This window comes from Salvelinus namaycush, chromosome 32, assembly GCF_016432855.1.
Source record: "Salvelinus namaycush isolate Seneca chromosome 32, SaNama_1.0, whole genome shotgun sequence".
Taxonomy (NCBI): domain Eukaryota; kingdom Metazoa; phylum Chordata; class Actinopteri; order Salmoniformes; family Salmonidae; genus Salvelinus; species Salvelinus namaycush.
The window spans coordinates 28,619,558-28,691,646 of NC_052338.1; positions in this window are offsets into that span (position 1 = coordinate 28,619,558).

The following is a 72,089-nucleotide window of genomic DNA, read 5'->3' on the forward strand; positions in this document are numbered from 1 at the left end:
CACACACACACACACACACACACACACACACACACACACACACAAAAGGCAGCAGGGAGAGTGGAAGGGAAGAAGGGAAATGTCTGACATTTCAAGTTCAGCTCCAGCTACAGGGTATGAAATGCCATATTATTCTGTCAGACGAATCTATCAAAGTCACAAGGAGTTTTCCAAAGGTAGACAGAGTTGAGCCATTATCACTGTATTACATGACCTCTCTCTATATCTGTCTGCTGACACAGGCTACACACAGACAGGTATACACACACACACACACACCAGCCTGGTCACCTGTGATACAAGTCAGTATTAGATGTCCATCCATGTCTGAGGATGTTGGGAGATGATGTGGAAACAGGCCACTAGGGGCAACAGTGAGCGTGTTTTAAGCCTATCCCAAACCGTAACCCTTACCCTAACCATTTGGAGTTAATGCCTAAACGTAATCTTAAATTAAACACTTTGAAATTTGACGTTTGAGAAACATGGATGAACGTCTAATTCTGACATGAGACTGTGAGAGCTTGTTGACCCACACACCCCTAACACACCCTACACATACAGGCCAAATAAAACATGTCTCTGGAACATCAGTCCAGCATGTATGGACCTGCCTCTATTATAGGAGAGAAGCCCTGGGGAAATAATTTCTAATGAGATTTACATCTGCAGTTCTTCAGCAAACACTGAAGCCATGCTGAAAGTACTGTAGACAAAATAATGAAAGGTGGTGAGGAGCGGAGGAGAGGGGTGAAGAGAGAGCGATAGACGGACAAGCAGAAGCACACACTAACACCTAAGCAGAGTGGCAGAAACACACACATGCATGCACACTCTGACGGGAGGGAGGGAGGGAGTGAGAGAGAGAGGGGGAAAGAGAGAGCGAGAGAGAGAGAGAGAGAGAGAGATCGAGCGAGCGTGTGAGCGAGAGATAGAGAGGGAGAGAGAAAGAGAGAGAGCGAGACAGACAGAGACAGGGACAGAGACAGAGAGCTGTGTTACTGTTAATTATGACTTCCAGAGCCCTGGGGTGAGTTACATCAAACTCCTATAAGCGTTAGCGGCAGGGGGTAGAGAGAGGCAGAGCGGGAAGAACTGCCTTCAGGGGAGACAGGAGTGAAGCAGTAAGTGGAGGGAAAGAGGGATGGAGAGGGGAAGTGGAGAGGGAGAGAGGAAGTTAGGGAGAGAGGTTGAGGGATAGATATGGGATGGAGAGAGGCAGGTTGAGGAAATTTGGGAGAAAGAACGAGAAAGAGAGAAAGGAGAGAGAGAGAGAGAAAGACACAGATAGAGAAAGATACAGATGGTCAGTCAAGTGTGTGATTCTAATGAAGTATCACAACTCTCTCACCCTCTCTCTTCTCTCCTCTCCCCTTCCCTTCCCTTCCCTTCTCTATCCCCCACCTCACCATCTCTCCTCTCTCCTCTCCCCTTCCCTTCTCCATCCCCCACCTCTCTCTCCCTCTCCTCCCTCTCTCCTCTCCCTTTCCCTTCTCCATAGCCAACCTCTCCCTCTCCTCCCTCTCTCCTCTCCCCTTCCCTTCTCTATCCCCCACCTCCCTCACCCCCTCCTCCCTCTCTCCTCTCACCTTCCCTTCTCTATCCCCAACCTCTCCCTCTCCTCCCTCTCTCCTCTCCCCTTCCCTTCTCTATCCCCCACCTCACCCTCTCCTCCCTCTCTCCTCTCCCCTTCCCTTCTCTATCCCCAACCTCTCCCTCTCCTTCCTCTCTCCTCCCCCCTTCCCTTCTCTATCCCCCACCTCACCCTCTCCTCCCTCTCTCCTCTCCCCTTCCCTTCTCTATCCCCAACCTCTCCCTCTCCTCCCTCTCTCCTCTCCCCTTCCCTTCTCCATCCCCCACCTCTCCTCCCTCTCTCCTCTCCCCTTCCCTTCTCTATCCCCCACCTCACCCTCTCCTCCCTCTCTCCTCTCCCCTTCCCTTCTCCATCCCCCACCTCTCTCTCCCTCTCCTCCCTCTCTCCTCTCCCCTTCCCTTCTCTATCCCCCACCTCACCCTCTCCTCCCTCTCTCCTCTCCCCTTCCCTTCTCTATCCCCAACCTCTCCCTCTCCTCCCTCTCTCCTCCCCCTTCCCTTCTCTATCCCCCACCTCACCCTCTCCTCCCTCTCTCCTCTCCCCTTCCCTTCTCTATCCCCAACCTCTCCCTCTCCTCCCTCTCTCCTCTTCCCTTCCCTTCTCCATCCCCCACCTCTCTCTCCCTCTCCTCCCTCTCTCCTCTCCCCTTCCCTTCTCTATCCCCCACCTCACCCTCTCCTCCCTCTCTCCTCTCCCCTTCCCTTCTCCATCCCCCACCTCTCTCTCCCTCTCCTCCCTCTCTCCTCTCCCCTTCCCTTCTCTATCCCCCACCTCACCCTCTCCTCCCTCTCTCCTCTCCCCTTCCCTTCTCTATCCCCAACCTCTCCCTCTCCTCCCTCTCTCCTCTCCCCTTCCCTTCTCCATCCCCCACCTCTCTCTCCCTCTCCTCCCTCTCTCCTCTCCCTTTCCCTTCTCTATCCCCAACCTCTCCCTCTCCTCCCTCTCTCCTCTCCTCTTCCCTTCTCTATCCCCCACCTCTCTCTCCCTCTCCTCCCTCTCTCCTCTCCCCTTCCATTCTCTATCCCCAACCTCTCCCTCTCCTCCCTCTCTCCTCTCCCCTTCCCTTCTCCATCCCCCACCTCTCTCTCCCTCTCCTCCCTCTCTCCTCTCCCTTTCCCTTCTCTATCCCCAACCTCTCCCTCACCTCCCTCTCTCCTCTCCCCTTCCCTTCTCCATCACCCACCTCCCTCACCCTCTCCTCCCTCTCTCCTCTCCCCTTCCCTTCTCTATCCCCCACCTCACCCTCTCCTCCCTCTCTCCTCTCCCCTTCCCTTCTCTATCCCCAACCTCTCTCTCTCCTCTCTCCTCTCCCCTTCCCTTCTCTATCCCCCACCTCACCCTCTCCTCCCTCTCTCCTCTCCCCTTCCCTTCTCTATCCCCAACCTCTCTCTCCTCCCTCTCTCCTCTCCCCTTCCCTTCTCTATCCCCCACCTCACCCTCTCCTCCCTCTCTCCTCTCCCCTTCCCTTCTCTATCCCCAACCTCTCCCTCTCCTCCCTCTCTCCTCTCCCCTTCCCTTCTCCATCCCCCACCTCTCTCTCCCTCTCCTCCCTCTCTCCTCTCCCTTTCCCTTCTCTATCCCCAACCTCTCCCTCTCCTCCCTCTCTCCTCTCCCCTTCCCTTCTCTATCCCCCACCTCTCTCTCCCTCTCCTCCCTCTCTCCTCTCCCCTTCCATTCTCTATCCCCAACCTCTCCCTCTCCTCCCTCTCTCCTCTCCCCTTCCCTTCTCCATCCCCCACCTCTCTCTCCCTCTCCTCCCTCTCTCCTCTCCCTTTCCCTTCTCTATCCCCAACCTCTCCCTCACCTCCCTCTCTCCTCTCCCCTTCCCTTCTCCATCACCCACCTCCCTCACCCTCTCCTCCCTCTCTCCTCTCCCCTTCCCTTCTCTATCCCCAACCTCTCTCTCTCTCCTCTCTCCTCTCCCCTTTCCTTCTCTATCCCCCACCTCACCCTCTCCTCCTTCTCTCCTCTCCCCTTCCCTTCTCTATCCCCAACCTCTCTCTCTCCTCTCCCCTTCCCTTCTCTATCCCCCACCTCACCCTCGCTTCCCTCTCTCCTCTCCCCTTCCCTTCTCTATCCCCCACCTCACCCTCTCCTCCCTCTCTCCTCTCCCCTTCCCTTCTCTATCCCCCACCTCCCTCACCCTCTCCTCCCTCTCTCCTCTCCCCTTCCCTTCTCTATCCCCCACCTCTCTCTCTCCTCTCCCCTTCCCTTCTCTATCCCCAACCTCACCCTCTCCCCCCTCTCTCCTCTCTCCTCTCTCCTCCCCCTTCCCTTCTCTATCCCCCACCTCTCTCACCCTCTCCTCCCTCTCCCCTCTCCCCTTCCCTTCTCCATCCCCCACCTCTCTCTCCCTCTCCTCCCTCTCCCCTCTCCATTTACCCCGTCTCCCCCGTCTCCCCTCTCCCCCTTCTCCATCACCACCGTGACATCTCGCCACAGCAGGTGTTGCAGTGACTATCGCCCTCATGCCACCGCAGATGAAATCCTAACTAATGTCAACAGGACCCGGGTGTGCAGACCCTGAAATGGATTACACTGCGCGGCTAATGCGATTCTCAAGCGTTTCCCTCTGAAATTAAAGAGTGCATTGGTGTTATTAATACACATGAGAGGAATCAATATTCTCCCTCCGTGTCTCTCACTGCTCTCTGTCTGTCTATATCTCTCCATACATCCTGATCCTCTGCTCTCTGTCTCTCTCCCTCCCAATTCAATTCAATTTAAGGGGCTTTAATGTCTCTCCCCCTCTCTCTCTCTCTATCTCTCCCTCTCTCTCTCCTCTAGGAGACAGCTGACACAGCAGGCCTAGAATAACAAGATCTCCATAATTGTAGTTGAGCTGGAATACTGTGAAGCAGCACTCAGCTGGCTGTGTGTGTGTGGCTGTGTTTGTGTGTGTGTGAGGCAGCAGCAGCAGTAGTGTGAGGCCATGGTGATTGGGTGCAGTAAAGGAAGCCCTGCGTTTCGAGCAGCAGAGGAGCGATCAGGGAGCCACTTTAAATCAAGCACCTTTTAATCAGAGATCTCACAAAGGAGGACATAAAGATAATGAGTAGCTCTCTGTCAATGTGTCCCAAATGGCACCCTATTCCCTATGTAGTGAACTACTTCTGACCAGAGCCCATAGGGGAGTCATTCCCCATCTCTCTTTACCCCCACTCTCTTTATCCCCCTCTCTCCTTACCCCCTCTCTATATCCCCCTCTCTCTTTACCCCCCCTCTCTATATCACCCTCTCTCTTTACCCCATCTCTCTTTACCCCATCTCTCTTCACCCCCACTCTCTTTTTCCCCCACTCTCTTTATCCCCCACTCTCTTTATCCCCCACTCTCTTTACCCCCCTCTCTCTTTACCCCCTCTCTCTTTATCCCCCACTCTCTTTACCCCCCTCTCTCTTTTCCCCCACTCTCTTTATCCCCTCTCTCTTTTCCCCCCACTCTCTTTATCCCCCTCTCTCTTTAACCCCTCTCTATATCCCCCTCTCTCTTTATCCCCCACTCTCTTTATCCCCCTCTCTCTTTTCCCCCACTCTCTTTATCCCCCTCTCTCTTTTCCCCCTCTCTCTTTATCCCCCTCTCTCTTTATCCCCCTCTCTCTTTAACCCCTCTCTCTTTAACCCCTCTCTATATCCCCTCTCTCTTTATCCCCTCTCTCTTTACCCACTCTCTCTTTATCCCCCTCTCTTTACCCCCTCTCTCTTTATCCCACCCTCTTTCTATCCCCCTCTCTCTTTATCCCCCTCTCTCTTTAACCCCTCTCCCCTTTCCCCCTCTCTCTATATCCCCCTCTCTCTTTATCCCCTCTCTCTTTACCCCCTCTCTCTTTACCCCCCCCTCTCTTTACCCCCTCTCTCTTTGTCCCCCCTCTCTTTATCCCCCTCTATCTTTATCCCCCCCACTTTACCCCCTCTCTCCTTACCACCTCTCTCTATATCCCCCTCTCTCTTTACCCCCTCTCTTTATCTCTCTTTCTCTGTCACACACTACATGAGACATGAGAGAGAGATGGATATGATGACATCCAATATGTTCATCAGTACCTTGAGAAGGCTGATTATAAATCATTCTAATAGTCCATACATCAAAATTCCCATTGAGTTGAAGAACATGACCGATAGCAAAATTAGAGTTTTACAACAAATGATATAGTACAGCACACACGCACGCACGCACGCACACACACTCCCACACACACACACACACACACACACACACACACACACACACACACACACACACACACACACACACACACACACACACACACACACACACACACACACACAGCGGGTGCATCAATGGATCTTCTCCCACAGTAGGAGCTCCAGAGCAGAATTTTACCCAATCACTACAGAGACCACCATAAACAGGACCTTATAGTTTGTGTGTATGTGTGTGTGTGTGAGTGAGTGAGTGAGTGAGTAAAAAATACATTCCTGTATAACATACTCAAATAAGAACTCTTCAATATAAGTACAGTGCCTTTGGAAAGTATTCAGACCCTTTGCCTTTTTCGCAACTTGTTGCATTACAGCTTTATTCCAAAATTGATAAAATAGTTTTTTTCCCTCATCAAAAAATGTACAACTGAAATATCACCTACACAGTTGAAGTGGGAAGTTTACATACACCTTAGCCAAATGCATTTAAACTAAGTTTTTCACAATTTCTGACATTTAATCCAAGTAAAAATTCCCTGTCACCACTTTATTTTAAGAATGTGAAATGTCAGAATTATAGTAGAGAGAGAATGATTTATTTCAACTTTTATTTATTTCATTACATTTCCAGTGGGACAGAAGTTTACATACACTCAATTAGTATTTGGTAGCATTGCCTTTAAATTGTTTAACTTGGGTCAAATGTTTCGGGTAGCCTTCCACAAGCTTCCCACAATAAGTTGGGTGAATTTTGGCCCATTCCTGCTGACAGAGCTGATGTAACTTAGTCAGGTTTGTAGGCCTCCTTGCTCGCACACACTTTTTCAGTTCTGCCCTAAAATGTTCTATAGGATTGAGGTCAGGGCTTTGTGATGGCCACTCCAATACCTTGACTTTGTTGTCCATGAGCCATTTTGCCACAACTTTGGAAGTATGCTACAGTATGCTTGGGTTCATTGTCCATTTGGAAGACTCATTTGTGACCAAGCTTTAACTTCCTAACAGATGTCTTGAGATGTTGCTTCAATATATCCACATCATTTTCCTGCCTCATGATGTCATCTATTTTGTGAAGTGCACCAGTCCTTCCTGCAGCAACGCACCCCCACAACATGATGCTGCTGCCACCCCCGTGCTTCACGGTTGGGATGGTGTTATTCGGCTTGCAAGCCTCCCCCTTTTTCCTCCAAACATAACGATGGTCATTATGGCCAAACAGTTCTATTTTTGTTTCATCAGACCAGAGGACATTTCTCCAAAAAGTACGATCTTTGTCCCCATGTGCAGTTGCGAACCGTAATCTGGCTTTTTTATGGTGGTTTTGGAGCAGTGGCTTCTTCCTTGCTGAGCGGCCTTTCAGGTTATGTCGATATAGGACTTGTTTTACTGTGGATATAGATACTTTTGTACCTGTTTCCTCCAGCATCGTCACAGGGTCCTTTGCTGTTGTTCAGGGATTGATTTGCACGTTTTGCACCAAAGTATGTTCATCTCTAGGAGACAGAACGCGTCTCCTTCCTGAGTGGTGTGATGGCTGTATGGTCCCATGGTGCTTATACTTGCATTCTGTTGTTTGTACAGATAAACGTGGTACCTTCAGGTGTTCGGAATTTGCTCCCAAGGGTGAACCAGACTTGTGGAGGTCTACAATTTTTCTGAGGTCTTGGCTGATTTCTTTTGATTTTCCCATTACATCAAGCAAAGAGGCACTGAGCTTGAAGGTAGGCCTTGAAATAAATCCACAGTTACACCTCCAATTGACTCAAATGATGTCAATTAGCATATCAGAAGCTTCTAAAGCCATTACATTATTTTCTGGAATTTTCCAAGCTGTTTAAAGGCACAGTCAACTTAGTGTATGTAAACTTCTGACCCACTGGAATTGTGATACAGTGAATTATAAATTAAATAATCTGTAGCCAATTGTTGGAAAAACTACTTGTGTTATGCACAAAGTAGATGTCCTCACCGACTTGCCAAAACTATAGTTATTTAACAATACATTTGTGGAGTGGTTGAAAAACGAGTTTTAATGACTCCAACCTAAGTTTATGTAAACTTCTGACTTCAACTGTATATAAGTTTTCAGACCCTTTACTCAGTACTTTGTTGAAGCACCTATGGCAGAAATTACATCCTTGAGTCTTCTTCTGTATGATGCTACAAGCTTGGCACACCTGTATTTGGGAAGTTTCCCCATTCTTCTCTGCAGATCCTCTCAAGCTCTGTCAGGTTGGATGGGGAGAGTTGCTGCAAAGCTATTTTCAGGTCTCTCCAGAGATGTTCGATCGGGTTCAAGTCCGGGATTTGGCTGGGACACTCAAGGACATTCAGAGACTTGTCCAGAAGCCACTCCCGCATTGTCTTGGCTGTGTTCGTTGGGTCGTTGTCCTGTTGGAAGGTGAACCTTCGCCCCAGTCTGAGGTCCTGAGCTCTCTGGAGTGGGTTTTCATCAAGGGTCTCTCTGTACTTTGCTCCATTCATCTTTCCCTAGATCATGAATTGTCTCCCAGTCCCTGCCGCTGAAAAACATCCCCACAGCATGATGCTGCCATCACCGTGCTTCACCGTAGGGATGGTGCCAGGTTTCCTCCAGAAGTGACGCTTGGCATTCAGTGACGCTTGGCATTCAGGCCAAAGAGTTCAATCTTGGTTTTATCAGACCAGAGAACCTTGTTTCTCATGGTCTGAGAGTCTTTAGGTGCCTTTTGGCAAACTCCAAGCATACTGTCATGTGCCTTTTACTGAGGAGTGGCTTCCGTCTGGTCACTCTACCATAAAGGCCTGATTGGTAAAGTGCTGCAGAGATGGTTGTCCTTCTGGAAGGTTCTCCTATCTCCACAGAAGAACTATGGAGTGACCATCGGGTTCTTGGTTACCTCTCTGACCAAGGCCCTTCTCCCCCGATTGCTCGGTTTCGGCCGGGCTGCCAGCTCGTTGAAGACTCTTTGTAGTCCCAAACTTCTTACATTTAAGAATGATGGAGGCCACTGTGTTCTTGGGGCTTTCAATACTGCAGAAAAGTTTAAGTACCCTTCCCAGATCTGTGGCTCAACACATTCCTGTCTCGGAGCTCTACGGACAATTCCTTCGAACCTCATGGCTTTGTTTTTGCTCTGACATGCACTGTCAACTGTGGGACGTTATATAGATAGGCGTGTGTCTTTCCAAATCATATTCCATTGAATATACCACAGGTTGACTCCAATCAAGTTGTACAAACATCTCAAGGATCATCAATGGAAAGGTGATGCACCTGAGCTCAATTTCGAATCTCATAGCAAAAGGTCTGAATACTTATGTAAACAAATTTCTGTTTTTTATTATAAATGTGCTTACATTTCTGAACATTTCGCTTTGTCTTTATGGGGTATTGTGTGTAGATCGCGGAGGATTTAAAAAAATGTAATCAATTTTATATTAAGGCTGTAACAGAAAGTGAAAGAAGCCAAGAGTTCTGAATACTTCCCGAAAGCACTGTAAAGGGTTACTTCAAAGTGAGTAAGTTATTGAGCGCCAGAGTGTGTATGATATTGCCACCAGTAGGCCCAGCCCGTCCTGTCTGGTTGGTCCAACGATAGCTCAACTCTGCCCTGGCCGCCTGGCTGGTCAGTGCTGGGCCATAGGGCCTTCTCCTCATGCCTGCCTGGAAGTCACTCTGCATCCCAGAGCTACATGCCCTTCCTCTGGCTCACTGACACAACAGCCCCCAAAACCTCATAGCACAGCCAGAGAGAAGAGAGATGGAAGGGGATGAGGGAGGGAGAGAAGGGACATAAAGGACCAAGAAAGAGGACAGGGGATGGATGACGGCAGAGAGGGGGCATAGAGAGGAGGGATAGAGAGAGATTAGAGATGGGGGAACACAGCAAGGGAGGGAGGGAGGGAGGGAGGGAGGGAGGGAGGGAGGGAGGGAGGGAGGGAGGGGAGAAAATGCTGCCTCACAGTGAGTGAATGAGAGGGAGAGGAGGGATGGAGAGGAAGGAAGGATGGAGGAGAGAGCCATCTCAGATACTGTAGATACTATAGATACTGTAGATACTGTAGATACTGTAGATACTGTAGATACTATAGATACTATAGATACTATAGATACTATAGATACTATAGATACTGTAGATACTGTAGATACTGTAGATACTATAGATACTATAGATACTGTAGATACTGTAGATACTGTAGATACTATAGATACTATAGATACTGTAGATACTGTAGATACTGTAGATACTATAGATACTATAGATACTATAGATACTATAGATACTATAGATACTGTAGATACTGTAGATACTGTAGATACTATAGATACTATAGATACTATAGATACTGTAGATACTGTAGATACTGTAGATACTATAGATACTATAGATACTGTAGATACTGTAGATACTGTAGATACTATAGATACTATAGATACTATAGATACTATAGATTCTATAGATACTGTAGATACTGTAGATACTGTAGATACTATAGATACTATAGATACTATAGATACTATAGATACTGTAGATACTGTAGATACTGTAGATACTATAGATTCTATAGATACTGTAGATACTGTAGATACTGTAGATACTGTAGATACTGTAGATACTATAGATACTGTAGGTACTGTAGATACTGTATATACTGTAGATTCTATATATACTGTAGATTCTATAGATACTGTATATACTGTATATACTGTAGATACTGTATATACTGTAGATACTGTATATACTGTAGATTCTATATATACTGTAGATTCTATAGATACTGTAGATACTGTATATACTGTAGATACTGTATATACTGTAGATACTGTAGATTCTATAGATACTGTAGATACTATAGATACTGTATATACTGTATATACTGTAGATACTGTATATACTGTAGATACTGTATATACTGTAGATTCTATATATACTGTAGATTCTATAGATACTGTAGATACTGTATATACTGTAGATACTGTATATACTGTAGATACTGTATATACTGTAGATACTGTAGATTCTATAGATACTGTAGATACTGTAGATACTATAGATACTGTAGATACTGTAGATACTATAGATACTGTATATACTGTAGGTACTGTAGATACTGTAGATACTGTAGATACTGTAGATACTGTAGATACTGTAGGTACTGTAGATACTGTAGATACTGTAGATACTATAGATACTGTATATACTGTAGGTACTGTAGATACTGTAGATACTGTAGATACTGTAGGTACTGTAGATACTGTAGATATTGTACTGTAGATACTGTAGATACTGTAGATACTGTAGATACTGTAGATACTGTAGGTACTGTAGATACTGTAGATACTGTAGATACTGTAGATACTATAGATACTGTATATACTGTAGGTACTGTAGATACTGTAGATACTGTAGATACTGTAGACACTGTAGACACTGTAGATACTGTACTGTAGATACTGTAGATACTGTAGGTACTGTAGATACTGTAGATACTGTAGATACTGTAGATACTATAGATACTATATATACTGTAGGTACTGTAGATACTGTAGATACTGTAGATACTGTAGATACTATATATACTGTAGATACTGTAGATACTGTAGATACTGTAGATTCTATAGATACTGTATATACTGTAGATACTGTATATACTGTAGATTCTATATATACTGTAGATTCTATAGATACTGTATATACTGTAGATACTGTAGATACTGTAGATACTATAGATACTATAGATACTGTAGATACTGTAGATACTGTAGATACTGTAGATACTGTATATACTGTAGATACTGTAGATTCTATATATACTGTAGATTCTATATATACTGTAGATTCTATAGATACTGTAGATACTGTATATACTGTAGATACTGTAGATACTGTAGATTCTATAGATACTGTAGATACTGTAGATACTATAGATTCTATAGATACTGTATATACTGTAGATACTGTAGATACTGTAGATACTGTAGATACTGTAGATACTATAGATACTGTAGATACTGTAGATACTGTAGATACTATAGATACTGTAGATACTGTAGATACTGTAGATACTGTAGATACTATAGATACTATAGATACTGTAGATACTGTAGATACTATAGATACTGTAGATACTGTAGATACTGTAGATACTGTAGATACTGTAGATACTGTAGATACTGTAGATACTGTAGATACTATAGATACTGTAGATACTGTAGATACTATAGATACTGTAGATACTGTAGATACTGTAGATACTGTAGATACTATAGATACTGTAGATACTGTAGATACTGTAGATACTGTAGATACTGTAGATACTATAGATACTGTAGATACTGTAGATACTGTAGATACTATAGATACTATAGATACTATAGATACTATAGATACTGTAGATACTGTAGATACTGTAGATACTATAGATACTATAGATACTATAGATACTATAGATACTATAGATACTATAGATACTGTAGATACTATAGATACTGTAGATACTGTAGATACTGTAGATACTGTAGATACTATAGATACTATAGATTCTATAGATACTATAGATTCTATAGATACTGTAGATACTGTAGATACTGTAGATACTGTAGATACTGTAGATATTGTAGATTGATATATTGATAGACAGAAAGGCAAGAAGGTAGACAGACACGCAGACAGAGAGGAACGCTGAGTGTTTTGGACAGAGCTCCATACATGCCTAATCCTAACCTTGTCCAGTGTTTCTGCTCCTTAGCCCAGAGGTAACAAATCACCTGGTCACATGTCAGCAGATTGTCATAACACAGACCGTTAACATCAACATTTTAACAGCACCACCTAAAACATACAACTTATTCTTATGAGTCACCAGGCACCAGACAGAGCCATATATCATAGCAAGCAGTTCAAGGAGATCTGGAGGATGACTGTGTGTGTGTGAGTGAGTGAGTGAGAGAGAGAAAGAGAGAGAGACAGAGAGACAGAGAGACAGAGAGAGACAGAGAGAGACAGAGAGAGACAGAGAGAGACAGAGAGACAGAGAGACAGAGACAGAGAGAGACAGAGAGACAGAGAGAGACAGAGAGAGACAGAGAGACAGAGAGACAGAGAGAGAGATAGGGGGGTGAAGAGATAAACTGGAGAGGGGTACAGACAGATGATATAGAAGAGAGAGAAACAGATGGAGACAAAATGCGAGAGTGTGTGTGTGGGTGCGTGTGTGCGTGTGTGTCTACTACCAGGATCATATCTGATGTTCCATCCCATGAGTCATTACCAATAGCAGCGTCAATACTATGACCCTGTATATAATATGCTTACTTACTTTATCGTGGTCTTCTGATTTATTTATTTGATATCTCGGGTTTTCGTTTCTACCTTGATATTTTTAATATTACATTGTTATTAATTACTGCATTGTTGGGGTTAGAGCTTGCAAGAAAAGGCATTTCACTGTACTTGTGCATGACATTAAAACTTGAAACTTTAATCAATATCTTTTAAATTCTAAACTAGGAAGCCATTCCATTAGCCTCTGCTCTGTGTATCGGTTTCTTTTGAAAGACTGGAGAATGGGACAACACGGAACACATTAGCACACCATCGGTTTGGTTACAGGTGCAAACACACTTCAAAGAGTTCTGCTGATCTTACTTGTGAAACATTGATGAGGGAGTAAAATATAAACCTTCCGGCAGCTTCAAGTGACTCTAATAAGCCTGGACGTAAGATGTCTGCATGGTCAATGTTGTGTGGGTATGTGTTTGTCATGTCCTCTATTTAGTCCTTATATGTTCAAAGTATGACTCATGTCCATTTTAGCTGCTGTTTTCCAGTTGTCCTGTTTAGCAATTTTGAGTTTGAGAAGGAAAAAGTGTGTGAAAATAAAATTATATAATCATTATTATTCAGCAAGCGACGACCATGACATATTGAAAGAGACAGCGACAGTGTGAGTCTCTGGATCTTCCGATACTATGTTTGGGTCACTTCATCAGTCCAGAATGAAGGAAGCTCTGTCTAATCTAGACAGCGTAATGTTTGGGTTACTTCATCAGGCAGAAAGGAAGCTCGGTCTAGTCTAGACAGCGTAATATGCGTCTAGCTGTTGTGACAGAATGAACTAATTAATCTGTTACACAACCGATGGAGAGGGATGAGGGATGACGTGTTAGAAACATTGGCGGCATCGGGTCAACTTAACTTTGACGGACGAGTCACAGTTTGCCTCAAGAAATTCCCTTCAGCATGAATATCTGTAAACCGGTAGGTTGAGAATCATCAACATTTCCAACGAGACGTTACCGGAGTACCTTACAGAGAGAAACACATGAGATGTCCCTTTCATGGTAAGTCTATGTTACATACTCACGTATGATAACGATTCACACACCAAGCGCAAAGCCCCACGAAGGTGCCTTGATGTGCTGCTCGTGTACCTGCAATTCCTTACGCATTTCCCCAGTTAGTTGCGATCTTTCCGATGAAGCAGAGGATGGGAAAGTATCCATTCCCCTGAAAGGACGGATGAAAGCAGGGAGAGATAAGTGAGGGGAAGAAAAGGTGAAACGTACACTACCGTTCAAAACTTTGGGGTCACTTAGAAATGTCCTTGTTTTTGAAAGAAAAGCATTTTTTTTTGTCCATTAAAATAACATCTAAATGATCAGAAATACAGTGTAGACATTGTTAATATGGGAAATGACTATTGTAGCTGGAAAAGGCAGATTTTTTTATGGAATATATGCATAGGCGTACAGAGGCCCATTATCAGCAACCATCACTCCTGTGTTCCGATGGCATGTTGTGTTAGCTAATCCAAGTCTATCATTTAAAAGGATAATTAATCATTAGAAAACTCTTTTCAATCAATCAATCAAGTTTATTTTATATAGCCCTTCGTACATCAGCTAATATCTCGAAGTGCTGTACAGAAACCCAGCCTAAAACCCCAAACAGCAAGCAATGCAGGTGTAGAAGCACGGTGGCTAGGAAAAACTCCCTAGAAAGGCCAAAACCTAGGAAGAAACCTAGAGAGGAACCAGGCTATGAGGGGTGGCCAGTCCTCTTCTGGCTGTGCCGGGTGGAGATTATAACAGAACTATGCCAAGATGTTCAAAATGGTCATAAGTGACAAGCATGGTCAAATAATAATCATGAATAATTTTCAGTTGGCTTTTCATAGCCGATCATTAAGAGTTGAAAACAGCAGGTCTGGGACAGGTGGCGGTTCCATAACCGCAGGCAGAACAGTTGAAACTGGAATAGCAGCAAGGCCAGGTGGACTGGGGACAGCAAGGAGTCATCATGCCCGGTAGTCCTGACGTATGGTCCTAGGGCTCAGGTCCTCCGAGAGAGAGAAAGAAAGAGAGAAGGAGAAAATTAGAGAGAGCCAAGATTTTCAAAATGTTCATGAATGACAAGCATGGTCAAATAATAGAGAGAACGAGAGAATTAGAGAGAGCATACTTAAATTCACACAGGACACTGGATAAGACAGGAGAAGTACTCCAGGTATAACCAACTGACCCTAGCCCCCCGACACATAAACTACTGCAGCATAAATACTGGAGGCTGAGACAGGAGCGGTCAGGAGACACTGTGGCCCCATCCGAAAGATACCCCCGGACAGGGCCAAACAGGAAGGATATAACCCCACCCACTTTGCCAAAGCACAGCCCCCGCACCACTAGAGGGATATCTTCAACCACCAACTTACAATCCTGAGACAAGGCCGAGTATAGCCCACAAAGATCTCCACCACAGCACAAACCAAGGGGGGGCGCCAACCCAGACAGGAAGATCACGTCAGTAACTCAACCCACTCAAGTGACGCACCCCTCCTAGGGACGGCATGAAAGAGCACCAGTAAGCCAGTGACTCAGCCCCTGTAATAGGGTTAGAGGCAGAGAATCCCAGTGGAGAGAGGGGAACCGGCCAGGCAGAGACAGCAAGGGCGGTTCGTTGTGTCGTGGAAAATCATCTCAGAAATATAACGCTTTATCAGAACTTGTGAAATCAAAACATGCTTTTATTTACAATAGTATAACCATCTCGAATGTCCCACTGAACACACACTTTCTCAGAACTCCAGCTACTCTATTTATACACACATAGTATTGTCCGTCCCCTATGAAGTCATTCACCACCATCTGCTTTCCATTTGTTTATAATAGTGGCCGGACCCTCTATCCCAGTGTGTCCAATTGCCTTTAGGCGCCACTCTGTCTGACATGTATGTTTGAATGGAATGGTCAGACCATATGTCTAGTGTCCAATTGCCTTTAGGCGCCACTCTGTCTGGTCAGTCTGTCAGCACAATGGAGAATATACAAGGGTCAGAACGTCCCTTAGTAGATTTCCATTACCACGGTCTCATGATCTATGTTAACATGTGGTTCGTTACTACTACATTACTACACCATCTGCTAATCTTTGGTTTCCTGTATTTACCAGAATGGCAAATGCACTCACATCTGCCTTCTTATACTATTTTCTAGTATACTCCTGTCTATTGTTTAATAGTGTGATATCTACTTACATATGTCAATTACTCCTACATAATCCCTCCTCTTGAGGGTAATTAACCTCAAAAACTATACTAAAATGACATATAGAGAGTAGATATCAATACCAACAATTGACTAAAACATTATCAAAATAAAGCTTACAAATCACTTGTACCAAACATCTCCAATGTGAAATAGGAGTAAAAGATCCAATCAGAAACAGTATAAAAAATAAAAATAATACAATGAATATAATAAGAAATTGAATATGAGAAAATCAAAGACCTACATGCAGTTACAAAAGAAAATTGACACAACATCATTCTAAATTTAAGCATTTCAACATGATCCTCCTTGCAGACATGAATTTGGGAATACAGCATATACAGGTAGACCATCCTTACAAAAATCATGGCAAGCATAACCACCTCCAGGAACTACTCTATATAGACAGTTTGGATTCCCAAAGGGGCAGTCCAAAGGTCCACCGACCGCATTACAAGGCTTTCCATACTTATTAGTATACTTGCCTGGGCTACTCGGTACAGGATCAATCACCACAGGAGGGTCATCTCTCCTTACAGACATCTATTTAACTGTTGTCTGAACCACAATTGACTTTACCAGGGGTATAACACAACAAAATGCAATACCCAAAGCCAACAACCCTCCTCCCAACATGATGGTCATCCTAGCAAACATGACACAAACTCCACCCTTCTCCACTAAGAGCCAATTAAGTATAGTTAATGAATCCCTGTTGATTATATCATATATAATTAATCCATTCTAAGTTCATATTTGGTGTTATCCACAGAAATATAGATTCAAATCCTGATTTAACCTCCTCTCTGGCCTTGAAATCCCTAAGTAGACCTCTAAGCAGTCCAATTGCATTAAGGTATACCTCAGGATCCTTATCATAAACCCTTTTAACTCTAGGTTTTAACATAGTCATCATGGAGTGATTCAATAATAGTAACCTATTTAATTGCTCTAACTAAGGCACAAAGACCAATCCATCCATCAGGCAATACATTCAACAGTTTGTTTTTTCCACACATCCATAAACTATCAGCAATACCTCTGTCTTGAATTTTCAACATAGTAAGAGATGGCGCAACCTGAGTTATGTGACTACACAACCCTTTTCTATTCATAATCAACCCTTTATCATTATTTTTACGAACTCCCACATTCTCTTAACACCCCAATAGTATCACATTCTACAGTGGTGTTTCCTACATCAATTCCTTCGGTGTCATGGCTGTAAAAACATTCATATTTTCCTTTAACCACGGTACCTCTGTCTAATTGAGGTACATTTAATTCAGTTCTAATATTATAGGCAACACAATCATTGTCTCCCAGCATGGTCTCATTCAACATAGTTTTACCCCTAGTACTTACCCAGAACAATCCTACATTTTATGTCACACAAGGGAATAGAATACTTTCTATTGGTACAATAGTCATTTTTACAACTTACAGTTTTTACATGATGCTGGTTCAGAGACTATTAAAAGATCAGACAAAGGTGATTTTCGTCACAAAATACAATTGTCCATTCTGTGTCTGTTTGCCATATACTTAGCCCATTCGTATCACTCCTTCTTCACTACTTCTTCTCATGTAGTGTCCTTGAGTGGTTCTGATTCTGATATATCTAATTCTGTTGCTTTTTCAATGTTCTTATCTTGAGGTAGATCATTAGAGTTTATCAGAAAGTTTCAAATATCAGTAAAAACTCTCCTGACTGATGTCTCAGGTTGCTTTGTTGGCACGGTGGTCTGCTTGGTAAGGGCAGTCGATGTCATCTAGTGGTAGCTACTGTGGTCGTCACAGCAGCCGCCACCCTTGTTGTTGTCACAGGTTCTTCCTGTTCAGGTGCAGGGGTAGGTCTTCACCTTCCACTGGTTCAATCTGATTCATGATGAGCACCCTACTCGTCTTTTTCTTTGATTAATGTCAGATCACATCCTTTCGGATCCCAAACGACTTGTCCCTTTGTTTGGTGATATGTCCATCCACAGAGTGCCATCTCCGATAAGGGTTTGATCCTTATGATTGAGATAGACTTCAGTTCTCCTGCTTCTGTTATAAATTGAGGTGGAACATAGATTCTAACCTTGTCAGTCTTTTTGGATTGTTCGGCTGATTTCATTCTTCTCTTCCTGCTCCCACCATACATCTTGATTGTGCATTAGTCTGTTGTTTCTATACTAGCATTCACTGTTACTTCTGTTATGTCAATGTCATTATTCTTTTGTTGTTCTAACATCAATTGTCTGTAAAGAAGACCATTCAAGAGTTTAAAAGTCAATTGTGGGGTAATCCCCATTTTCTTCAGCTTGCGGGACTTTTCCTCCTCTTTCTTCACCTGAGGCTCCCTCCTCAGGCAGGACTTAGCTTCCATCTGGAAGGGTTTCAATTTTAGGAAGAGATGTTCTCATTCTGTTCCTTGTGAGGCCTCTCCTCCTCTTCTGGGTGCATTATTCGGTGCACCTGTCACATTTTGGCTTTCACTTGATTTGCTGTTTTCTTGGCTCCTCCCTGGTGTCTCAATCGTTTCCACTGCTCCTGCTCCCTCCAGGCTCCCTCCTGGTGAATCAGCATCCTCTGTGTCCTCATCTCTATGTGGTTGTATCCTTCTCTCTGTTGGGACTCAGCTGCAGTGGTTCAGATGGTACCACGTCTGGCTTCTTTTCACTTGGACGGCCGTTCTTGTTGCTTTGGCCACCTCATAGGGTCCATCTCTCCTCGGTTGATCCCACTTCCTCCGGATCCCTCCAACGTGGACTAGATCTCCTGGTATCACTGGGAGAGGTCCTTCTGGTCCCCTTGGATCATCAGACGCAGAACCTCTCATCCTGGTTCAGATTTCTGCCTACTTTCTGTGAAGCATTCATACTTAGAGACTTATGGCCTCTGTTCTATGATTGCACCATACATCCTCTTACTTCCATCACTCATCACACAACAAACAGACATTCCAGCTGAAGCTGGCGAACCCCTCTCCTTCTGGTTTCCTAAACATAAGACTTGGAAAACAACAGACAAAACATAACAGCATTGACAATGTTATGTGTTATGCATAAATATATTCATGCAAACTGAAATCTGAGACCATGACAATTCCCACTCTCTCTTTACCTGACTCTATGCCTCCAGGATACTTTTCTGCTGGACTCCACAAAAATAAAAGCCCTAAAAAGCTTCCTCATGCTTCCACCCAGTCTTCCCCTTTCGGCCACAGGTTCTGAGAGGTGTTCCCAAATCATGTCATTTTTACTTAGTTTCCCATCTACTCCATTTCAACTGATAATCATGTGCATAACCTACAATTAACATTCTCTCTTCTTGAATTAATTCAACACTCTATATGCTTTCATATCAATCCCTTTAACATGTTTGTTTAGAGTATAATATCCTATCATCCATTCTCTTTCACATGATGTATTAAAAATAAAACAAGTAGCCTCCAAACTCAACCCAGTATGTCTATAGTGGAATCTAGTCTCTCTCTCTTTCTCTCTCTGATTCCACATCCTCTGTCATGGTGTTTTCAAGCTCACCCATTATTCAGCTGGACCTTACTTCTCGTGAGACTTATGCACCCACCAAAGAGAGACATGAAGAACTTTACCACTGCAGTGTTGTAAGAAGTATACCACCAGCCTGGTGTATCTTGATGTACACTCAGTCTCCAGAATGCAGCCCAAACCCTTCCATTTCTGGCTGTTTTTTCCTGAGGACATACACACTAACACATGGGTTATTTCCTGACAACAGACTTTTCTTGTTATAGCAATATCACTAAATCTTAATTCTTAATAACAGCCCTATGTAACCATTCTGCCTCAATTACCTGGCCTCCTGCCACAGAAATATTCATAATAGTCAAATGATGTTCCCTACATCAACTGCTGTACAATAACATGTAATCAGTCAAATGTCTTCCAGTTGGATTAATATCCAATCCTATCAAAACTAAGTAATAAGTTTCTTAAACTTTTGCTCTAGTGTTCAAAATGCCACCACTTATTCTTTTTACCATATCTTTAGATATGTGAATTGTTCTATTTACTTTAGAATTGTCCCTATATTTTACACAGCCAGCTGTCTTTCCTTTTCTGTGAATTATCTCTATTATTATACATAGTTTCTAGAAATAACACCCCTTCACTATCATTACCTTCATTTATGAGTCCCCTAACCCATAACAGCCATTGTTTGATACATACTTAAAACATCCTTAAGTCAATTTATATATCATTTATATCAGTATCAGTCCCTCCTCAGGAACATATACACAACCTTATGTTCCTCAAAACAAAAATAAATTGACCAAACGAGAAAAAGAGAAAAAAATTATAATAATTACACATTTGCAATAAATTTCCACTATTCGTAATGTAATTAAACCTGGAGAAAACGTCCATCTGTTTCATTCTATGCCCATGTTATTATTGGTCTCTTTCTTCTTCATTCTTGGGTATCATCGCACAACAGACTATCTTTTTATTCAATTAAACATTAGATTTTATCATTCCAATTCCAATGACATTATAAAACAAAAAAATAAAAAAATAAAAAACCTTTAATCTAATATTCTGTAAGTTTTGTCAACCACCTTGTCTCAGGATTAGTTTCCAGAGCTTCCCTAGGCCTATTAAATTTAAACAGTTCTATATCTAAATAACTAAACAGTTATTTCTTAAATACATTTTCCAACCCAATATTCAGGATAACAGTCCTTAGTGTTTACTTTAACTCAAATTTGACCTTATCTATTCAATACACAACATCCCTTTAATAATTAACATTTATACTAAACACTTTAAATACCAGTATTATCTATTTTCCAATAGCCCCGTTGTCTCAGTTTTTCTCTCATTTGTGGCCTGATAATAAAAAGATCAGTACCCCAATCCTTTAAGTCATTACTCTCCCTGGCCCATATCATTTCAGCATGTCTTTTTTTAGATACAGTTCACAGGTCATCAGACACAGTTGTCCCTCACTGTTCAGTCGGTTAGGGTGGGTTTGATCTCCACACCCACTTGTGGTGATATTCTCTCCCATGCCTTAAAGCATTCTGACGTCACCTTCTTATGATAACTCCCTTATTCCACCAGTGTTCTCTCAGATGAATTACAGATGATGTATTTATCAACAAAACCCTCACAAAGCCACACTCCAATAAACCCTTTGGAATAACTTTCAACACTTTTTATATGCATAATGAACAAAACACATTTGTGTATTTACCCAAAGACCATAACCCCAAGGAACTGATAGTTTTACCTATGAACCCATGTTATATCAAAAATAAAAATTAAAATAAACCTATTCGAATAACTTATTCAATTTAAGGGTACAACTCTTCATAATTTTCCCAGGGACATAATAGATTTTCAAAGTAATTATACAGTTTGAATAGAGTCTGGTGTCTTAAACATTTTATAAGTATATCCCACCTGTTCCAACAATTTCTAGTAAAAGGTGATCAGTCTTTCACAAGAAATTCCTAGGATTCAGGGCATTTTGACACCATTAATATGTTTCCACTCCCCCTTTCTTTAGGAGCAACTTAAATACATTTTTCAAAAACATGTTCATCCTTTTGCATACCCAATTTGAAACTGAATTGGAAAAAACCCTTCCAATATATCTACTAATGCATATTCATTCCCAGTACATGGTGTACTCACTAGTGAATCATAAGCCAATAATCGCAAAGGGACTGGACTCACTCATCCAGAACTCCATGTTTTAGCCTTATCCAGATATTTTTATTTTTAAAGCAGCTGACTTTAATTAACTGCTTTCCACAGTAATGCAGTCTCCAATGACATTGTTGACCAGAGAAGATTAAAAAACCCTTTTTTTCCCTTATTCTTTCTGGAAAAGAAAGTGTACATATTGTTAATATTCACAACGTTACCTTTTAGTCAGCAAACCAATAATTTTACTTATCCATAGATTTTATTCTAAAGCGTCTTTAACAGTTCCAGAGAATTGTGGTATAGAATGTCTAACAATTAAAATTCCATCGTTATTTTACTAGATGTCAAACGTGATCTAATACTTCTTCTTGACCACATATAAACTGTAATCTCTATGAAACACTCATTGTTCGCTCAGAGACTATACACCGACAAGTAAAAAATTCCATTCTCACTAACCTCAAACCAATTAGTTGTTTGTTATTTTGACAAGGATATAAACTCTTGTATAGCGGCATTTCCTACTACCGCACTAAGTTCTAATGTCACATTACACTAATTTTCCCATACCCGATATACCTATATCCAGAACAGAGAGCTATTTTCTTATTGGTTCTTAGATCTTGTCAATAGTTCTGCCAATCACCCGCACGTCTGCAAGGACTAGAGGAACCACACACACAACCCCATCGCAATGTATTTTCTGATGATAGAAAGTTGACATCAGAACGCCTGCAAATCGAGCTTCACATTTTGGTCCCATGTGACTGTTTAATTCCCTTGTCCTATTTATCCTGTTTATCAGGTAATAGTGTCCTTCTCTCCCTATTCTATGGAAACAGTCATTTTGTTGTCATGCCACTAATTATTTATTTATTTTTCCTAAATACTCCCATGTATTATACACCTTTTATTTACTATTTTTCCAAGGTAGAGCGAATCCCCTTTCCAATTAAAAATTCATTTGTCCCATCACTTAATTTCTCTTATCAAAGCATGCTCTATATAGTACAGACATTATTTCTGAATACTACAGATGACTTAATGTCTTATTCTAGTACAATACTTCAAATATCACTGTGTTTTTCCCTTTACAGATATCATTATTTATTCATTTTATAGTTCTAATCAATTTTATGATTACATTTACATTACATTTAAGTCATTTAGCAAATGCTCTTATCCAGAGCGACTTACAAATTGGAAAGTTCATACATATTCATCCTGGTCCCCCGTGGGAATTTAACCCTCAACCCTGGCGTTGCAAGCACCATGCTCTACCAACTGAGTCACACCAGTCCACTGCCCGCTCCGTTAAGATCTCTATCTAACGTCTTACTTTTACCTTTATTAATTTATTTTGTCTATACTTTCTTACCTATTCTCTATATTCTTATTATTTCATTGTCTTTTATCCCATTTTACTGTTTAATTCCCGATTCACGGTTTTAGTGAAACAAACCTCTCATATTCTGGTCTCTGTCCTTCAGGCTATTTTTAGACCGCAGTCTCTGTGGGTACAGAGTGATCGACGGCCTGTTTTTTCCTCTTCCTTTGTTACACCGTTCGTGAATCCTTAATCTGTCCTGAATTTCACTATTTATCACTATTTATCTTAACTAACCTAGATTCGTTTTTAACTTTATAGTACAATTTCAATTTATCGACGATTCTACTTTCTGTTTTGTTACACACTATTTGGTTTAAACCTCTTTTATTATCTTTATGGTTATTTATTTTAACTCCTTTTTTAGTATTCTACTATGGTCGCTTATTACTTTATCACATCAGTGTTTTTATCCTTGATTATAACTTATTTTACTTCGATGTTCCTTAATTTCATTTCATCTGCCTAATAGCAGTTAACTGCACTCTCCTTCTCAAATTACCCTCAGTTAACTGTCAGAGAGGCTTGCGCATGCCTCTTCCTACCAGCAGTTGGTCACAGACACACACACACACAACCCATCCTTCCTTTCTTCCTAATGTTCTATCTCTACACAGATCTACTCATTTCTTACAACATTATCATTCATCCTTTTATGTTTCATCTGTTCATTCAATCCCTTTGTTTTTACCTCAAAACAACTTAGTCTTTCTTTATTGACTTAATTCACTTCCTCCTACATAAGCCTAGACTTCTAGGATTTCTACAATATGACGAGACTACTGTCTAATCGGATCAGCTTGTCTTCATATTCTATTCACCCCCCCAATACTGATCTTTACTTCTATTATTAGAGTAGTATTGTGGCGTGACCTACTGAATTACAAAACCCTGTTAGCTAGACAGAGCGGTTTTTTATTCGCAGGATTTCTTTTGCATTTGAACGCCGCACAATCGGGCAAACGTCCTAAATATTCATCCGTACAGTCCCCCTTTCGGGGCGGTAACCATGAATATTTATTTAACTACTGATTTATGTTTTGACCGTATAAACTAATTTTGCAGTTGAACGCCGCACAATCGGGCCAACGTTTTCCTGCAACCTAATATTTCACCCGTACAGTCCTCCTTTCAGAGCGTTAACCATGAAATATTTATTTAACTACTGATTTATGTTTTGACCTATTAACTACTTTTGCAGTTGAACGCCGCACAATCGGGCAAACGTTTTTCCTACAACCTAATATTTATAAGCTACTTTTGCAGTTGAACGCCGCACAATCGGGCAAACGTTTTTCCTGCCTTCTAAATATTCATCCGTTCAGTCCCCCGTTCTGGGGCGGTAGCCATGAAGTATTTATTTACTAAATATCCACCCAATCAGACCTCTTTAAAAATGTTCCTTTTTTAAAGAGCGGTGGTTTTCTAACTACTTATTTATGCAGTTCTCTGTTATCTTTAGAGCCATTATTCATAAGTAACCTGTCCAAGCATTCCTTCTACTAATTTTATTGAAGAGGTATCACAGGATTTTCTACCTACATTATCTGTTTTTACCGTATGAGCTGTCCCACATTATAGCCAGCCATCTCAGCCAGATGGCGCAAACAAGCACATCATTTAAGCTACACATTCGAACGGTCTAATCAGAACGAGCGCATGCTCCACTAAACACCTAACACAAGCAAAGTTCACATCGCCTATTCACTCATTCTCTATACATGCGCATGCATTTATATTTAATACAATTCCCCAAATTACACATACATGCAAATTTATTTGAATTCAAAAGTTCTTTCGTTTTTACTGGTTTCTTTTTAGGAAATTTGAAAGAGAGACTTACATGGCGCCCCTCTCGCTGAGACAGGATCTCTGAAGCAATCCATACAAACATTTCAACTATGTAAGAACAAGCTTACCTTTTTATAGTTGTGGCCATAGTGTTTGCAAGATTGTCCAAAGAAACTATCTCCAGCCCTGGACGCCATTCCTCAGTCCCTGTCCCTCCTGGCTCAGCTCGCCAAATATGTCGTGGAAAATCATCTCAGAAATATAACGCTTTATCAGAACTTGTGAAATCAAAACATGCTTTTATTTACAATAGTATAACCATCTCGAATGTCCCACTGAACACACACTTTCTCAGAACTCCAGCTACTCTATTTATACACACATAGTATTGTCCGTCCCCTATGAAGTCATTCACCACCATCTGCTTTCCATTTGTTTATAATAGTGGCCGGACCCTCTATCCCAGTGTGTCCAATTGCCTTTAGGCGCCACTCTGTCTGACATGTATGTTTGAATGGAATGGTCAGACCATATGTCTAGTGTCCAATTGCCTTTAGGCGCCACTCTGTCTGGTCAGTCTGTCAGCACAATGGAGAATATACAAGGGTCAGAACGTCCCTTAGTAGATTTCCATTACCACGGTCTCATGATCTATGTTAACATGTGGTTCGTTACTACTACATTACTACACCATCTGCTAATCTTTGGTTTCCTGTATTTACCAGAATGGCAAATGCACTCACATCTGCCTTCTTATACTATTTTCTAGTATACTCCTGTCTATTGTTTAATAGTGTGATATCTACCTACATATGTCACTTACTCCTACAGTTGCTCCAGAGCCTTTCCGTTCACCTTCACACTCCTGGGCCAGACTACACTCAATCATATGACCTACTGAAGAGATAAGTCTTCAGTAAAGACTTAAAGGTTGAGACCGAGTCTGCGTCTCTCACATGGGTAGGCAGACCGTTCCATAAAAATGGAGATCTATAGGAGAAAGCCCTGCCTCCCGCTGTTTGCTTAGAAATTCTAGGGACAATTAGGAGGCCTGCGTCTTGTGACCGCAGCGTACGTATAGGTATGTACGGCAGGACCAACTCGGAAAGATAGGTAGGAGCAAGCCCATGTAACGCTTTATAGGTTAACAGTAAAACCTTGAAATCAGCCCTTGCCTTAACAGGAAGCCAGTGTAGGGAAGCTAGCACTGGAGTAATATGATCAAATTTCTTGTTTCTAGTCAGGATTCTAGCAGCCGTATTTAGCACTAACTGAAGTTTATTTAGTGCTTTATCCGGGTAGCCGGAAAGTAGAGCATTGCAGTAGTCTAACCTAGAAGTAACAAATGCATGGATTAATTTTTCTGCATCATTTTTGGACAGAACATTTCTGATTTTTGCAATGTTACGTAGATGGAAAAAAGCTGTCCTTGAAACAGTCTTGATATGTTCGTCAAAAGAGAGATCAGGGTCAAGAGTAACGCCGAGGTCCTTCACAGTTTTATTTGAGACGACTTTACAACCATCAAGATTAATTGTCAGATTTAACAGAAGATCTCTTTGTTTCTTGGGACCTAGAACAAGCATCTCTGTTTTGTCCGAGTTTAAAAGTAGAAAGTTTTCAGCCATCCACTTCCTTATGTCTGAAACACAGGCTTCTAGCGAGGGCAATTTTGGGGCTTCACCATGTTTCATTGAAATGTACAGCTGTGTGTCATCCGCATAGCAGTGAAAGTTAACATTATGTTTTCGAATAACATCCCCAAGAGGTAAAATATATAGTGAAAACAATAGTGGTCCTAAAACGGAACCTTGAGGAACACCGAAATGTACAGTTGATTTGTCAGAGGACAAACCATTCACAGAGACAAACTGATATCTTTCCGACAGGTAAGATCTAAACCAGGCCAGAACTTGTCCGTGTAGACCAATTTGGGTTTCCAGTCTCTCCAAAAGAATGTGGTGATCGATGGTGTCGAAGGCAGCACTAAGGTCTAGTAGCACGAGGACAGATGCAGAGCCTCGGTCTGACGCCATTAAAAGGTCATTTACCACCTTCACAAGTGCAGTCTCAGTGCTATGATGGGGTCTAAAACCAGACTGAAGCATTTCGTATACATTGTTTGTCTTCAGGAAGGCAGTGAGTTGCTGCGCAACAGCTTTTTCTAAAATTTTTGAGAGGAATGGAAGATTCGATATAGGCCGATAGTTTTTTATATTTTCCGGGTCAAGGTTTGGCTTTTTCAAGAGAGGCTTTATTACTGCCACTTTTAGTGAGTTTGGTACACATCCGGTGGATAGAGAGCTGTTTATTATGTTCAACATAGGAGGGCCAAGCACAGGAAGCAGCTCTTTCAGTAGTTTAGTAGGAATAGGATCCAGTATGCAGCTTGAAGGTTTAGAGGCCATGATTATTTTCATCATTGTGTCAAGAGATATAGTACTAAAACACTTAAGTGTCTCTCCCGATCCCAGGCCCTGGCAGAGCTGTGCAGATCCAGGACAGCTAAGCCCTGGAGGAATACGCAGATTCAAAGAGGAGTCCGTAATTTGCTTTCTAATGGTCATGATCTTTTCCTCAAAGAAGTTCATGAATTTATTACTGCTGAAGTGAAAGCCATCCTCTCTTCGGGAATGCTGCTTTTTAGTTAGCTTTGCAACAGTATCAAAAAGAAATTTTGGATTGTTCTTATTTTCCTCGATTAAGTTGGAAAAGTAGGATGATCGAGCAGCAGTGAGGGCTCTTCGGTACTGCACGGTACTGTCTTTCCAAGCTAGTCGGAAGACTTCCAGTTTGGTGTGGCGCCATTTCCGTTCCAATTTTCTGGAAGCTTGCTTCAAAGCTCGGGTATTTTCTGTATACCAGGGAGCTAGTTTCTTATGACAAATGTTTTTTGTTTTTAGGGGTGCAACTGCATCTAGGGTATTGCGCAAGGTTAAATTGAGTTCCTCAGTTAGGTGGTTAACTGATTTTTGTCCTCTGACGTCCTTGGGTAGGCAGAAGGAGTCTGGAAGGGCATCAAGGAATTTTTGTGTTGTCTGAGAATTTATAGCACGACTTTTGATGCTCCTTGGTTGGGGTCTGAGCAGATTATTTGTTGCGATTTCAAACGTAATAAAATGGTGGTCCGATAGTCCAGGATTATGTGGAAAAACATTAAGATCTACAACATTTATTCCATGGGACAAAACTAGGTCCAGAGTATGACTGTGGCAGTGAGTAGGTCCAGAGACATGTTGGACAAAACCCACTGAGTCGATGATGGCTCCGAAAGACTTTTGGAGTGGGTCTGTGGACTTCTCCATATGAATATTAAAATCACCAAAAATTAGAATATGATCTGCTATGACTACAAGGTCTGATAGGAATTCAGGGAACTCAGAGAGGAACGCTGTATATGGCCCAGGAGGCCTGTAAACAGTAGCTATAAAAAGTGATTGAGTAGGCTGCATAGATTTCATGACTAGAAGCTCAAAAGACGAAAACGTCATTTTTTTTTTTTGTAAATTGAAATTTGCTATCGTAAATATTAGCAACACCTCCGCCTTTGCGGGATGCACGGGGGATATGGTCACTAGTGTAACCAGGAGGTGAGGCCTCATTTAACACAGTAAATTCATCAGGCTTAAGCCATGTTTCAGTCAGGCCAATCACATCAAGATTATGATCAGTGATTAGTTCATTGACTATGACTGCCTTTGAAGTGAGGGATCTAACATTAAGTAACCCTATTTTGAGATGTGAGGTATCACGATCTCTTTCAATAATGCCAGGAATGGAGGAGGTCTTTATCCTAATGAGATTGCTAAGGCGAACACCGCCATGTTTAGTTTTGCCCAACCTAGGTCGAGGCACAGACACAGTCTCAATGGGGATGGCTGAGCTGACTACACTGACTGTGCTATTGGCAGACTTTTCAATTATGTTAGCACAGCTGAAAACTGTTGCTCTGATTAAAGAAGCAATACAACTGGCCTTCAACAGACTAGTTGAGTATCTGGAGCATCAGCATTTGTGGGTTCGATTACAGGCTCAAAATGGCCAGAAACAAATAACTGTCATCTGAAACTCATCAGTCTATTCTTGTTCTAAGAAATTAAGGCTATTCCATGCGAGAAATTGCCAAGAAACTGAAGATCTCATACAACGCTGTGTACTTCTCCCTTCACAGAACAGCACAAACTGGCACTAACCAGAAAATAAAGACGAGTGGGAGGCCCCAGTGCATAACTGAGCAAGATGACAAGTGCATTAGAGTGTCTAGTTTGAGAAACAGACACCTCACAAATCCTCAACTGGCAGCTTCATTAACTTCTTTGGGAAAGGGGGGCAGTATTGAGTAGCTTGGATGAATAAGGTGCCCAGAGTAAACTGCTTGTTACCCAAGCTCAGAAGCTATGATAGGCATATAAGTAGTGGATTTGGATAGAAAAGACTCTAAAGTTTCCAAAACTGTTAAAATAATGTCTGTGAGTATAACAGAACTCATATGGCAGGCGAAAACCTGAGACAAATCCAACCAGGAAGTGGGAAATCTGAGGTTTGTAGTTTCATTTAAGTGATTGCCTATCCAATATGCTGTGTCTATGGGGCCAGATTGCACTTCCCAAGGCTTCCAGCAGATGTCAACAGTCTTTAGAAAGTTGTTTGAGGTTTCTATTGTGGAAGGGGGTCGGATAAGAGCTGTTTCAACAAGTGGACTAGGCTGAGGCCAATGAGTTGTTTACTGCGTGGTCACGCGGGCGCGCCGTTCCTTCTTTTTCCTCTGTAATGAATACGCTATTGTCCAGTTGGAATATTATTGAAGATTTATTATAAAAAGACCCTAAGAATTGATTGTAAACATCGTTTGACATGTTTCTACAAACTGTAATGGAACTCTTTTGACTTTTTGTCTGGATTTTGCGCTCGCGCATTGTGCCTTTGGAATAGTGAACTAAATGCGCAGACAAAACGGAGGTATTTGGACATAAATATGGACGTAATCGAACAAAACAAACATTTCCTGTGGAAGTGGGAGTCCTGGGAGTGCATTCCGACGAAGATCAGCAAAGGTAAGTGAAGATTTATAATGCTATTTCTGACTTTTGTTGACTCCACAATTTGGCGGGTAACTGTATGGCTTGCTTTTGTGGCTGAACGCTGTTCTCAGATTATTGAATATTGTGCTTTTGCCGTAAAGCTTTTTTGAAATCTGACACAGCGGTTGCATTAAGAACAAGTTTAACTTTAATTCTATGTAAAACATGTATCTTTCATCAAAGTTTATGATGACTGTTTCTGTAATTTGATGTGGCTCTCTGCAATTTCTCCGGATGTTTTGGAGGCATTTCTGAACATGGCGCCAATGTAAACTGAGGTTTTTGGATATAAATATGAACTTGATCGAACAAAACATACATGTATTGTGTAACATTGAGTCCTGGGAGTGTCATCTGATGAAGATCGTCAAAGGTTAGTGATTAATTTGATCTATATTTCTGCTTTTTGTGACACCTCTTTTTGGTTGGAAAATGGCTGAATGCTTTCTGTGACTAGTTGCTGACCTAACATAATGACATGTTCTGCTTTCGCCGAACAGCCTTTTTCACTGGCTGTTGGCGAGGTGGGACCCTAGCGTCCCGAACGATCCCAGAGAGTTTAATGAAGCTGTCAGTTGAGGACCTCCAAACGGTAGTGTATGTTCTCTGTATATTATAGTGTGTAGCAAGCATGTGCTGTGTTTGTCTCACAAAACGTCATAGACTGGGGGTGTAAGGGGAAGGAAGGAGCTGCAGTGAAGATGAGAGAAAGGGAGAGATGGAGAGAAATGGACAGAAACAGACATAGAGAAATAGCGAAATAGACAGAAACAGAGATTGAGAAATAGGGAAATGGACAGGAACAGAGAGTGATAGAGATATAGAGAAATGGACAGAAACAGAAAGAGATAGAGATATAGAGAAATGGACAGAAACAGAGAAATATTGAAAGGAATGGACAGAAACCGAGAAATATAGAGATATAGAGAAATGGACAGAAACAGAAACAGAGATAGGGAAATGGACAGAAACAGAGATAGGGAAATGGACAGAAACAGAGATAGAGATATAGAGAAAGGGACAGAAACAGAGAGAGATAGAGAAAGCTAACTAAAAAGCAGCATTCCCCAAAAGAGGATGGCTTTCACTTCAGCAGTGATAAATTCATGAACTTCTTTGATGAAAAGATCATGATCATTAGAAAGCTAATTACAGACTCCTCTTTAAATCTGCGTATTTCTCCAAAGCTCAGTTGTCCTGAGTCTACACAACATTACCAGGACCTAGGATCAAGTGAGACACTCACGGTTTTTAATCCTATATGTCTTGACATATTGATGAAAATAATCTTGGCCTCTAAATCTTCAAGCTGCTTCCTGTGCTTGGCCCTCCTATGTTGAATATAATAAACGGCTACCTATCCAACAGATGTGTACCAAACTCACTAAGTGGCAGTAATAAAGCCTCTCTTGAAAAAGCCAAACCTTGACCCATAAAATATAAAAAACTCTCGGCCTATATCGAATCTCCCATTACTCTCAAAAATATTAGAAAAAGCTGTTGCACAGCAACTCACTGCCTTCCTGAAGACAAACAATGTATACGAAACGCTTCAGTCTGGTTTTAGACCTCATCATAGTACTGAGACTGTACTCGTGAAGGTAGTAAATTACCTTTTAAATTTTTAAGGCTAGGGGGCAGTATTCGGAAGTTTGGATGACTGAGGTGCCCAAAGTAAACTGCCTGTTACTCAGGCCCAGAAGCTAGGATATGCATATGCATGGCAGTATTGGATAGAAAACACTCTAACGTTTCTAAAACTGTTAAAATAATGTCTGTGAGTAAAACAGAACTGATTTGGCAGGCGAAACCCCGAGGACAATCCATCCAGGAAAAACATTTTTTGAGGTCATTGGACTTTTCAATGCTTTTCTATGGGAAAGTCTAATAATTAGGACCCAGATTGCAGTTCCTATGGCTTCCACTAGATGTAAACAGTCTTTAGAAATTGTTTCTTGCTTGTTTTTTGAAAAATTAAGAAGTATTCGTATTTTTTAAGAATTCTTTGAGTATCCCTCAGAGGGACTCTAGTCCTTTGGCACATGTGAATGAGCGCGCACTCCTCATTCTTTTTCTCCGGTATTGAACACAGTTTATTCCGTCTTAAATTTTATCGATTATTTACATATTAGGGTACTTGAGGTTGGATTAGAAACGTTGTTTGAATAGTTTTGACGAAGTTTACAGGTAACTTTTTAGAATCCTTTGTAGGCATGTTGGGCGAGTTGGAACAGGTGGATTTCTGAATCAAACGCGCCAAATAAACAGACATTTTTGGGATATAGAGAAGGACTTTATCGAACAAAACGACCATTCATTTTGTAACTGGGACCCTCTGGACTGCAAAAAGATGAAGATCTTCAAAGGTAAGTGATTTATTTGATTGCTATTTCTGACTTTCGTTATGCCTCTGCTTGGTTGGAAAATGTTTGTGGCGCGCTCTGGTGAGGGAACGCACTTTATTATTTATCTCCGGGAATGAACATTTTCCGTCTTAAATTTGATCGTTTATTTACATATTAGGGTACCTGAGGATTGATTAGGAACGTTATTTGACTTGTTTGGACGAAGTATATTGGTAACGTTTGGGATTCATTTTGTATGCATTTTGAGCGCGCCAACTAAACTGACTTTTTGGGGATATAAAGAAGGACTTCATTGAAGAAAATGACCATTCAGTGTCTAACTGGGACCCTTTGGATTGCAAAAAGATGAAGATCTTCAAAGGTAAGTGATTTATTTTATTGAAATTTTTGAGTTTTGTGACACCTGTGCAGGTTATGAATTCATGTTAATGCAGGAAGTGGGTGAGGCGCTGTCCTCAGACGATCAAATGCTATGCTTTCGCCGTAAAGCCTACTGTAAATCGGACAAAGCTGTTCAATCACCAAGATTCTAAGCTAAAGAATGGTGTATAACACTTGTATTTCATGAATGTCTAATATTACTACTTTTGTTTTTTGAATTTCGCACTCTGCAATTTCACCGGATGTTGTCCAATGATCCGAAAGAAGTTAATGGAGTCAGACCAAGGCTCTGCATCTGTCCTAGTCCTCCTAGACCTTAGTGCTGCTTTTGATACCATTGATCACCACATTCTTTAGGAGAGATTGGAAACCCAAATTCTGTCTTGATCTAGACCAAGTTCTGGCTTGGTCTAGATCGTACCTGTCGGAAAGATATCAGTTTGTCTCTGTGGATGGTTTGTCTTCTTACAAATCAACTGTAAATTTTGGTGTTCCTCAAGGTTCCGTTTTAGGTCCTCTATTGTTTTCACCACATTGTCTCCCGACCGCTCCTGTCTCAGCCTCTAGTATTTATGCTGCAATAGTTTATGTGTTGGGGGGCTAGGGTCAGTCTGTTATAGGACCTGAGCCCTAGGACTATGCCTCAGGACTACCTGGCCTGATGACTCCTTGCTGTCCTCAGTCCACCTGGTCATGCTGCTGCTCCAGTTTGAACTGTTCTGCCTGCTGCTAGGGAACCCAGACCTGTTCACTGGATGTGCTACCTTGTCCCGGACCTGCTGCTTTGGACTCTCTCTCTACCGCTCCTGCTGTCTCTAACTGAATGATCGGCTATGAAAAGCCAACTGACATTTACTCTTGAGGTGCTGTCCTGTTGCACCCACTACAACCACTGTGATTATTATTATTTGACCCTGCTGGTCACCCCTCAAAGCCTGGGTCCTCTCTTGGTTTCTTCCTAGGTTCTGGCCTTTCTAGGGAGTTTTTCCTAGCCACCGTGCATCTACATCTGCATTGCTTGCTGTTTGGGGCTTTAGGTTAGGTTTCTGTACAGCACTTTGTGACACCGGCTGATGTAAAGAAGTCTTTATAAATACATTTGATTGATTGATTGATATAGAGTAATGGACAGAAACAGAGAGAGATATTTTATTATCATATAATTCCATATTCCTCTGTTCTCAATAAACAACGAAAAATTAAACAGCTGATCGACACAATTCTGGAATGAGTCCAAAAAAACTCAGCCTCTCCATCACCAGAACTTTACAAAGAAAGGCTGAGTCTTCAAACTCAGTACAGTTTACTATCCACAGATAAGGCTGAGTCTTCAAACTCAGTTTACTATCCACAGATAAGGCTGAGTCTTCAAACTCAGTACAGTTTACTATCCACAGATAAGGCTGAGTCTTCAAACTCAGTACAGTTTACTATCCACAGATAAGGCTGAGTCTTCAAACTCAGTTTACTATCCACAGGTAAGGCTGAGCAGCAGCTACTCCGCGCACACGGTTTTGTTTACGAACATGGAGAAAAGGCTGGTCGACTTCTAGCTCATCAACTCAAGTGCAAATCTGCCTCACAGCTGATCCCTCAAATTCACAACACCTCGGGTGTTTTAACAGTTAATCTACTGAAATAAATAATACCTTAAAAAAATGTATCCAGATCTTTGCATGTCAGAATCACCTGAATATAATTCAATTCTGAATGGTTTTCTTGACAATGCGGAAACTCCTACCATTAGTACAGAGAAGAGAGGGGAAACTGACCAACCTTGGCAGTTAGAGATTATTAATTCAATTACAGCAATGCAAAGTGGGAAATTCCCTGCCCCAGATGGCTACCCAATCGAATTCTACAATATGTTTTCTGCCAAACTGGTCCCCCTCCTACTTGAAATGTTTGAAAACGCCCTGGACCAGGATGTTTTACTCCAATCCCTGGCACAGGTGTCGATCACACTTTTGTTAATTAACCTGTCTAGCCCCGGGGTTCCGCTAGCGGAACGTTTCACAAAAAAAAAAATATATAAATATTTAGCTTCAATTAAATCAGAAGTGTTATACACCATATCAAAGCTATACCTCTTGTTAATCTAGCCAATATGTCCGATTTCGAAAAGCTTCATTGCAAAAGCGATTATCGATCAGTAAACAACAGTAAACAACACATTAGGTGCAGTTACAGCAAAGTACATTAGCCACGAAAGTCAGAAATAGCAATAAAATTCATCAATTACCTGAGGTAATTTTCATCTTTTGGCAATCCTAAAGGTCACGACGAAACAATGAAGTGGCGTTTTGTTCGATATAATCCATTTTTAGAGCCTAACACGAAACATTTTGTAAACGGCTTGTGTGGAAAATTCAGCGTCCTTCAACTTTGGACGTAACATTCATTGTAATTACTCACTCTAAACGGACGTTTATCCAGTCAAGTTCGGTTTCGTTACAATCCTCTGTTTGTTAGTAAAACAACCAAACTTCATGGTTCTTTTCCCGGGACATATTGACCGAAAGGAACTGATTTGAACACACCAAACAACGACCTCATTACGCGCAAATCAGGTGGCCTGTCCTTCGTTGATTGACTGTATTTCGGACCAATGACCACTGATCTTCTTGAAATCTAGCTGGATAGATAGCCAATGAACTGAGGTAAATGGGAACATGTCATGGTTCGACCTGGGAAGAATATCCTTTGCCCTAAACTCGTGCGTACACACAGCCATTCGCCATTGAAAATTCTACAAGAAACAGACACGCCGTTTACGCACCGCAACAGTTTATATTAGAGCATTTTCAAGACATAATAATGGCAAATAAATCAGTCAAAGCAAAGACGAAGACAAAGTACACGGACTTAAACGATATAATTGAGGAACTTGATAGAGATAGTGGAAGTGAACACCATAATGAATCTAGTGAGTCTAATCAATCTTTTGATTCTGAATTTGAGGAGATGTTCCTCTACGGGGAAGACGCAGTTTTGGATCGGTAAGTAACGTTGTTTGAAATTAATAATATCAAATATTATTCATTTGAGTTGTTTGAGATATTTGTATTTTATTTGCCTTATATAAAAATATGACTAGGACATGAAATATAAAGTACACAAGTATATTGAAATGTAGAAAGTACATATTGCTCTACATTGTGGGTGTATGTCTGTGTCTGTGTGTCTGTATAATTATTACCTAATTGTTTACATGTATTTTATATCTAAAATGGAATGGACAACCTCACCATAGGCACTATTTGTGTATATAATATGTGTGTCTGTGTCTGTATAATTATTACCTAATTGTTTACATGTATTTTATATCTAAAATGGAATGGACAACCTCACCATAGGCACTATTTGTGTATATAATATGTGTGTCTGTATAATTATTACCTAATTGTTTACATGTATTTTCTATCTAAAATGGAATGGACAACCTCACCATAGGCACTATTTGTATATATAATATGTGTCTGTGTCTTTATTTCACAGTCCCAGCGATTCTGATTGGGAGCCAAGGTGCAAATCCCCCACTGAAGCTGGTCCATCCAGCTGGACCCCTGCTGTTTCCAGCTGGACCCCCGCCCGGCCATCAAGGGGTGGTAAGGCAGCGGCAAAGAAGCGGAGGAAGGGCAGCGTGGAACCTGCCAGAGCGGAGGAGGACCGTTGGCACTCTGTTCTTGAGGAGGATGTGGCCCCACCATCTCCACTTTTCCGACCAAAACGCCCAGTCGGCCCTCAATTGGACCTAACTTCAAAATACAGCCCCATGCAACTTTTCCAGTTGTTCTTCACCTCGGCAGTTGTTGATACCCTGGTGATGAACACAAATAAGTATGGCGCTAAGAAGCAGGAAGGCAAGACAGAGGCATGGAAGGACATTTCCATTTCAGATCTGTTTTGCTACCTGTCTATGGTCATCTACATGGGGGTGGTGAAGTTGAAAACCCTGAAAGACTACTGGAAAACTTCACCCCTCTATCAACTGCCTTTCCCCTCAACGGTCATGTCTTGCAAGAGGTTTCTGAAAATTTCATGGGCGCTTCACATTAGTGACCCAGAAGTTGATAAGGACAACGAGACGAAACGAGGCACGGCAGGGTTTGATAAACTCTGCAAGATTAAACCTCTCTACCACGATATCATTGAGGCATGCAAGACATATTTTCAGCCCGCCCAGAACCTTTCCATAGATGAGAGAATGGTAGCCTCAAAGGCCAGAATTGGCCTAAAACAGTACATGCGCAACAAACCGACAAAATGGGGTTACAAGCTGTTTGTTTTGGCCGATTCTGCGTGTGCATACACGTGCAATTTTTTTGTCTATGAGGGGAAGAACACTTGTGCGAGCGGTAAGGGACTCAGTTATGACTCTGTGATGCAGTTATTAGATTTCCAGCTGCTGGGGAAGGGCTACAAACTATTTGTAGACAACTTCTACACAAGCCCTACCCTGTTCACAGAACTGAGGAAGCTGGAGATGTGGGCCTGTGGCACCATTCGGACCAACAGAGTGGGCTTTCCAAAAACCAGGGTGAACGACATGCCTAAGCGGGCTGAGCGGGGTACCATGAGATGGATCCGTGAAGATGGTTTGCTCTTTGTGAAGTGGATGGACACTCGAGAGTTAGTCATGTGCTCCACTATTCACAAGTCCTTCGGTGGGGATCACGTTGTTCGACGTTTGAAAGGTCCTACAGGCGCTTGGACCGCCAGAAATGTCCCCATTCCGGCTGCTGTGAAGGACTACAATAAGAGCATGGGAGGTGTAGACCTATCGGATGCGCTGATAGGCTATTATAATGTTCTTCATAAAACCATGAAATGGTACAAAACTTTGTTTTATCATTTTATTGACATTGCTGTGGTGAATTCCTTCATCCTCCAGAAGGAAATGGCCAAGAACTGTGGACAGCCCCCCATCTCACAGCTAGCCTTTAGGGAGCAGCTCATCCAGGAGCTTGCTAACTACAGCAAGAACACTGTAGCACCTTCTGTCCCCTCTACCTCTGTCCCTTCTGCTCCAACCAGCGGTACGCACATGCTGAAGTTCATCATTGCAGGCAGGGATGTGCCTCAGGGAAAAAGGGGCTCAGTAGGGCGGCTTCGTTGTGCCCTGTGCCATAAGAAGTCCCCTGTCACCTGCACCACCTGTGCTGTGACCCTCTGTTTCACACCAGAGAGAGACTGCTATGGGATATGGCATCAGGAGCGCAACATTGTGTAGAGGACTGAGAGTCTTCACATGATTGAACATTGAAGTGTAAATAGTTACCCTTGTTATTTTTTTTATTTTTTTAATATTCATTTTTTTTTCTTGAATTTTTCAAATATATATTTTTGGGGGTATGTTAGAATAATTGTTTTGTATTTTGTATATAGTTATTTGTATCATTGTATCATTGTACCAATTCGGCCACTTGGGTACATTTGGGAAACTTGTGAGGGACACCTGGTTGACTTCATGCTCAATGGCATGTACCTCACTCATTCCTGAATGTATCCATCTGAAACTTTGGTAAAATACTGTTGCCTACTTATGTTCTGATTTGAAATGATCCCCAGTAGCATAACTGAATGTTTGGCCTTTCTTGTTGATTTTTAAAGATGCAACAACAGTAAAAGAACAAAAAACGTCTGTTGATTTCCTTGTATTTTCTTCTACCAGATCTATTGTGTTATATTCTCCTACATTCAATTCACATTTCCACAAACTTCAGAATGTTTCCTTTCAAATGATACCAAGAATATGCATATCCTTCCTTCTAGGCCTGAGCTACAAGCAGTTAGATTAGGGTATGTTTTCAGGCGGAAATTGAGAAAAGGGGGGGGTATCACAAACAGGTTAAAACCCGGCATAGATGCGTCTGAGTGTGGCTCATAGACACTGATCTCACTATTAAATGCAGATGTCAAAATATTAGCGAAATCGCTTGCATATCGAATATAATCCAATATGACATACATCATATCAACGGATCAGACAGGGTTTATTAACGGTCGCCATTCCTTTTCTAACATTCAACATCTGCTTAATATCATACACTCTCCTGCGCCTTCGGATGTTCCTGAAGTGGTTATCTCTTTAGATGCGGAGAAGGCATTCGACAGGGTAGAATGGGAATATATATTCTCTGTACTGGGAAAATGTGGCTTTGGTGCTTAATTTCCTGGGTCCAACTGTTGTACTCATAACCCAAGGCATCAGTACTCACAAACAAACAAACTTTGTTCACAGTATTTCCCATTATCAAGGGCCACATGCCAGGGAGGTCCATTGTCCCCTCTGTTATTTTCCATGGCGATAGAAAACCTTGCTATTATGCTAAAGGCCACACCCTCAATACATGGCATCTACAGATGGAGACTGGAACACAAAGTTTCCTTGTATGCAGATGACTTTATTTTGTATATCTCAGACCCTGAAGCGTGTGTCCCTGAGGTAGTGGACCTACTGCGTAGGCTTGGTATGTTTTCGGGTTATAAATTGAATTTCTCAAAAAGTGAATATTTTCCTATTAATGAATAGGCACTATAAATCCCATGGGATACTATTCCATTTCGTATGTTCAAGTCTGGCTTTAAATATTTAGGGATCAATATCACCCGTACCTTGTCTTCCCTCCACAATGAGAACTTTACTCCCTTGATTAACAAACTTAAACTGGACTTTCAGAGATGGAGTGTTCTCCATTTTACTTTGGCTGGTGAAGTGAATTGTATCAAGATTAATGTATTGATCAGATTTCTGTACTTGTTTCAATGTCTCCCTCGTTTTTTACCGAAGTTTTTTTTCACTTTAGTGGATAAGCTTATCATTTTTTTCCTATGGGGCGGTGGGAATCCAAGCATATGTAAAGCATTCCTCCTGAGAGATAAAACCTACCGAGGACTAGCCTTTCCTAACTATATCTATCTCTGTTTCTGTCCATTTCTCTATTTCTCTATCTCTGTTTCTGTCTATATCTCTATCTATCTCGGTTTCTCTCCATTTCTCTATATCTCTAGTTCTGTTTCTGTCCTTTCCTTTCTATCTATCTCTGTTTCTGTCTATTTCTCTATATCTCTATCTCTGTTTCTGTCCATTTCTCTAAGTATATCTATCTCCGTTTCTGTCCATTTCTCTATATCTCTATCTCTGTTTCTGTCCATTTCTCTATATATCTATCTCTGTTTCTGTCCATTTCCCTATATCTCTATCTCTGGTTTTTATGAAATATTTTATTAACAATGAATGAAAGATAAAATGTTTCGACCTCCCCCAGAATGCCTTCAAACACATTTACAAAGAAAGGCAAGGTCATTGAGTTACATATCAGAAAACAAACAAAAGTTTACAACAATGTTACTTCAATACAAGCAAAAATGTAATAGCCTAACAATATCAGGTGTTTAGGTGATCATATAGGCCTATAGCAGTAATCTCAAGGGGTGGGGTTGGGGGTGGGGCCAAGAGTACTAATCTGCAGGAAGTGTTTGCAGCTGTTCAAAATGTCATACCATCGGGTACCAGGTGGAATAAAATGAGTTGTTTGACCCTCAAATGGGATACTTAATTTTTCAAATTTTAGGAACATTATCATATTTTTGAGCCAAAGAAAGGCTAAGGGAGGATTGATCGATTTCAAATCCAATAAAATCCTTCTGCGGGAAAACAGGGAGGCAAAGGCAATGTGTAGCGCGAAGCTGAAACAGGAGTTGGCTTCTGTTTGAAACCATTCAGTTTCTGGGGTGCAAACCCAGTAAATAATCTTTTGTAAATTTGCCTCCCAGTAATAATACATAGACATATAGAGAAATGGACAGAAACAGAGAAAGATAGAGAAACGGACAGAAGCAGACATGGATAGAGATATAGGGAAATGGACAGAAACAGAGAGATAAATATATAGAAATGGACAGAAACAGAGATAGAGATATAGAGAAATGGACAGAAACAGAGATAGAGATATAGAGAAATGAACAGAAACAGCGATAGGTAGAGATATAGCGAAATGTACAGAAACAGAGAGAGATAGAAAGGAATGGACAGAAACAGAACTAGAGATATAGATAAATGGACAGAGATAGAGAAATAGGGAAATGGACAGAAACAGAGATAGAGATATTGTCACGGCCTGGCCATAGAGAGGCTTTTATTCTCTATTTTGGTTAGGCCAGGGTGTGACTAGGGTGGGCATTCTAGTTTCTTTATTTCTATGTTTTATGTTTCTATGTTTTGGCCGTGTATGGTTCTCAATCAGGGACAGCTGTCTATTGTTGTCTCTGATTGGGAATCATACTTAGGCAGCCTGTTTTTCCACCTTAGTTGTGGGTAGTTGTCTGTGTTAGTGGCCTGTATAGCCCTAGTCAGCTTCATGTTTGTTTTTGTTGTTTCTTGTTTTTGCTGGCGACATTTACAAATAAATAGAAATGTACGCTTACCACACTGCACCTTGGTCCGGTCATTTCCACCCTGACGACGATCGTGGCAGATATAGAGAAATGAACAGAAACAGAGAGAGAGCGATATAGAGAAATGGTCAGAAACAGAGATAGATAGAGATATAGGGAAATGGAAACAGAGAGTGATATCCCTATCTACAACATTTTCAGACAAGATAGAACGACCAAAGGGTCGGTGTTGCAATCTACTGCAGAGATAGCCTGCAGAGTTCTGTCCTACTATCCAGGTCTGTACCCAAACAATTTGAACTTCTACTTTTAATTATCCACCTCTCTAAAAACAAGTCTCTCACCGTTGCCGCCTGCTATAGACCACCCTCTGCCCCCAGCTGTGCTCTGGACACCATATGTGAACTGATTGCCCCCCATCTATCTTCAGAGCTCGTGCTGCTATGTGACCTAAACTGGGACATGCTTAACTTCTTTCAGCTAGGGGGCAGAATTTTTATGTTTGGAAAAATAACGTTCCTAAGGTAAACAGACTATTTCTCAGGCTCAGATATTAGAATATGCATATAATTGACAGATTAGGATAGAAAACACTCTAAAGTTTCCAAAACTGTCAAAAATATTGTCTGTGAGTATAACAGAACTGATTTTGCACGCGAAAACCTGAGGAACTCCAACCCGGAAGTGCATTTTTTAAAATCCCTGTTCCATTGCTTGCCCCTCCTCCATTTAAAGGGGTATCAACCAGATTCCTTTTCCAATGGCTTCCTCAGGCTGTGACCAGGCTTTAGACATAGTTTCAAGCTTTTATTTTGAAAATTGAGCGAGATTTATCAAAACGCGTCAGGTGTCCTTTGATTAGTTCCTGCGCAGGAGAGATGTGGCTCGACATTTTCTTTCTCTGTAGTATTGAACAGTTTACCGTCCGGTTGAAATATGATCGATTATGTATGTTAAAAACAACCTGAGGATTGATTATAAAAAACCTTTGACATGTTTCTACGAACATTACGGATACTTTTTGGAATTTTCGTCTGCCCTTCAGTACCGGAACGACCTTGTGGTTTTCTGAACATAACGCGCAAACCAAATGGCAGTTTTTGGTTATAAAACTAATCTTTATCGAACAAAAAGGACATTTATTGTGTAACTGGGAGTTTCGTGAGTGCAAACATCCAAAGATTATCAAAGGTAAGCGATTAATTTTTATTGCTTTTCTGACTTTCGTGACCAAGCTAATTTAAGGCTAGCTGTTCTAGCAGTAATTGATACACCCACAAACGCTTGGATTGCTTTCGCTGTAAAGCATATTTTCAAAATCTGACATGATAGGTGGATTAACAATAAGCTAAACTGTGTTTTGGTATATTTCACTTGTGATTCCATGATTATAAATATTTTTTGTATTATTTTTGAATTTGGCACTCTGTAATTCAGCGGTTGTTTACGAAAATGATCCTGTAAAAAGGATCCATGCGGCAAGAAGTTAACACCCCAGCCTTCCTACAATCTCAGTTTGATGCCCTCAATCTCACACAAATTATCAATGAACGTACCAGGTACCACCCCAAAGCCGTAAACACGGGCACCCTCATAGATATCATCCTAACCAACTTGCCCTCTAAATACACCTCTGCTGTTTTCAACCAAGATCTCAGCGATCACTGCCTCATTGCCTGCATCCGTAATGGGTCAGCGGTCAAACGACCTCCACTTATCACTGTCAAACGCTCCCTGAAACACTTCAGCGAGCAGGCCTTTCTAGTCAACCTGGCCCGGGTATCCTGGAAGGATATTGGCCTCATCCCGTCAGTAGAGGATGCCTGGTTATTTTTTTTAAATGTCTTCCTCACCATCTTAAATAAGCATGCCCCATTCAAGAAATTTAGAACCAGGAACAGATATAGCCCTTGGTTCTCTCCAGACCTGACTGCTCTTAACTTCTCTAGGGTAGGGGGCAGCATTCGGAATTTTGGATGAAAAGCATGCCCAAATTAAACTGCCAGCTACTCATCCCCAGAAGATAAGATATGCATATTATTAGTAGATTTGGATAGAAAACACTCTGAAGTTTCTAAAACTGTTTGAATCATGTCTGTGAGTATAACAGAACTTATGTAGCAGGTGAAACCCCGAGGACAAACCATTCAGATAAAAAAAAATTGAGGTCACCCTGTTTTCAATGAGTTTCATTGGGAATCCAGATTTCTAAGGGACTTGCTTGCAGTTCCTACCGCTTCCACTGGATGTCACCAGTCTTTAGAAATTGGTTGAGGTTATTCCTTTGTGTAATGAAGAAGTACGGCCATCTTGAAAAAGTGTCACTTCATGTGTACTGTTTGATAGAGGCGCAAGACCAGAAAGCATGCAGATCATCCCGTCTTCAATTTTATCGATTATTTACTTAAAAAAATACCTAAAGTTGTATTACAAAAGTAGTTTGAAATGTTTTTGCAAAGTTTACAGGTAACTTTTGAGATATTTTGTCGTCACGTTGCGCAAGTTGGAACCGGTGTTTTTCTGGATCAAACGCGCCAAATAACTGGACATTTTGGATATCGACGGAATTAATCGAGCAAAAGGACCATTTGTGATGTTTATGAGACATATTGGAGTGCTAACAACAGAAGTTCGTCAAAGGTAAGGCATGAATTATATTTTTATTTCTGCGTTTTGTGTCGCGCCTGCAGGGTTGAAATGTTTTCTCTCTTTTGTTTACTATGGTGCTATGCTCAGATAATAGCATCGTATGCTTTCGCCGAAAAGCCTATTTGAATTCTGACATGTTGGCTGGATTCACAACTCGTGTAGCTTTAATTTGGTATCTTTCATGTTATGATTTAATGAAAGTTTGATTTTTATAGTACTTCATTTGAATTTGGCGCTCTGCATTTTCTCTGGCTTTTGGCCAAGTGAGACAGTAGCGTCCCGCCTAAACTCCGATTTTTGGATATAAATATGAACTTTACCGAACAAAACATACATGTATTGTCTAACATGAAGTCCTATGAGTGTCATCTGATGAAGATCATCAAAGGTTAGTGATTAATTTTAACTCTATTTCTGCTTTTTGTTACTTCTCTCTTTGGCTGGAAAAATGGCTGTGCATTTCTGTGGCTATGTACTGACCTAACATAATCGCAAGGTGTGCTTTCGCCGTAAATCCGTTTTGAAATCAGACACTTTGGTTGGATTAACGAGAGGTTTATCTTTAAAATGGTGTATAATGCTTGTATGTTTGAGGAATTTTAATTATGAGATTTCTGTTGTTTTGAATATGGCGCCCTGCAATTTCACTGGCTGTTGGTTAGGTGGGACGCTACCGTCCCACATACCCTAGAGAAGTTTTAACCAACACAAAAACATCCTATGGCGTTCTGCATTAGCATCGAACAGCCCCCGTGATATGCAACTTTTCAGGGAAGTTAGAAACCAATATACACAGGCAGTTAGAAAAGCCAAGGCTAGCTTTTTCAAGCAGAAATTTGCTTCCTGCAACACAAACTCAAAAATAGTTCTGGGACACTGTAAAGTCCATGGAGAATAAGAACACCTCCTCCCAGCTGCCCACTGCACTGAGGATAGGAAACTCTGACACCACCGATAAATCCACTATAATTGAGAATTTCAATAAGCATTTTTTTACGGCTTTCCACCTGGCTACCCCTACCCCGGTCAACAGAACTGCACACCCCACAGCAACTCGCCCAAGCCTTCCCCATTTCTCCTTCTCCCAAATCCAGTCAGCTGATGTTCTGAAAGAGCTGCAAAAACAATCTGGACCCTTTCTTTCTAAAACTATCTGCCGAAATTGTTGCCACCCCTATTACTAGCCTGTTCAACCTCTCTTTCGTGTCGTCTGAGATTCCCAAAGATTGGAAAGCAGCTGCGGTCATCCCCCTCTTCAAAGGGGGAGACACTCTTGACCCAAACTGCTACAGACCTATATCTATCCTACCCTGCCTTTCTAAGGTCTTCGAAAGCCAAGTCAACAAACAGATTACCGACCATTTCGAATCCCACCGCACCTTCTCCGCTATGCAATCTGGTTTCAGAGCTGGTCATGGGTGCACCTCAGCCACGCTCAAGGTCCTAAACAATATCATAACCGCTATCGATAAGAGACATTACTGTGCAGCCGTATTCATCGACCTGGCCAAGGCTTTCAATTCTGTCAATCACCACATTCTTATCACTAGACTCAACAGCCTTGGTTTCTCAAATGATTGCCTCGCATGGTTCACCAACTACTTCTCTGATAGAGTTCAGTGTGTCAAATCGGAGGGCCTGTTGTCCGGACCTCTGACAGTCTCTATGGGGGTGCCACAGGGTTCAATTCTTGGTCTGACTCTCTTCTCTGTATACATCAATGATGTCGCTCTTGCTGCTGGTGAGTCTCTGATCCACCTCTACGCAGACGACACCATTCTGGCCCTTCTTTGGACACTGTGTTAACCTCTCTTGGGCACGTGAGACGGTAGTGTCCCACCTCTTCAACAGCCAGTGAAACTGCTGGGCGCCAAATTCAAATACAGAAATACTCATTATAAAAATTCAGAAAACAAAACATATTTTACATAGGTTTAAAGATGAACTTCTTGTGAATCCAACCACGGTGTCAGATTTAAAAAATGCTTTACGGCGAAAGCATACCTTACATTATTTGAGAACATAGCCCATGAGACAAATCATTACAAACAGTAGCCAGCCAGGTAGAACAGTTACACAATTTAGAAATAGAGATAAAATGAATCCCTTACCTTTGATGATCTTCATATGGTTGCACCCAGCAGACATTCATTTACTCAATAAATTTTCGTTTTGTTCGATAATGTCTCTTTATACCCAAAAACCTCAGTTTTGTTTACGCGTTTTCTTCAGTAATCCACAGGCTCACACGCAGTCAAAACAGGAAGACAAAAAAATCTAAATTGTATCCGTAAAGTTCATAGAAACATGTCAAACGATGTTTATATTCAATCCTCAGGTTGTTTTTAGCCTAAATAATCGATAATATTTCAACCGGACAATAACGTCGTCAATTTAAAAGGTAAACAAGAAACGCACTCTCTCGGTCGAGCGCATGAAAAAGCTCTGTGACACGGCAGGGTCCACTCATTCAGACTGCTCTTACTTCTTCATTTTTCAGAATACAAGCCTGAAACAATTTCTGAAGACTGTTGACATCTAGTGGAAGGCATAGAAACTGCAATTTGAGTCCTAAGTCAATGGATACTGTCATGGCATTGAATAGAAAACTACAAAACCCCCCAAAAAACGACTTCCTGAATGGATTTTTCTCAGGTTTTTGCCTGCCAAATCAGTTCTGTTATACTCACAGACACTATTTTAACAGTTTTGGAAACTTTAGAGGGTTTTCTATCCAAATCTACCAGTTATATGCATATCATATCTTCTGGGCCCGAGAAGCAGGAAGTTTAATTTGGGCATGCATTTCATCCAAAATTCCGAATGCTGCCCCCTACCCTAGAGAAGTTAACAACCCTCCAGACGAGCCATACAACTCAATGCCATACAACTGTCCTTCCGTGGCCTCCAACTGCTCTTAAATACAAGTAAAACTAACTGCATGCTATTCAACCGATCGCTGCCTGCACCTGCCCGCCCGTCCAGCATCACTACTCTGGAAGCGTTCTGACTTAGAATATGTGGACAACTACAAATACCTAGATGTCTGGTTAGACTGCAAACTCTCCTTCCAGACTCACATCAAACATCTCCAATCCAAAGTTAAATTTAGAATTGGCTTCCTATTTCGTAACAAAGCATCCTTCACTCATGCTGCCAAATACCCTCGTAAAACTGACCATCCTACCGATCCTTGACTTCGGCGATGTCATTTACAAAATAGCTTCCAATACCCTACTCAATAAATTGGATGCAGTCTATCACAGTGCCATCCCTTTTGTCACCAAAGCTCCATATACTAGCCACCACTGTGACCTGTACGCTCTCGTTGGCTGGCCCTCGTTTCATACTCGTCGCCAAACCCACTGGCTCCAGGTCATCTACAAGACCCTGCTAGGTAAAGTCCCCCCTTATCTCAGCTCGCTGGTCACCATAGCAGCAACCACCTGTAGCACGAGCTCCAGCAAGTATATCTCTCTGGTCACCCCCAAAGCCAATTCCTCCTTTGGCCGCCTCTCCTTCCAGTTCTCTACTGCCAATGACTGGAATGAACTACAAAAATCTCTGAAACTGGAAACACTTATCTCCCTCACTAGCTTTAAGCACCAGCTGTCAGAGCAGCTCACAGATTACTGCACCTGTACATAGCCCATCTATAATTTAGCCCAAACAACTACCTCTTCCCCTACTGTATTTATTTATTTTGTTCCTTTGCACCCCATTATTTCTACTTTGCACATTCTTCCACTGCAAATCTACCATTCCAGTGTTTTACTTGCTATATTGTATTTACCTCGCCACCATGGCCTTTTTTTGCCTTTACCTCCCTTATCTCACCTCATTTGCTCACATTGTATATAGACTTATTTTTCTACTGTATTATTGACTGTATGTTTGTTTTACTCCATGTGTAACTCTGTGTTGTTGTATGTGTAGAACTGCTTTGCTTTTTCTTGGCCAGGTCGCAATTGTAAATGAGAACTTGTTCTCAACTTGCCTACCTGGTTAAATAAAGGTGAAAACAATTATAAAATAGAGATATAGAGAAATGGACAGAAAGAGAGATAGAGATATAGAGAAATGGACAGAAACAGAGATAGAGAAATGGACAGAAACAGAGACAGAGAAATGGACAGAAACAGAGATAGAGATATAGAGAAATGGACAGAAACAGAGATAGAAATATAGAGAAATGGACAGAAACAGAGATAGAGATATAGAGAAATGGACAGAAACAGAGATAGAGATATAGAGAAATGGACAGAAACAGAGATAGAGATGTAGAGAAATGGACAGAAACAGAGATAGAGATATAGAGAAATGGACAGAAACAGAGATAGAGATATAGAGAAATGGACAGAAACAGAGATAGAGAAATAGAGAAATGGACAGAAACAGAGATAGATAAATGGACAGAAACAGAGATAGAGAAATAGAGAAATGGACAGAAACAGAAAAGATAGAGATTTAGAGAAATTAACAGAAACATAGATATAAATATATAGAAATGGATAGAAACAGAGAGATACATATAGAAATGGACAGAAACAGAAACAGAGAGAGATAGAAAGGAAAGGACAGAAACAGAGAGAGATAGAGATATCGACGAATGGACAGAAACAGATAGAGATATAGAGGAATGGACAGAAACAGAGATAGAAATAGGGAAATGTACAGAAACAGAGATAGGAATAGGGAAAAGGACAGAAACAGAGAGAGAGATATAGGGAAATGGACAGAAACAGAGATAGATAGAAAAATAGACAGAAACAGTCATAGGTAGAGATATAGGGAAATGGACAGAAACAGAGAGTATAACATATAGAAATGGACAGAAACAGAGAGGTAACATATAGAAATGGACAGAAACAGAGAGTATAACATATAGAAATGGACAGAAACAGAGAGTATAACATATAGAAATGGACAGAAACAGAGAGTATAACATATAGAAATGGACAGAAACAGAGAGGTAACATATAGAAATGGACAGAAACAGAGAGTATAACATATAGAAATGGACAGAAACAGAGAGGTAACATATAGAAATGGACAGAAACAGAGAGTATACCATATAGAAATGGACAGAAACAGAGAGGTAACATACAGAAATGGACAGAAACAGAAACAGAGATTGAGATATAGAGAAATGGACAGAAACAGAGAGAGATAGAGATATAGAGAAATGGACAGAAAGAGAGAGAGAGATATAGAGGAATGGACAGAAACAGAGAGAGATAGAGAGATAGAGAAATGGACAGAAAGAGAGAGAGAGATATAGAGGAATGGACAGAAACAGAGAGAGATAGAGATATAGAGAAATGGACAGAAAGAGAGAGAGAGATATAGAGGAATGGACAGAAACAGAGAGAGATAGAGATATAGAGAAATGGACAGAAACAATGAGTTAGAGGGAAAGGATGCCCAGTTAACTTCTTCTGGCTGCAAGCCCGAGGCCGGCCACAATATGACAACAGCCACTTCAAGTGCAGGGCGCGAAATTCAAAATATATTTTTTAGAAATATTTAACTTTCACACATTAACAAGTCCAATACAGCAAATGAAAGGTACACATCTTGTGAATCCAGCCAACATGTCCGATTTTTTAAATGTTTTACAGCGAAAACAGCACGTATATTTATGTTAGCTCACCACCAAATACAAAAAAGGACAGACATTTTTCACAGCACAGGTAGCATGCACAAAGCCAACCTAACTAACCAAGAACCAACCAAACTAACCAAGAAACAACTTCATCAGATGACAGTCTTATAACATGTTATTCAATAAATCTATGTTTTGTTCGAAAAATGTGCATATTTCAGGTATAAATCATAGTTTACATTACAGCTACAATCAGAAATTGCACCGAAAGCATACAGAATAATTACAGACACCAACGTCAAATACCTAAATACTCATCATAAAACATTTCTGAAAAATACATAGTGTACAGCAAATGAAAGACAGGCATCTTGTGATTCCAGCCAATATTTCCGATTTCTTAAGTGTTTTACAGCAAAAACACAATATAGCGTTATATTAGCTTACCACAATAGCCAGAAACACAAGCCATTTACCAGCATTAAAAGTTAGCCATCGTAACAAACCAGCAAAAGATATATAATTTTTGACTAACCTTGATAAGCTTCATCAGATGACAGTCCTATAACATCAGGTTATGCATACACTTATGTTTTGTTCGAAAATGTGCATATTTAGAGCTGAAATCAGTGGTTATACATTGTGCTAACGTAGCATCTTTTTCCCACAACGTCCGGATATTTTTCTGACACTTTTTCTGACACACATATTCTGACCAAATAGCTATTCATAAACATAACTAAAAAATACATGTTGTATAGGAAATGATAGATCCACTAGTTCTTAATGCAATCGCCGTGTTAGAATTCTAAAAATAACTTCATTACGACATCCAGCTTAGGTATAGCGAGAGAGTACCCAAAAGCTGGGCGCAAACGACTAGCACAACATGTTCGACAGATATATGAAATAGCATCATAAAATGGGTCCTACTTTTGCTGATCTTCCATCAGAATGTTGTACAAGGGGTCCTTTGTCGGGAACAATCGTTGTTTGGATTTAGAACGGCCTTTTTCCCTCTCGATTTAGCAAGCACACTTGCCAAGTGGTGCGAATCTCTCCATGTCAACAAACGGAAGAGAACGGAACACGGCAAAACTCCCGAAAAAATTTCAATAATCTGATTAAACTATATTGAAAAAACATACTTTACGATGATATTGTCACATGTATCAAATAAAATCAAAGCCGGAGATATTAGTCGTCCATAACGACAGCTTATCAGAAGGCAAATCCAGGTCCCTCGACGCGCTCTCCAGAAAACAGGAAACTGGTGACACGTCATACAAAGAGCTATTATACGAGTCCAGATCAAGTTACACACTCCATTTCTTCTCTCACTCCTTGTCGACATCTAGTGGAAGACGTATAAAGTGCATCTAAACGAATAAATATCAAGGACTTTAATAGGCAGCCCCTAGAAGAGAGCCTCGATTTCAGATTTTCCACTTCCTGTCAGGAAGTTTGCTGCAAAAGGAGTTCTGTTTTACTCACAGATATAATTCAAACGGTTTTAGAAACTAGAGAGTGTTTTCTATCCAATAGTAATAGTAATATGCATATTGTACGAGCAAGAATTGAGTACGAGGCCGTTTGAAATGGGCACCTTTTATCCGGCTACTCAATACTGCCCCTGCAGCCCAAACAGGTTAAAAAAGAGAGAGGGGTGGGGGGAGATAGGATGGGCAAATGAATGTGACATGAAAATAATTCACTTGTGTGTTTGTTTGAAACATTCTACGTCCTCCCACCATCTGAGTCTTAGCCTCACAGAAACACATGCCAGAAAAACTCTAGTTACTGCACATCACTGGCAAAGATCACAAGATCTTCCCTAGTTAAAAAAGGTGTGAGACAAAAAAGGGGTTTGACAGGGCTGTCCATGTTACCACCCAGCATCACAGTGTCAAATGTTCATATCTTCCACTCCTTCCATTGGACAAAGGTCACATCCATGTAAGCACCTACTGGGAATAACATCACACCCAGGGTCTCATTTCTAGTTCATTTGGATGTGAAAAATCGTAAGCCAGCAGAAAGCCACCTGTGTGTTTGTGTGAGAAACAGCAAAACGATGTAACTTTAACATGCGCCGAGAGACAGCGTTTGAAGTGGCTCATCTGGAGCTCTCACGCCTGGTCAGCTCTCACTAGGAAGCTGGTGCTGAAGAGAAAGGCTGCGTGTGCTGTCTCATTACCTCAGCTACGAGGCACCTCCGCTGAGGAACATTGCACCTCCTTACCCCGTCCTTCTCAGACATCCATGAAAGGTGGGAAACACTTGACACTGTAGTGAAAAAGTCTGAGCAGGGCCAGAAGCAGTCATGTTGACTCTCCCATTACAGCCCTATAAAGCAGTCACGCCAGTGATAGGGATACAAAATAATTGTCTTAATGGACACTTTGTGGTTTCATCAATGCTTGGGTGATGCTTGATGTTAGCCACGACAATAGGATAATAATGTGCATATGGTCATGTGTGTGTTTGGAGGCAGGTGCATGTGTGATAGCTAATAAGTGAGGTTCATCCCAGCTACTTTGAGTCCTTGAATCTCCCCCACGACACTCCTGCATTGTGCCAAACACTCCAGAGTGCTTGGAAGGATCCGCCACAAACTATTGTCTAGAGCAACAATGGCTCGCTCCGGTGCTTAGATTTTCACTCCAGTGTTCCACTGGGGTCTCTGCAGTGGACCACTCTACGGATCAGTGGGACTAGAATGTTGATGAAGCGCAACGGAAGCCCTTTCTGATAAATAGGATTCCAATGCCATTGTGACAGGGCAGTTGCCCAGATCCAGTCACTCTCCTGTCCCTGCCAATGCCAAAGGCTGGAGCCATCATTTAGAGTGCCATAGAGAGACACTTAGGGGGATCTGATCCATAATGGTATGGATGAGGAAACTGAGTTACCTGGTCACGCTTCACATAATAAAGTATTTACAACTACTGTTAATAAAATGCTTTAGGACTGTTATAAGTGCATTCATAACTAGAGCTAGGCAAAATCTGCAGGGCGCTTGTGGTGGTAACACTGTCTTTGAACAACCTGTGTCTAAAATGCGTCTATTAAGATTACAGTGTATTCTATCACCCTGTAATGCATTGTAAGACTAGATTACATTAATTTACAGTATATCAACTGAATGGACGACTCTCCACAAGTTCAAGACCTGTACTGTAATGAAATCACACCTGTTTTCATCTGACCTTAAGTAAATCTACAACTACGTTCCTCCCTTCTCCTGTCCTGCTGTTCCATCCATCACTTTTGTTCTGTGTGTTTCTCTGCCAGACTGGGTTGGAGAGCCTGGGGGACTGAACCGTCTGCTGGCCACAGAGCAGGGAGTTTTAGGACAGGGAAACATGACATCAGCATCAACCCAATGGATTTTCCCTGTTCCCTTTCCCTTGGCCCGACTCTGACTACCTCGAATTGTCTCTGTTCTCGTCTCTCAATGTTTTTTAGTGATGTCCCACAGCTAGATCTCTCCCTCTCTGTTTCTCTCACTTGGGCTGCTCTTCTCTCTACCTTTTGTCTTTGTTAGTCATTCTCTCACCCCATGCCCTCTCCGGCTCCTTGCTTTCTCAATTTTTCCATTAATTATTGTCCTCACTTCTCTCTCCCTCTTTGATTTTCTTACTCTCTTGACCTTTTTGTCTTTGAAATTTTCATGTCTCTCCTTTTTCTCTGTCATCTTACACCCTCCCACTCTTCTTCTCTCCCTCATTCCCTCTCTCCCTTCCTGTGTGAACTCTCAACGCAGAGTGGTCTCTCCCTGGGTGACATAAGGCCGCCACACAGGCGGACACGTCTGTAACTCTGAGTTCATTACCCACAAACCTCTGGGAGAACTCGAATTCCCGTAGACTACGAGAAAAATGTATCAATAAAGTATTCTTCTTCTTTTCCGTAGTGCTTCTAAAATTGTTCCTACTTTTTCTCTCTGTCTCAAATGGGTTATATCTCTATGTAACCCGTCCCTTTCTCTTTCTTTCCTCCCTCCATCACTTTCAGTCCTCCTTTAAGTCCTTCCGCTCTCGTTCCCTTTCTACCTCTCAACTCTCATCTCAGAGTGGCCTCTCCTTAGGGGACGTATGGTCGCCACATGGGCGGATCCGTCTGCGCTCTCACTTAATTACCCACAAGCCTCTGGGAGCAGGCAATGGGTGTATGAGGCGTGTGCACTGTGTCGTATCCTCTCACTCAGCTCAGTGGCGATGCACAAACACAAGTCCACAGGGTATCTCTGATCAAAACTATTTAACAAACTTCTTGTTGCACTTTATTTGTTTGTTGTCACTTTGTTGTTATTGATTCATCATAATGAAATTAGCGATCAAATGGCAATACAAAGTCTAACACGCCTTGCTTCTAGAGTGGAATTAACACTCAGTGGTGGAAAAAAAACATTGTTGGTAATTGTTTTACATTGTGGAAAGCAAAACAGTCCAATCAAAAACATTCCCACATTATCATATTTCCCACTATGCTCTACTGCGGGTTTAATTTTTAGGATTGTTTCTAATATCTGTGTTTTTGCATGTACATTGATTGATTGATACATTTTATGCTACACAAAGATAACTAAAATACATTTTTCTAAACTAATCCAATCAGTTAGTTAGATTTATTGCACCCATTACTGAAATGGTTATTCCAGTTTAAATGGTTTAGGTAGTGTCAATTTCCATCAATTTCCATTATACTAACAGTCATTCTGATTGCGGGTTGCTGATTAATAAAAATTCCAACTTTGATATCCTAACTCTGTCTGGATTCCAATAGGTATTATACATTGCAAGCCAGCATAATGTGACTTGCAGGCCTGATATGGTCTGTAAACCAGGAGTTTCCTAACACCACTGAGTTAGGATAAAACTAGGCCATATGTAAGGCCTTATGATACACTGAGTGTACAAAATATTAGGAACACCTTCATAATATTTAGTTGCACCCCCACCATTTCCCCTCAGAACAGCTTCAATTCGTCAGGGCATGGACTCTACAAGGTGTCTAATGCATTCCTCAGGGCATGAACTCTACAAGGTGTCTAATGCATTCCTCAGGGCATGGACTCTACAAGGTGTCTAATGCATTCCACAGGGATGCTGGCCCATGTTGACTCCAATGCTTCCCACAGTTGTATCAAGTTGGATGTCCTTTGGGTGGTGGATTATTCTTGATCCACACAGGAAACTATTGAGCGTGAAAAAGCAGGCAGCGTTGCAGTTCTTGACACACTCAAACCGCTGCGCCCTGGCACCTACTACCATACCCCGTTCAAATGCACTTAAATATTTTGTCTTACCCATTCACCCTCTGAATGGCACACATACACAATCCATGTCTCAATTGTTTCAAGGCTTAAAAATCCTTCTTTAACCTGTCACCTCCCCTTCATCCACTCTGATTGAAGTGGATTTAACAAGTGACACCAATAAGAGATCATAGGTTTAACCTGGATTCACCTTGTGAATGTCATGGAATGTCATGAAAATAACTTGTTTTGTACACTCAGTGTATATACATCAGTAACCTGGCAACAGAGCAGAAACACACTGGTATGCATGCTACAGAAGGACTATGACAGTGGTATCCATGCTACAGAAGGTCTATGACAGTGGTATCCATGCTACAGAAGGACTATGACAGTGGTATCCATGCTACAGAAGGTCTATGACAGTGGTATCCATGCTACAGAAGGTCTATGACAGTGGTATCCATGCTACAGAAGGACTATGACAGTGGTATCCATGCTACAGAAGGACTATGACAGTGGTATCCATGCTACAGAAGGACTATGACAGTGGTATCCATGCTACAGAAGGACTATGACAGTGGTATCCATGCTACAGAAGGACTATGACAGTGGTATCCATGCTACAGAAGGACTATGACAGTGGTATCCATGCTACAGAAGGACTATGACAGTGGTATCCATGCTACAGAAGGTCTATGACAGTGGTATCCATGCTACAGAAGGACTATGACAGTGGTATCCATGCTACAGAAGGTCTATGACAGTGGTATACATGCTACAGAATGTCTATGACAGTGGTATCCATGGTACAGAAGGACTATGACAGTGGTATCCATGCTACAGAAGGTATATGACAGTGGTATCCATGCTACAGAAGGACTATGACAGTGGTATCCATGCTACAGAAGGACTATGACAGTGGTATCCATGCTACAGAAGGACTATGACAGTGGTATCCATGCTACAGAAGGACTATGACAGTGGTATCCATGCTACAGAAGGTATATGACACTGGTATCCATGCTACAGAAGGACTATGACAGTGGTATCCATGCTACAGAAGGTATATGACACTGGTATCCATGCTACAGAAGGACTATGACAGTGGTATCCATAATACAGAAGGACTATGACAGTGGTATCCATAATACAGAAGGTCTATGACAGTGGTATCCATGCTACAGAAGGACTATGACAGTGGTATCCATGCTACAGAAGGACTATGACAGTGGTATCCATGCTACAGAAGGACTATGACAGTGGTATCCATGCTACAGAAGGTCTATGACAGTGGTATCCATGCTACAGAAGGTCTATGACAGTGGTATCCATGCTACAGAAGGACTATGACAGTGGTATCCATGCTACAGAAGGACTATGACAGTGGTATCCATGCTACAGAAGGACTATGACAGTGGTATCCATGCTACAGAAGGACTATGACAGTGGTATCCATGCTACAGAAGGTCTATGACAGTGGTATCCATGCTACAGAAGGACTATGACACTGGTATCCATGCTACAGAAGGACTATGACACTGGTATCCATGCTACAGAAGGTCTATGACAGTGGTATCCATGCTACAGAAGGTCTATGACAGTTGTATCCATGCTACAGAAGGTCTATGACAGTGGTATCCATGCTACAGAAGGACTATGACAGTGGTATCCATGCTACAGAAGGTCTATGACAGTGGTATCCATGCTACAGAAGGTCTATGACAGTGGTATCCATGCTACAGAAGGACTATGACAGTGGTATCCATGCTACAGAAGGACTATGACAGTGGTATCCATGCTACAGAAGGACTATGACAGTGGTATCCATGCTACAGAAGGACTATGACAGTGGTATCCATGCTACAGAAGGACTATGACACCAGTATCAAAGCACCAGGTATACACATGAAACACTTGAATCAATTTGAAAATTTATTTTAATATAAAAAAGACACTATGAAAACATTAGAGGACTACTTTGTACAATCATATTTATAAAAAACATAAATGAGGGAGGAAAGGGTAGGAGCGACTTTTTTGGGCAACATTGTAACACCAATGGGAGAGTTTTGATGGTTGTGGGATTAGGTAGGTCAACATCTCAAGCATGGTAGGTTGGAGGTACACATGTAGTCCAAGATCATAGTTTCTCTTTCTCACAACTCTCATTAATCTAGAAATGAGCACACATCATTGTCTTGCATCAAACCACATACTATAAAGACACATTTCAGTCACATTGCTTTCAATACCTCATCCGTGCAATTCATAACATCTTTACAAGATTCACAACTTTGAAGTTTCATGATTTAGGCTCTCATAGACAGATTGTATTTTCATATGCAGAAACTTTTCAAAAGCCCGTGTTCAACAAACCAATACAACAGTAAACTCTCTGAAAACATCCCTTTAGAGTTAGAGAAAGGAGTCAATATCTGTGTCAATCAGATGGGTTTTCTGGTAACCCAGATTGCCTTTCAAAAGATCAGAGATGATCACAAAGTGGACTCCGATTGGTGGAATGAAGTAGACTTAGGCACAGTCACATGATCATGGACCAGTTTATAAACACCAGTGAAAGTGAGGATCTGTAGAAGTTTGTCAATTCAGGAAGTGAATTCATCACTCACTGACTTACCTGTCTCTGTAGTGTCTTATTTATCAACCTGGCTGTGGTATTTGGGACTAGCAGGATGAGGATTAGGATACCATCAGCCATTCCTCTGCGTAAGAGACCTAAGGTGAAGCATATCTATCATAAACCTTCCTTTCACAGTTGCATGACGTGTCAGAGAGAATTAGCCCTTAGGTACAGATCTGGAATCTGGGACCCTCCCCAAATCCCTAACCCAAACCATTAGGGAGGCGAAATGCAAAACTGACCTCAGATCAGCAGCCGTAGATCTGTATATCAGCTGATTAGCGGTAAAGGTTAGACAGGCCTGCTTTCTTGTTTTGCCATCTGCGTGTATGTTCCATACGGTACCATTAGGGATATTTAGACAGATGGTCTGAGGACCGCCTCGGAAAATGTCAGGACAAATGGCCATTCCCCTGGATAAACACTTAGAACTCACCGCTGTGCTCCATCTCTAGTTCTCTCTCTGCCTCTACCACTCGCTCTCTGTCTCTTCCTTTGCTCTCTCTCTCTCTCTCTCTCTCTCTCTCTGTCTCTCTGTCTCTCTGTCTCTCTCTCTGTCTCTCTGTCTCTCTCTCTGTCTCTCTGTCTCTCTGTCTCTCTGTCTCTCTCTGTCTCTCTGTCTCTCTGTCTCTCTCTCTGTCTCTCTCTCTCTCTGTCTCTCTCTGTCTCTCTGTCTCTCTGTCTCTCTCTCTGTCTCTCTGTCTCTCTCTCTGTCTCTCTCTCTCTGTCTCTCTCTCTGTCTCTCTCTGTCTCCTCTCTTCACCATCTCTCCTGCTGACACTCCTGTGGTTTATTCAGCTCAGGTTTTGGCCGTGACTCCCAGAGCTGTGTGTGTGAAAGCAGATAGAATGGACTACACTGTTACATAAGGATTTCCATGATCCAGGGGAGACTGAGGAATGAGAGATAATTCTTATTCTTATATTTTATTATGTCTTATTGTTGTTGCATTATTGAGAAGGAACCTGCAAGTAAGCATTTCATTCGTTGGAAGGTGTATAGGCCCTACCATGTGTCTCCTGTACATATGACTATTCAAACTTGAAACGTGACAGAGAGCGAGAGAGCGACACACACAGAGAGAAAGAATGAGAGAGAGAGACAGACAGACAGACAGACAGACAGACAGACAGACAGACAGACAGACAGACAGACAGACAGACAGACAGACAGACAGACAGACAGACAGACAGACAGACAGACAGACAGACAGACAGACAGACAGAGCAATAGGGAGAGCGAGAAGAGAGATGCAATGAAAATGTTTTTGGATATATATTAGATTTTAGACGTCTCTGCATTTTCTACAAAACCCTGTCAGCGTTTCTGACCGGGTTTCTGAGGCGTTGTTAGAAAACCGGGTTTCTGAGGCGTTGTTAGCCTTACTATCTATCTATTCTGAGTTTTCCTTCCTCTCTTTCTTTCACAACAGAGACAACTACCGACAAGCTGAGTAGCAAACACACCTCTGGTCATTACATCTGAAACTGTAGCTTATTTTTTATTTCCCTGTTTTCTTGAGGGGCTGAGAGCGGATGCACGGCCCAGTGATCAATACAGCGCACTGAAGCAGTGGGAGTAAGAACAACTGAGATACACTTAGAACAAGACGTGGGATCCAACTTGAGAGAGGGGAAACGCTACAGCAACACTTTCAGATAGGCTACACCCTCCTGACAGATAGCCAGCTTTGATTGGTTATGTGTGTAATTGATTCAGATGTTTCAAGACCTTAACCCTCAAACTACCGACCGGGGTCATTTTGATCAATGAAACCCAAACATGGTTTGAATCAATTCTTCAATATTTTCATGACTCTGTCTGTCAACTTGTTCTTAATAAATCTAAATCATTGTTTAATGTTTCTGTATCAATATGGACTTTCAATAAATGCAAGTCCTTTGGGGTCATTTGACCCCAGCTAATTCCGCCTGTAGTCATTTGATATAAAATACTTTTATTTGAATCGAGGTTTCTCTGGAGACATAATAACAAGTTATCCATACCACCAGAGGTGGAGGGGGACCTGTATCAGTAATTTTGACCAGCTAGACAGATCATCTACAGAGACATTGCTACAACATTGCTACAATCTTAGGCGACATTGCTAGTCGCCTAAGATTGTACTTTTCTATACCACGTATCGTATGACTACAACACCAAAATTACCATATTTTTGTTCATATAAAAATCTTCCAATGATATACAAAGTCTGCCAATGGTATAAAAACTTAATAAAACTGCAATACGGAACTCAGATACGATCTGAGTCGGTATTGGTGTGTATTCTCCGAAAAGTATTTATTTTAGGGCAATTGTCAAAAGTATTTATTTTAATCCAGGTTTCTCTGGAGACATGATAACAAGTTATCCATACCACTAGAGGGTGGAGGGGCACCTGTATCAGGGATCTTGACATGATAGAAAGATCACCTGCAGAGATGGAGCACCTTATGTACTCGCCTATGGTTATAACTGGTTATAACTGATTATAACTATGTGTGTGACTGTGTACAAAATTGAAATTACCTTAGATATATGCTTAGTTGAGGTCAAATACCAGCTAATAAAAGTATGTCATTGGTATAAGTACTTGGTAGAATTGTAATACAGAAACCAGCTACCCTCTGAAACAACATACAGTTCTGTATTGGTGTGTATCCTGAAGAAGAAAAATTAATTCTAAGGAAAATGTTATACAAAACCCATAATTCCTATAATACCCTCCAATCTATATGTGCAAGTTGTTAGGGTGTTTTGGTCTCTCTACAGCATTTGGTTTGAAGTGACTTTGAGGATTTGGGCATTTTGAAGCATCCTGCCATAGACCCTACCAAACCCATTGTTTCACTAACAGCGATTGTAATGGTGGCTAAATAAAGAAAACCAAGCCATATTGTAGGTCGATGTCGCTCAGGATCAATGGATGAATCACTTTTGATCAATAAAATTAAGTATATTTAATATGTTGGTGTACTGCCTTTTTAAATGGCAGTAATTTTTAACACATAAATATGACATGTATATTTATAAAACAAATTTTAAAACGACATGATACTACTATCAAATTATGGCAAATCTGCTTTTTAGAACTAAATTGGATTGTACTTTGGAAAAAAGCTTCACATTATATAAGGGAAACGCTTACATTTTCGTTTTACAGAGTACATCATCTGTCATTTTGCTAAAATAGCAGTCAGTTTTTTTTATAACATTATTTACATGTCTATTTATGTTTTTATAAGAATAGAGTTGATCTTGATTGTTTGTTTATTTTACCAATAGTTTATTTTACCAATAGTTTGTTGTTGGGATCAGAACGACTCCAGGTGGTAATCCATGTATATAAAACATGGTGATAGTTTGAGGGTCAAAAGCCTTTTTTTTTTTTACCAAACTGGATAAAGGAAAGACAGAAATGTGTGTGAATCTAGATTAAACTCTTTTTTTCAATTCCCACAGGTGTACCATTTGAGAACATGCCATGCATGTTACCTCAGAAAGCAAGCTCACGTGTCACAGATATGTTATAAATCATTCTTTAAAATTCCACATGGAAAAATTCTCACAGGAAAAAGGCAGCACAAGCATGAACCGAAAATCTAAATAAAAGGAGACTTTCATGGAATAGACATTGAGACAACAATTGAAACTCCGTTGGACGTTTTTTTTTGTCCCTCATTTTTTTTCAAACAAAACACAAAAAATACTAAGACGAAGGACATCATAAAATCATAAAAATACAAAAAGGAAAATAAACACGACGTTGAAAACGGATGATGAGAGAAGAGTGTGAGACACTTGGACGGCAGCAACAGCAGAGGATGTCACATGTCAATGATCCATTCTAAACCTCCCTACCGCCACCTCCCCAACCCCTCCGAAAACAAAGGGGGAAAAACCAGAGCGCTTGCGTCATCCATTAGATGGGAAAGGGGGGGAGAAATAAAGGGAGGGAGCCTAAGGGGTTTAACAGTGTGCCAAACATCAGTGAGATTTCTTCTCTATAAAAAGAACAGAACGGTGCAGAAATATTCTTTTTTTTTTTCAAATCCTCAAACAGGTGAAAGAGGATCCTTTTTTCACCGCGAATAAAATCAAGAATTTTTTGTCGTTTTTTTGTTCATTTAAAAATGTCTCAGTCCCAGTCTCTTTTCACGCCCCTGTTCTCTCATTTAAAGTGTCTGTGTGAAAATATAGCAGAGACCAGTTTTCTTTCCTTTGTCCTTGTCCACTGTAGTAGTAAACAAATTATATAATCCTGTAGAACGCACATTTTAGGGTGTGAAGAGTGGTGTGGAGGAGTACTGTGTGTCTGTCTGTCTGTACATGTTGGTACCTGTATGTCTGCACTTGAAACGGTGTGTTTGTGGTTATGTGTGTGTGTTTCTCTGATTCTGAATGTACCTGTTGTTGCATTTCTGTGTGTGTGAATATATTACTGCTATATTTCTATGTGTATGTGTTTCTGTGTGTGTGTGTTTCTGTATATGTGTATATGTGTTTCTGCGTGTGTGTGTTTCTGCATGTGTGTGTATGTGTGTGTTTCTGCATGTGTGTATGTGTGTGTTTCTTCGTGTGTGCATTTGTGTGTGTGCTTCTGTATGTGTGTTTGTGCGTGTTTCTCTGTCTCATCACACTTCGGTCTGGAAGTCCCCCTCGGACGTGTCGGGTGTGTTGGCAGACGAGGAGTCCCATGTGGTCTTGTTGTGCAGCTCCATCCTGTCCTTGTGCTCCCCCGGCACGATGGACAGCTCAGGGGTCATGGTCTTGAAGCTGTCCCAGGAGTGCTGGTCGTCTTGGGTCGGGGTCGACTTGTCCTGCACAGGGTTGGAGGTCAAACACACAGGAGACATGGAGCGTCAGATCTTTTTGATTTCTGTGTATAATGAAAAGTGCTCTACAAATAAAATGAATGCTTATTTATTATTATTATTAATAAACAATTGAGCAGGGTGAAACTTCTGATCTAAGGTCAGTTTTGATATATGTATCCTTTATGGTTACAGTTAGGATTTGGGTTAACTGATGTTATATCTGTGGCTTCCTGGAGAGAAATGGAGTTGCCCTTAGCCACTGATCTAAGGTCAGTTTTTGCATGTTAACCCCTAATGGTGAAGCTGATCCTACAGTTTGTGCCTCAGCATAAACCCACCCAGGGGACTGGCTGTTTATCAATTCATGGGGATTCTTCTGAACAAGCTGATTGCTAATAACTAAGGCCAAATCCAAAACCTACCCGTCAACCCTCCATACAGTGCATCATTATGTGTGTTGACTCTTGACACAGAGGCACATTAATGGTGTATCATAGCAACACACCTCATCTGTGTGTCTAGGTATGGAAACTTTGAAAGGCTAGTTACAGACTGGTATAAACCAGTTCTTGTCAATGGATCAAACTAGATAATAAACGTAACTTAAGAAAAAGCACCTGTCCACACCACATGAATGCTAACATCACAAACTGAACACGGACACTGTGCTAGCATGAGCTCATTGTTAGCATTACAATCTCCATTTCATAAAATAACACATTACCTTACTTTTCTCTTCGTTTTTTAAGTCAAAGCTACCTGCTTTCTCCCCTGCTATCCTCTCCAATATTTCCTAATCAGTGTTGACGGTAATGGATTGATCTGCCCTGGTTCTCACCGGACTCAGCCTGCCGGCACTGTGATCGCTGCATACGGTATGCCGGTGGTCCTTTCATGTATGTAAAATGCATGTTGAAATTCATGTTCTGGGATCAACTAAAACTGAAGCGGAGGTAACATTAAGCATCAGATATTTACAGACGCAAGGGTAGGTAGCCATGAGGCATAGTGATATGTGTGGACAATCATTGGCCCAGAAATACACACAATCACTTTTATTAAAGCATAGAATTGCAATGAACAGAGCTACATATTTCATGGTAGTGTTCCATGGTGGGTGAAACCATATAAATATTATCTATCTATCTATCTATCTATCTATCTATCTATCTATCTATCTATCTATCTATCTATCTATCTATCTATCTATCTATCTATCTATCTATCTATCTATCTATCTATCTATCTATCTATCTATCTATCTATCTATCTATCTATCTATCTATCTATCTATCTATCTATTCTATAATCTAGAATGCTTCCATTTCTATGAGTGCAACAGTGGCTAAATGGATGGACCTGGACCAGGGTTCTCTCCAACTCTCCTGGAAAACCCCTTGACTTACCCCTTGACTTATTCCACATTCTGTTGTGTTACAGCCTGAATTCAAAATGAATTAAATAGATTTAGTTTTTCACCCATCTACACCCAATACCCCATAATGACATCACAATACCCCATAATGACATCACAATACCCCATAATGCTATGCTGTCGGACCAGAGTCAGAGAATCCTAGGGTGAACCATTTGGAATGTCCAATTAAATGAGGCTTATTGCTTCATCACACAGAACTCTGTAGTTCAGGTGGGCCATCACGCTTCAGCAGACAAAAGAATGGAGGCGTGCTCCACAACAATGACACAAATCATTGACAGGTCAATCAAAAGGAAGACATGGAAACGTCAGTCACCTGTTCTCCTCCTGTATAATGCATTAGAGTGAGCTAAAATAAATCAATCTCTGCTTTTTGTGTTGTCATTTTTGAAGTTTTCCTTCATCACACCCTTCTCCTGTAGCAAAGATATTAGAGGGAAGGAAGATAACCCACTGTAGGTGATTTCTTCGTGGTAAGAGTTGGTTGGATGGCTTTAACCAATGACTATAATGTCAAATCAAATCAAATCTTTTTTGTCACATGCGCTGAATACTTACCGTGAAAGCTTACTTACAAGCCTTTAACCAACAATGCAGATATTTTTTTTTTTAAATAAGTACGAAAAATATTTGCAAAACTAATAAATATATCTAATAAAATAAACTAAAGTTAGAAAAAAAGTAACACTATAAAATAACAATAACGAGGCTATATACAGGGGGTACCGTTAACGGTAATGTAGGTTCATTTTGGATCCCACCACCACAGTATTCACAAGGGAGAGTCTCTTGCTTCTATACCATCTCTGATGTAGTATGTTGTTTTTTCTATTGCCAACGACCACCCGAGGTGGACATTTTGAAAAGCACCTCCCCCAAATCGGTCTAAATGGATTCAATGGCTGGAAACTCCTGGTCCTCTTCCTCCTACCCCCTCTGATGACAGTGAATTGTGTGTGTCTGGATGTGTATCCCAGTTCATTTGGATGACATCAATGGCCCTGTTACACACCCGTGGGCCCAGCCCCTTGCTTTGTGTGTGTATCTGTGTGTGTGTGTATCAGCGTGGGTGTGTTTGTATCTGTGTGTGTGTGTATCAGTGTGTGTGTGTGTATCAGCTTGTGTGTGTTTGTATATATGTGTGTGTGTGTATCAGTGTGTGTGTGTGTATCAGCGTGTGTGTGTTTGTATATATGTGTGTGTGTGTATCAGTGTGTGTGTGTATATCAATGTGTGTCGGATGGCGGAGATTGAAGAACATTGGCCAATATAAGCAGAGTCATGCTGTTCGTGCCCCACCTTAACACTCTCCCGCTGTCCCCATCTCTCTTTCCCTTTCTTTCTCTCTGCATCCTATCTTTCCATTTATTTTTTGTTCACCCTCCATCGGTCTCTCCATTCTGTCTTTCCCATCTACCGCTCTCTTTATCAAATACTAACCAGGTCTACTCATTGATCTGAAAAAACACACACACACACAGACACAAACACCGTGTTTTTCCTCAGTGGTCCTCACACAGCCTGTTGTGAACATGCCTGTTGTGACAGCACTGACCACCAGGAGGCAATATCAGCCTGATTATAATTCTCCCTGCGTCGTCTCGGGCTGACAGTTGGCGAAATGAATACAAAAAGCTTAATCTGGGAGGCAATTTGCATGCTAAACGAAGGAACATTTTGTAATGCAGAAATCTGGGTAATGCTGCAGTCAAGCCTAACTTTATCGCCGGCAGTTTATGCTAACGCACCTAGCCTACGTTCTCCTGTTCTCTCTCTCCATCTCCCTCTCTCTCTGCTTCCATCAGTCTAGCTCTAACTCCTTCCCTCTCCCCCATCCATCCCTCTCTCTCTGCTTCCATCAGTCTAGCTCTAACTCCTTCCCTCTCCCCCATCCATCCCTCTCTCTCTCTCTCCATCTCCCTCTCTCTCTGCTTCCATCAGTCTAGCTCTAACTCCTTCCCTCTCCCCCATCCATCCCTCTCTCTCTCTCTCCATCTCCCTCTCTCTCTGCTTCCATCAGTCTAGCTCTAACTCCTTCCCTCTCCCCCATCCATCCCTCTCTCTCTCTCTCTCTCTCTCTCTCTCTCTCTCTCTCCCTCTCTCTGCCTGCCACTTCTCTTCTACTTACACTCAAAGAGTTATTTTCACCTCCGGCAGACGAAACGCTCAGTTGCCTTTCCCTCTGTTGCGATAAGATGGAGGGGAACAAAGAGAAGAGGAGGGAGGAGAGAGAAAGAGAGATAGAGAGAAGAGAGGGAAATCACAGTCACTGACAGCTCTGCCCTGAAACAACAACCATGTTGTTCTTCCACCTCCAGGGGCAAGGTCTCAGCTTTACATCCTCCCCCTTCTGTTGTTCTCCCTCTCAGCTTTACATCCTCCCCCTTCTGTTGTTCTCCCTCTCAGCTTTACATCCTCCCCTTTCTGTTGTTCTCCCTCTCAGCTTTACATCCTCCCACTTTCTGTTGTTCTCCCTCTCAGCTTTACATCCTCCCCTTCTGTTGTTCTCCCTCTCAGCTTTACATCCTCCCCTTTCTGTTGTTCTCCCTCTCAGCTTTACATCCTCCCCCTTTCTGTTGTTCTCCCTCTCAGCTTTACATCCTCCCCTTTCTGTTGTTCTCCCTCTCAGCTTTACATCCTCCCCCTTTCTGTTGTTCTCCCTCTCAGCTTTACATCCTCCCCCTTTCTGTTGTTCTCCCTCTCAGCTTTACATCCTCCCCCTTTCTGTTGTTCTCCCTCTCAGCTTTACATCCTCCCCCTTTCTGTTGTTCTCTCTCTCAGCTTTACATCCTCCTCCTTCTGTTTTTCTCCCTCTCAGCTTTACATCCTCCCCCTTCTGTTGTTCTCCCTCTCAGCTTTACATTCTCCCCCTTTCTGTTGTTCTCCCTCTCAGCTTTACATCCTCCCCCTTCTGTTGTTCTCCCTCTCAGCTTTACATCCTCCCCTTTCTGTTGTTCTCCCTCTCAGCTTTACATCCTCCCCCATCGGTTGTTCTCTCTCTCAGCTTTACATCCTCCCCTTTCTGTTGTTCTCCCTCTCAGCTTTACATCCTCCCCTTTCTGTTGTTCTCCCTCTCAGCTTTACATCCTCCCCTTCTGTTGTTCTCTCTCTCAGCTTTACATCCTCCCCTTTCTGTTGTTCTCCTCTCAGCTTTACATCCTCCCTTTCTGTTGTTCTCCCTCTCAGCTTTACATCCTCCCCCTTCTGTTGTTCTCCCTCTCAGCTTTACATCCTCCCCCTTTCTGTTGTTCTCCCTCTCAGCTTTACATCCTCCCCCTTCTGTTGTTCTCCCTCTCAGCTTTACATCCTCCCCTTTCTGTTGTTCTCCCTCTCAGCTTTACATCCTCCCCCTTCTGTTGTTCTCCCTCTCAGCTTTACATCCTCCCCCTTCTGTTGTTCTCCCTCTCAGCTTTACATCCTCCCCTTCTGTTGTTCTCCTCTCCCATCTTTACTCCTCCCCCTTCTGTTGTTCTCTCTCCTCTTCACTTTACGTCCCTCCCCCTTCTGTTGTTCTCCCTCTCAGCTTTACATCCTCCCCATTCTGTGTTCTCTCTCTCAGCTTACATCCTCCCCTTTCTGTTGTTCTCCCTCTCAGCTTTACATCCTCCCCTTCTGTTGTTCTCCTCTCAGCTTTACATCCTCCCCTTTCTGTTGTTCTCCCTCTCAGTTTTACATCCTCCCCCTTCTGTTGTTCTCCCTCTCAGCTTTTAATCCTCCCCTTTCTGTTGTTCTCCCTCTCAGCTTTACATCCTCCCCTTTCTGTTGTTCTCCCTCTCAGCTTTACATCCTCCCCTTTCTGTTGTTCTCCCTCTCAGCTTTACATCCTCCCCTTCTGTTGTTCTCCCTCTCAGCTTACATCCTCCCCCTTTCTGTTGTTCTCCCTCTCAGCTTTACATCCTCCCCCTTTCTTTTGTTCTCTCTCTCAGCTTTACATCCTCCCCCTTTCTGTTGTTCTCTCTCTCAGCTTTACATCCTCCCCTTTCTGTTGTTCTCCCTCTCAGTTTTACACCCTCCCCCTTCTGTTGTTCTCCCTCTCAGCTTTACATCCTCCCCTTTCTGTTGTTCTCCTCTCGCTTTACATCCTCCCTTTCTGTTGTTCTCTCCTCTCAGCTTTACATCCTCCCCCTTTTTCGTTGTTCTCCCTCTCAGCTTTACATCCTCCCCCTTTCTTGTTTCCCTCTCAGCTTTACATCCTCCCTTTCTTGTTGTTCTCCCTCTCAGCTTTACATCCTCCCCCTTTCTGTTGTTCTCTCTCTCAGCTTTACATCCTCCCCTTTCTGTTGTTCTCCCTCTCAGCTTTACATCCTCCCCTTTGTTGTTCTACCTCCACTTTACATCCTCCCCTTCTGTTGTTCTCCCTCTCAGCTTTACATCCTCCCCTTCTGTTGTTCTCTCTCTCATGTTTACATCCTCCCCTTTCTGTTGTTCTCCCTCTCAGCTTTACATCCTCCCCCTTCTGTTGTTCTCCCTCTCAGCTTTACATCCTCCCCTTTCTGTTGTTCTCTCTCTCAGCTTTACATCCTCCCTTTCTGTGTTCTCCCTCTCAGCTTTACATCCTCCCCTTTCTGTTGTCTCCCTCTCAGCTTTACATCCTCCCCCTTCTGTTGTTCTCCCTCTCAGCTTTACATCCTCCCCCTTTCTGTTGTTCTCTCTCTCAGCTTTACATCCTCCCCCTTCTGTTGTTCTCCCTCTCAGCTTTACATCCTCCCCATTTCTGTTGTTCTCTCTCTCATGTTTACATCCTCCTCTTTCTGTTGTTCTCCCTCTCAGCTTTACATCCTCCCCCTTTCTGTTGTTCTCCCTCTCAGCTTTACATCCTCCCCTTTCTGTTGTCTCTCTCTCAGCTTTACATCCTCCCCCTTTCTGTTGTCCTCCCTCTCAGCTTACATCCTCCCCTTTGTTTTTCTCCTCTCACGCTTTACATCCTCCCCTTTCTGTTGTTCTCCCTCTCAGCTTTACATCCTCCCCTTTCTGTTGTTCTCCCTCTCAGCTTACATTCTCTCCCCCTTTCTGTTGTTCCTCTCTCAGCTTTACATCCTCCCCCTTCTGTTGTTCTCCCTCTCAGCTTTACATCCTCCCCTTTCTGTTGTTTCTCCCCTCAGCTTTACATCCTCCCCTTTCTGTTTCTCCCTCTCAGCTTTACATCCTCCCCCTTCTGTTGTTCTCCCTCTCAGCTTTACATCCTCCCCTTCTGTTTTCCCCTCTCAGCTTTACATCCTCCCCCTTTCTGTTGTTCTCTCTCTCAGCTTTACATCCTCCCCTTTCTGTTGTTCCCCTCTCACTTTACATCCTCCCTTTCTGTTGTTCTCCTCTCTCAGCTTTACATCCTCCCTTTCTTTTTCTCCTCTCAGCTTTACATCCTCCCTTTCTGTGTTTCTCCCTCTCAGCTTACATCCTCCCCTTTCTTTGTTCTCTCTCTCAGCTTTACATCCTCCCCCTTTCTGTTGTTCTCCCTCTCAGCTTTACATCCTCCCCCTTATGTTGTTCTACCTCTCCGCTTTACATCCTCCCACTTTCTGTTGTTCTCCCTCTCAGCTTTACATCCTCCCCCTTCTGTTGTTCTCCCTCTCAGCTTTACATCCTCCCCCTTTCTGTTGTTCTCTCTCTCGCTTACATCCTCCCCCTTCTGTTGTTCTCCCTCTCAGCTTTACATCTTCCCTTCGTAGGGTTCTCCCTCTCAGCTTTACATCCTCCCCTTTCTGTTGTTTCTCCCTCTCAGCTTTACATCCTCCCCCTTCTGTTGTTCTCTCCTCCAGCTTTACATCCTCCCCTTTCTGTTGTTCTCCCTCGTCTTCTTACATCCTCCCCTTTCTGTTGTTCTCCCTCTCAGCTTTACATCCTCCCCTTCTTGTTGTTTCTCCCTCTCAGCTTTACATCCTCCCCTTTCTGTTGTTCTCCCTCTCAGCTTTACATCCTCCCCCTTCTGTTGTTCTCCCTCTCAGCTTTACATCCTCCCCTTTCTGTTGTTCCCCTCTCTCTTTACATCCTCCCCTTTCTGTTGTTCTCCCTCTCAGCTTTACATCCTCCCCCTTCTGTTGTTCTCCCTCTCAGCTTTACATCCTCCCCCTTCTGTTGTTCTCCCTCTCAGCTTTACATCCTCCCCTTTTGTTGTTCTCCCTCTCAGCTTTACATCCTCCCCCTTCTGTTGTTCTCCCTCTCAGCTTTACATCCTCCCCTTCTGTTGTTCTCCCTCAGCTTTACATCCTCCCCATTTCTGTTGTTCTCTCTCTCAGCTTTACATCCTCCCCTTTCTGTTGTTCTCCCTCTCAGCTTTACATCCTCCCCTTTTGTTGTTCTCTCTCCTCACTTTACACCCCCCCTTTCTGTTGTTCTCCCTCTCAGCTTTACATCCTCCCCCTTTCTGTTGTTCTCCCTCTCAGCTTTACATCCTCCCCTTTCTTTTGTTCTCCCTCTCAGCTTTACATCCTCCCCTTTCTGTTGTTCTCCCTCTCAGCTTTACATCCTCCCCTTTCTGTTGTTCTCCCTCTCAGCTTTACATCCTCCCCCTTCTGTTGTTCTCCCTCTCAGCTTTACATCCTCCCCCCTTTCTGTTGTTCTCTCTCTCGCTTTACATCCTCCCCTTTCTTGTTTCTCCTCTCAGCTTTACATCCTCCCCCTTTCTGTTGTTCTCTCTCTAGCTTTACATCCTCCCCTTTCTGTTTGTTCTCCCTCTCAGTTTACACCCTCCCCTTCTGTGTTCTCCCCTCAGCTTTACATCCTCCCCTTTCTGTTTGTTCTCCCTCTCAGTTTTACATCCTCCCCTTTCTGTTGTTCTCCTCTCAGCTTTACATCCTCCCCCTTTCTGTTGTTCTCCTCTCTCAGCTTACTCCTCCCCCTTCTGTTGTTCTCCCTCTCAGCTTTACATCCTCCCCCTTCTGTTGTTTCTCCCTCTCAGCTTTACATCCTCCCCTTTCTGTGTTCTCCCTCTCAGCTTTACATCCTCCCCCTTCTGTTGTTCTCCTCTCAGCTTTACATCCTCCCCCTTCTTTTTTCTCCCTCTCACGCTTTACATCCTCCCCCTTCTGTTGTTCTCCCTCTCACTTTACCTCCCCCCTTCTGTTGTTCTCCCTCTCAGCTTTACATCCTCCCCCTTCTGTTGTTCTCCCTCTCAGCTTTACATCCTCCCCCTTTCGTTGTTCTCCCTCTCAGCTTTACATCCTCCCCATCGTTGTTCTCTCTCTCAGCTTTACATCCTCCCCTTTCTGTTTGTTCTCCCTCTCAGCTTTACTCCTCCCCTTCTGTTGTTCTCTCTCTCAGCTTTACATCCTCCCTTTCTGTTGTTCTCCCTCTCAGCTTTACATCCTCCCCTTTCTTTTGTTCTCCCTCTCAGCTTTTACATCCTCCCTTTCTGTTGTTCTCCCTCTCAGCTTTACATCCTCCCCTTTCTGTTGTTCTCCCTCTCAGCTTACATCCTCCCCCTTTCTGTTGTTCTCCCTCTCAGCTTTACATCCTCCCCCTTCTGTTGTTCTCCCTCTCAGCTTTACATCCTCCCCTTTCTGTTGTTCTCTCTCTCAGCTTTACATCCTCCCCTTTCTGTTGTTCTCTCTCTCAGCTTTACATCCTCCCCCTTTCTGTTGTTCTCTCTCTCAGCTTTACATCCTCCCCTTTCTGTTGTTCTCCCTCTCAGTTTACACCCTCCCCTTTCTGTGTTCTCCCTCTCAGCTTTACATCCTCCCCCTTTCTGTTGTTCTCCCCTTTCCTCCCCCATTTCTTGTTTTTGTTACATCCTCCCCTTTCTGTTGTTCTCCCTCTCAGCTTTACATCCTCCCCTTTCTGTTGTTCTCCCTCTCAGCTTTACATCCTCCCCCTTTCTTTTGTTCTCCCTCTCAGCTTTACATCCTCCCCTTTCTGTTGTTCTCCCTCTCAGCTTTACATCCTCCCCTTTCTGTTGTTCTCTCTCTCAGCTTTACATCCTCCCCTTTCTGTTGTTCTCCCTCTCAGCTTTACATCCTCCCCCTTCTGTTGTTCTCTCTCTCAGCTTTACATCCTCCCCTTTCTGTTGTTCTCCCTCTCAGCTTTACATCCTCCCCCTTCTGTTGTTCTCCCTCTCAGCTTTACATCCTCCCCCTTTCTGTTGTTCTCTCTCTCAGCTTTACATCCTCCCCCTTCTGTTGTTCTCCCTCTCAGCTTTACATCCTCACCCTTTCTGTTGTTCTCTCTCTCAGCTTTACATCCTCCCCTTTCTGTTGTTCTCCCTCTCAGCTTTACATCCTCCCCCTTTCTGTTGTTCTCTCCTCAGCTTTACATCCTCCCCCTTCTGTTGTTCTCCCTCTCAGCTTTACATCCTCCCCCCCAATGG